This window comes from Bufo gargarizans, chromosome 3 (genome assembly GCF_014858855.1).
Source record: "Bufo gargarizans isolate SCDJY-AF-19 chromosome 3, ASM1485885v1, whole genome shotgun sequence".
Classification (NCBI taxonomy): Eukaryota; Metazoa; Chordata; class Amphibia; order Anura; family Bufonidae; genus Bufo; species Bufo gargarizans.
Window position 1 is genome coordinate 592,377,233 of NC_058082.1, and position 72,089 is coordinate 592,449,321.

Consider the following 72,089-nt stretch of genomic DNA (forward strand, 5'->3'; position numbering starts at 1 on the left):
GGGTCGGATGTAACATAGTAACATAGTACATAAGGCCGAAAAAAGTCATTTGTCCATCCAGTTCGGCCTGTTATCCTGCAAGTTGATCCAGAGGAAGGCAAAAAAAACCTGTGAGGTAGAAGCCAATTTCCTCACTTTAGGGGAATAAAAATTCCTTCCCGACTCCAATCAGGCAATCAGAATAACTCCCTGGATCAACGACCCCTCTCTAGTAGCTATAGCCTGTAATATTATTACACTCCAGAAATACATCCAGGCCCCTCTTGAATTCCTTTATTGTACTCACCATCACCACCTCCTCAGGCAGAGAGTTCCATAGTCTCACTGCTCTTACCGTAAAGAATGTGGAACTATTCACTTCAATGGGACCATGTGCTGTCTGCATCCGTAGCTCTGTACCATGGCTCCACAAAAAACTTCTTGCCTGTATTATGGACAAGTATAGGACATTTCTATAGAGGCCAGGACATTCCGTTCAACAAAATGCAGAACTTACATGGCCAGTATGTGTTTTGCAGAGTGCAAAACTGCTATGACCGTGTGCATGAGCCCTAAGTCAATTTACCCTAAAATGGGTGTTCCAATTTTTGGCATATCCTCAAGACATGCCCTAAATGTCCAATGGGTTAAGGTCCTACCTGTGGGGTCCAAACCTGTCTTGAAAATGTGGTCCATATCACGCCACCTGGAATGGAGCGGTGAGTGCATATGGGCATCTCCCTCTATTCACTTCCAATGATAGGTGAGTGCGCTCACTTGCCTATTTCTGGACGTCCTATAGAAGTCAATGGAGAGTCGTGCATGCGGACCTACCTCTCCATTCCGGGTAGCATAAAACAGGGCCCATCGAAACATATTCTGCCAATATACCATAAGTGTCCAGATGGGACAACAATTTTGGTGTGTCAACGCTCGGCTGTTTTCAGAACTCCCTTAGCGGCGAATAGAGGGTGACTGCGCATGTGCAGCTGCTCTGTTTACTTCAGGGTTCCTGTTCTGAAGATAGAAGTTGGTCACAGATGTCGGATCTAATGGACAGTGATGGCATATCCTAGCGATATGCCCTCAATGTCCCAGATGGGATTAACAAACAATATGGAAAAAAAAGCACCAGTCTGTGGTAAAACCATAAGTCGGTGCAGTTTTTGCCCGCACCGCTGTTGCAGCTACGTGTCTCCATCCCTACAGTTCAGCCATTATAACCTGGACTTTCCATGGGATTAATCGGATAATGATCACTTTATTCTTGATCTGAAAATTGACTTGGGCCTCATGCACACAGCTGTTGTGCAGCTGTTCCGTGCATTGGGGACCGCGATTTGCGGTCCCCAAGGTACGGGCAACATCCGTGAAGTGGCCGGAACGGATCGAGACCCATTCAAATTGGATGGGTCTGCGATCCGTCTGCACTGTAAAAAAAAAAAAAAATAGAACATGTTCTATTTTTTTGCAGGGCGGAGGCATTGACAGAAACACAACGGAAGCACTTCGTAGTGCTTCTGTAGGCTTCCGATCCATGCTTCCGTTCCGCACCGCATCTCCCGGATTGCGGACCCGTTCAAGTGAGTAGGTCCGCATCTATGATGCAGGGTGCACATGGCCGCTGCCCGTGTATTGCGGACCCGCTGTATGCATGCCGCAATACGGCCGTGTGCATGAGGCCTTAGGCATAGTTCACACTTCAGTGTTTGGTCAGTGAAGTCAATCTGTGATTTAAGAGATGCCCTCTTGGAGTACGTCAATGAAAATAAGGGAATAACGCCATATCTGCATGGCTTTGTGAGGGATCGGTCATGCCAAACTAATTTAATCAGTTTCTATGAGGAGGTAAGTTCTAGACTTGGCGGCGAATCAATGGATGTCGTGTATCTGGACTTCTCCAAAGCATTTGACACTGTACCACATAAAAGATTGGTATATAGAATGAGAATGCTCGGACTGGGAGAAAACGTCTGTATGTGGGTAAGTAACTGGCTCAAAGATAGAAAACAGAGGGTAGTTATTAACGGTACACACTCAGATTGGGTCACTGTCACTAGTGGGGTACCTCAGGGGTCAGTATTGGAGGGGGTCATGTTCACTAGTGGGGTACCTCAGGGGTCAGTATTGGGGGGTCATGTTCACTAGTGGGGTACCAAAGGGGTCACTATTGGAGGGGTCACCGTTACTAGTGGTTTTTCACTTTAGCAAGGGATAACAGGAGAAAATGCACCCCATAATTTGTTACCCATTTTCTCCTGAATACGACAACACCCCATATGTGATTTGTAAACTGCTGTATGAGCAGATGGCAGAATTCAAAAGGAAAGGAGCGGCATCTGCATTTTCTAACATGGAGTTTGCAGAAATAGATTTTAAGGGCCATAGTTTAAAAAAAATTTGTGTGTGGGGGCTAATTTTTTGCGGGATGGGCAGTATTTTTAAAGGTACCATTTTAGGGTATATATGACTTTTTGATCGCTTTTTATTAAATTTTATGTTAGGTGAAATGGGCTAATGCAATTCTGCCAGTGTTTTTTTTATTTTTATGAGGTTCTCCATGTGGTATATTTGATAAGATTATTTTATTCTGTGGGTTGATACGATTATGGCAAAACAAATGTACAGGTCCTTCTAAAAAAAATTAGCATATTGTGATAAAGTTCATTATTTTCTGTAATGTACTGATAAACATTAGACTTTCATATATTTTAGATTCATTACACACCAACTGAAGTAGTTCAAGCCTTTTATTGTTTTAATATTGATGATTTTGGCATACAGCTCATGAAAACCCAAAATTCCTATCTAAAAAAATTAGCATATCATGAAAAGGTTCTCTAAACGAGCTATTAACCTAATCATCTGAATCAACTAATTAACTCTAAACACCTGCAAAAGATTCCTGAGGCTTTTAAAAACTCCCAGCCTGGTTCATTACTCAAAACCGCAATCATGGGTAAGACTGCCGACCTGACTGCTGTCCAGAAGGCCATCATTGACACCCTCAAGCAAGAGGGTAAGACACAGAAAGACATTTCTGAACGAATAGGCTGTTCCCAGAGTGCTGTATCAAGGCACCTCAGTGGGAAGTCTGTGGGAAGGAAAAAGTGTGGCAGAAAACGCTGCACAACGAGAAGAGGTGACCGGACCCTGAGGAAGATTGTGGAGAAGGACCGATTCCAGACCTTGGGGGACCTGCGGAAGCAGTGGACTGAGTCTGGAGTAGAAACATCCAGAGCCGCCGTGTACAGGCGTGTGCAGGAAATGGGCTACAGGTGCCGCATTCCCCAGGTCAAGCCACATTCCCCAGAAACAGCGGCAGAAGCGCCTGACCTGGGCTACAGAGAAGCAGCACTGGACTGTTGCATGTCATTCGGAAATCAAGGTGCCAGAGTCTGGAGGAAGACTGGGGAGAGGGAAATGCCAAAATGCCTGACGTCCAGTGTCAAGTCCCCACAGTCAGTGATGGTCTGGGGTGCCATGTCAGCTGCTGGTGTTGGTCCACTGTGTTTTTATCAAGGGCAGGGTCAATGCAGCTAGCTATCAGGAGATTTTGGAGCACTTCATGCTTCCATCTGCTGAAAAGCTTTATGGAGATGAAGATTTCATTTTTCAGCACGACCTGGCACCTGCTCACAGTGCCAACACCACTGGTAAATGGTTACTGACCATGGTATTACTGGGCTCAATTGGCCTGCCAACTCTCCTGACCTGAACCCCATAGAGAATCTGTGGGATATTGGGAAGAGAAAGTTGAGAGACGCAAGACCCAACACTCTGGATGAGCTTAAGGCCGCTATCGAAGCATCCTGGGCCTCCATAACACCTCAGCAGTGCCACAGGCTGATTGCCTCCATGCCACGCCGCATTGACGCAGTCATTTCTGCAAAAGGATTCCCGACCAAGTATTGAGTGCAGAACTGAACATAATTATTTGAAGGTTGACTTTTTTTGTATTAAAAACACTTTTCTTTTATTGGTCGGATGAAATATGCTAATTTTTTTAGATAGGAATTTGGGGTTTTCATGAGCTGTATGCCAAAATCATCAATATTAAAACAATAAAAGGCTTGAACTACTTCAGTTGGTGTGTAATGAATCTAAAATATATGAAAGTCTAATGTTTATCAGTACATTACAGAAAATAATGAACTTTATCACAATATGCTAATTTTTTTAGAAGGACCTGTATATTGTTTTATTTATGTTCTAGCATTTTTATATCATGAAATCACTTAAAAAAATATATATTTTTTTGCATCACAAATCTAAGACCCATAATTTTTTTAATTTTCATCAACATAGTTATATAAGGGCTTATTTTTTGTGGGATGGGCTGTAGTTTTTATTGATATCATTTTTGGTATGCATATGACTTTTGATCACTTTTTATTAATTTTTTTTGGAGGTGAGGCCAAAAAACTGCAATTGCGCTATAGTTTTTTATTTTTATAGCGTTTACCATGTGCGATTAGTACCATAATCAATTTATAGATCAGGTCATTACGGACACAGCAATACCAATCATATGTAGTTTATTTTATTTTTAAAATGTTTTAATCTTAAAAAAAGCGGATATGTGAAAAGGCTGTTTATTTTAAATTTACATTTTTATACATTTTTTATTTATTTATTATTTAGTTTTTTTTTCTTGAAGATCCAGTGGGGCCGATTGCTGTATTATACTTTGCAATGCTCTTACATTGCAAAGTATAGTACTATCAGATTTCCTGATGGTAACACTGGACACATTTGCAAAGCGTCCGGTTGCCATGGCAACCATCGGGCCGCTGCCATCACAGCGTGGCAGCCCAATGGTTGAGAGAGGGAGCCCCCTCCCTCTATTTACCCCATGGAGGCCGCTGCATCTAAGGGGTTATAGCATTGTCGGCATACAGTTGACACTCGCTGCTGATGGCGGCAGCTCAGCATATGGGGGCAGGGGACACAGACGTGCACAGTGGGAGCCACGGGCCGGCACGTGCAGAGCACGGCCGGCAAAGTTAAAGCCACTGCGCATATCGCGCAGAGAGCACAGATGGGGGAGGCAGAATCTATTTGGGGGCACAGATTTGGGCAGGGAGCACAGATGAGGGGCACATATTGGGGGCACAGATCAGCTAATGCCTGATTTCAGGCTCCGATCCGATTGGTTAGTCCACTCTGGTCCCCAGGGGCAGAAGCTTTAATCAAAGCACTTTGCCGAGTTTGGATTAAAGAGCTGCCATATCAAAAGATTTTCTTGAGTAGAGTATTCATGTTGGCTAGAGTTTTGATCAGCCGCACCTGGTTTGCCCGATCCACTCCAAATAAAAACACATGGATAAATTTAATCGATAAGGTAAAGAACTACGAAAAAATTTTATATAGACGGAGGGAAAATGAATACCAATGGACCAGGATATGGGGTGGTTGGAGGTCTGGTTAGCTGAGATCAAGTTGTTTTATTTATAAGGGGTCCTACTTTGACGCACCACAAACTGGGAGGGAGGGAGGGGAGGGTTTTTCTAAATATTTTGAAAAGATGAGTGGAATATACGCACATATAATTACTTGGGTTACTAAGAATTGAGAGATTGTAATAAATTTTTTATTGTAAAAAAAAAAAAAAAAAAAAAAAAAAAAAAAAAGAGCTGCCATAAAGTTTATATACGTGCTATCTGCACATACCCCATGCAGATATAGCCGTATGGCAGTCATGAAGGGGTTAACAATAATTTTTAGCCCCCTTATGATCCGATGTCCCATTCACCATAATAAAGATCTATTAGGGTGAATAGGATTCTGACACGCTCCCTGCTGAGCTGTGCCTCATGCACAGCTTAGCAGGAAGCTTATCATGACAGGTCTGGGAAGCTTCAGCAGCTACCAGGCTGCCATGGTAATCAATCTGAGCCCCACGATTTCACTATGGGGGAGCTCCAATCAGAAGGCAGAGGGAACCGCATTCCTCTGCCTAACCTCACAGATGCCACAATCAATTTTGAACACTGCATCTGAGGGTTTACATGACTGGTTTCTACGTCATTGCTTATCGCAGTCATTGCAGCCAGGTGCCTGCTGTATTATACATGTACTGCATTATGTTAATGCATAAGTGAGTAATGTGGATTTCACCCTATCTATTGCAAGGGGTGAAATCTGCAGTGAAAATGCACATCAACTGACATGGTGCGGGTTTAAAATCTGCACCTGCAGGATATTTTTCTGCAGCATGTGGATGAGATTTCATAAATTCTCATCCACGTTGCTGCCAATGTAGGGGTACATCCATGCGGGACAGATACGCTGTGGACATGGCCAGCTTATAGGCCGCAGCACAGCATATTAACAGCCCAGGGACCAGAACCCGGACATGCAGGAGCCAGCGTGGAGGACCAGAGTGGCGGGGAGCAGGTAAGTATGAATCTTCTATTCATGGAGGAGGGCCGTGTCAAATAAAAAGTCTCTATTCCTGGAGAACCCCTTTAAGGTTGCATCCACACAGGACATAGTACGCAACGGAAAATATTCACAGTAATATCCACAACATAAATGGACATGCCGCGGATTATAAACCCACACGAAAGGTCAATTTCCTTGCAGGTTCTGTGTAATTTTTTTTCTGCAGTGTGCACATGAGATTTTGTGAAGTCTCATCCACTTTGCTGCTACTAAACACTGGATTGTCACAGAAAACGGAATTACTTACGGTAATTTCCTTTTCATGAATCCTCCACAACGTCATTACCATGAGAGAGGTCCCGCTTCCAACCAGGTAGGGACAGGAAGAATACATTTTCTGGACCAACAGCCTAAAGAGTCTTTTAATCATTCAAACTTAAGCATACTATACATCTATATACATTATTTATATATAATTTATTTTATTTTTTGGAGGTGGGAATATCCCATGCCGTCTTGGAGGAGTCATGAAAAGGAAATTACCGTAAGTAATTTAGTTTTTCCCTTTCATCCTCCACAATGGCATTACCATGAGATATACCAGGGAACTAAATTAGCTTGCAGAACCTTCCTGCCGAATGCTGTCCTGATTAGTATTGATGTCAATCCTGTAATGTTTAATGAATGTATGGGGGCTAGACCATGTTGCTGCTTTGCAAATTTGTTCAATCGATGCATCAGCTCTTTCTGCCCAAGAAGCGCAAATCGAACGTGTTAAGTGAGCTTTAATTATTTTAGGGGGGACTTGTTGTAATACCCTGTAAGCTTCAGATATCGTGGTTTGGATCCACCTGGCTAAGGAACCCTTAGATACTTTAAGACCTTTGTTTTTCCCCCCATACTGCACAAATTGAAAATCAGACTCCCTGAAAGCTTTAGTGGCCTCTAGGTAAAAGACAACCACTCTTCTAACATCTAGATTGTGAAATTTTTTGTTTCTTTTTGTGAACTTGGGTTTTCACAGAAAGACAGTATAACCATCTCCTCCTGTCTATGAAAAGTTGTTACTACCTTTGGTAGAAAAGGGTTATCCCATCGGGAAACCCCCCCCCCCCCTCCCCCCAAAAGGGTTCAGTAATCTTCAGGACTTGATTCTCACTAACTCTTCGTGCTACCAAATTTATAGCTACCAAAAAAGCAGTTTTTAAGGACAGGATACGTAAAGAAGATTCTGATAAGGGTTCAAAGGGGGGTTCTGTTAATCCCAAAATAACCACGTTCAAATCCCACCATGGGGATACCACTGGTCTTAAGGTAGGTCTCAATCTTTCTGCTCTTTTGGGAAATCTGTATCTCTATTTGGGTGCAGACCTTTCTCAAATACATATGTAGGAAGCTAAGCACTGTTTTGATAGAAAATACATCAGTAGATATCCTAGGCCATTTGCCCCACAAACAAAACTCTCTCAAAATGTTAGTATAAATTCTAGAGGTTACTGGTTTCTTGCTTGCTGCCATGGTGTTAATAACTGCATCTGAAAGGCCTCTAGATATTAAAGTTATCCTTTCACATTACATGCAGCCAAGTGTAGTTTTTCTATTTGTGCATGAACTACTGGGCCTTGAGATAACCGATCCGGGCACCAAGGAATAATCTGTGGACTTTGAATCGAGAGAAGTTTCAGTAGGGGAAACCAGGATTTATTTTCTTGGCCATAATGGAGCTATTAAAATTACGTGGGCTTTTTCTTCTCTTATCTTTTTTAGAACTCTGGGAATCAGAAGTAGGGGAGGAAACGTGTAGGCAAGAGGGATGTCCCATTTTTGAGCTAGAGAGTCTACTCCTAAATTCCTGTCTTTTGGATTTAGGGAGAATTTTTATTTTTTTTTTGCATTTTTGTTTGAGGCAAACAGTTCTACTAGAGGTTTTCCCTGTTTTTGCACTATTTCCAAAAAGATTTCCATTTTTGAACTCCATTCTCCTGAGTTTACCCGAAACCGGCTTAAGAAATATGCTTTTACATTTAATGTCCCCTTTAAATGAACAGCCGAGAGAGTTCTGATGATGTTCTGCACAATAAAAGATTTTTTCTGCAACCTGATTTAGAGCTCTGCTTTTTGTACTGCCCTGGCGGTTTAGATAAACCACAACAGTTGTGTTGTCTGACTTTAATCTATAAATCCTTTCTTAACAGATCTGGGGAAAACGCCCTTATTGCCTCCCAGACGGCCTCTAATTCTCTCAGATTTGAAGAGGAATTTGCCTGTTCTGCTGGCCACTGTCCTTGAAAACAGAGTTTTGAGCAGTGACCCCCGCCCCAGCCCCATAAACTTACATCCATCGTGACTATGACCAAGTCCCTGGCGCCCCATGGAACTCCCCTCTGGAGATGGTTCAGGTCCTGCCACCAAAGAATAAAATGAGAAATGGAAGGGGAGAGAACAATTTTGTTCTCTAAAGCATTTAGTCTTTTTTCCAGTTCTCCAGTAACCACAGTTGGAATATCCGAGAATGGAACTGGGTTCATCTCACGGCTGGAATACGGGCATTAGGGTAGCTAGAAGTTTTATGGCTTGCCGAATTGTACAGATCGGGTGATCCAGAAAGTTAAGACCTTGTCTAGTATCATAGCAGCTTTCTGAGGAGGCAGAAAGGTCTTTTGTTTTACCGAATCTATAAAAAAAGGTCGACCAGATATGGGACTATGATTGTTTAACCTTCTCAGGTGAGCAACTACTTCCACCATCACTTTGAAAACTCCAAAGGGTAAGACCTGAAACTGAAAGTGCCTGAGGGTCCCCTTGATGTAAACTGCTAACTTTTGATCTTTTTCACAAACCGGGATATGATAATAGGCATCTTTCAGGTCCAAAGAGGCCATATATTTTTATTTTTTATTTTTTTTAGAAGGTTTATGGTTAACCTTAGTGTCTCCATTTTGAATTTCTCATTCATTATATATTTGTTTAGAAATTTCAGGTTTATAATTAAACTGTACTTGCCATTGGGTTTCTTTACCAAAAATACTGTTAAATAATAACCTTTCCTCCTGCTGCATAAGAACAGGAATAATGGCTTTTAGATTGAGGCGCTCTGAAATCCCTTCTTCTAGTTTTTCCTGCTGAGGAGGCGACTTTTGAATAGGAGTAATTTTGAAATTTTTTATAGGAGGAGGGAGACGTAAATTGATATTGTAACCGTTTTGGCCAATGTTTAGGACCATAGATTTGTTATAATCTTTTCCCATTCTTCTAAAAAGAATACTAATCTCTCTCCCACCTGAACTCTGGCGTCATTGTTTAGGGGTTTAAGGATTTTTGGCTGCAACTCAAAAATCCTCTACTTCTGCCCCCTCTTTGCATTTTCCCCCTATCAGATCTTTTTGACTGGGAAAAAATAACCATGTTATAAGGGAAAATAATAAAGACTGGGTCCCCATCCCTATAGTCACCTAGCAACCATGCGTGAAAATTGCACCGCATCCGCACTTGCTTGCGGACACTTGCGATTTTCACACAGCCCCATTCACTTCCATGGGCCTGTGCCGAGTAAAAAACGCACAATATAGAGCATGCTGCGATTTTCACACAACGCACAAGTAATGCGTGAAAATCACCGCTCATGTGCACAGCCCCATTGGAGTGAATGGGTCCGGATTCAGTGTGGGTGCAATGCGTTCACCTCACGCATTGCACTCTAGCGGAATTCTCACCCGTGTGAAAGGGGCCTAAGTGTGAATGTGGACAGAGAAAAGCACAGTCTCTGTTGCCGTTTTTTTAGCTCCCTGGGTTGGCTTGCAGTGAGGGGAGTCTCCTTCCCGGAGGGGACAGAGGCCCTTGAGGTTATGGGTATTAGGTGCAATGAAGGCAGGGTCCCTAATGTTCGTGACATCAGCACCCTTAGGTGCAAATAGATAGAATAACATAGAGAAGAGTTTAGTTGGGCATAAGTTGACATTTACTAAAAATCACTTGTCTTGAGGTAGATATACCAATTTATTGCCATAGAAGGGATAGCTGTAATCCATACAAGAAGAATTCACAGCCAGGAGAAAAGGCCCCGTTCCAGCTGCTGACTGTTTCAGATGCACTGAGGCGCTGGAAGGAGAGGCCGGACACCCCCAGATCCTAGTCCCAGCCTTAGGCCCTAAAAGTTCTTGTAGAATCTCATCAACCCTAAAGCAGGGAACCTCTCTGCGTCTATCCCCTGTAGGGACAGGTAGAACATTGGTGGTTGGAGGTGGAAGGGAACTTTAAACCTCTCTGTTTCCTGTCCCAAGAAGGTCAAAGAGGAACAACCTCCTTTTGCGCTGTCATGAGAGATGAGCTGGAAACACTGCGTAGCTGTCCCTTGTGGACATAGTCCTGGGCTGCATTTATAATTCTGCAGCCGTCAGGGGAAAATCCCCCAGCGTGCTTTGCAATGTTCGTGATTTTCATTAGAGTTTATATGTAGAGTTGAGCGGACACCTGGATGTTGGGGTTCGGCCGAACTTCACAAATAAGTTTGAGTTCGGGACCCGAACTTGACCCCGAACTCCATTGAAGTCAATGGGACCCGAACTTTTGAGCGCTAAAATGGCTCAAGTCATGGAAAGGGATAGAGGGCTGCAAATGGCAGCAAAATGTGGTAAAGTGCATGGCAAGTGCTCTGCAAACAAATATGGATAGGGAAATGACTTAAAATAACATAAAATACATAAAAATAAAGTTATAATCTTGATCTAGGAGGACGAGGTCCATATGGAGTTGGAGGAGGCGGTGTAGGTGGAAGCAGCGGCGGCGGTGGAGGAGGTAGCTAACACTGGTTTTTAGTTATGTTTTTTATTTTATTTTTTTGTTTAAATTTGGGTAGACCCCAAAACATTGGGAAATATAACCTGTGATAACCCCCTCCAGTCGTGCTAAACACACGTTCAGACAATACACTGTCTGCAGGGCAGGCCAGCACCTCCAAGGCATAAAGGGCAAGCTCAGGCCATGTGCCCAATTTGGAGACCCAGAAGTTGAAGGGGGCAGACCCGTCAGTCAGTACGTGTAGAGATGTGCACACATACTGCTCCACCATGTTGCATGTTAACTCGCCGAACCCGAACTTTTACTGAAAAGTTCGGCTTCAGGGTCCAAAAATCCTAAAGTTTGGGTTCGCTCAACCCTATTTATATGGCTTTTTTCATGGACTGATAAAAGGGAACTTCATTTGGCCCCTCTAAACTCCACACCGATCCATTGTTTTCCTGTGTGCACTGCCACCCATGCCCTCATTCCATACACACTAATGTGACACCCAAAAAACCCCACCATGAGTCCCAGCTCTAGATGACACTGAAGCCCCTAACACTATCCCAACTAGCGGGTCCCAAGATAAGATCCAGCTGCCCCTAACACTGTGTCAACTAGTGGGGCCCCCAGATAAAACCCGGCTGCCCCTAACACTATGCCAACTAGTGGGGCCCCCAGATAAGACCCAGCTGCTCCTAACACTGTCAACTAGTGGGGCCCCCAGATAAGACCCAGCTGCTCCTAACACTATCCCAACTAGTGGGGCCCCAGATAAGACCCAGCTGCCCTTAACACTATCCCAACTAGTGGGGCCCCCAGATAAGAGCCAGCTGCCCCTAACACTATCCCAACTAATGGGGCCCCCAGATATAAGACCCAGCTGCTCCTAACACTATCCCAACTAGTGGGGCCCCAGATAAGACCCAGCTGCCCTTGACACTATCCCAACTAGTGGGGCCCCCAGATAAGACCCAGCTGCTCCTAACACTATCCCAACTAGTGGGGCCCCAGATAAGACCCAGCTGCCCCTAACACTATTCCAAATAGTGGGGCCCCCAGATAAGACCTAGCTGCCCCTAATACTATCCCAACTAGTGGGGCCCCCAGATAAGACTCAGCTGCCCCTAACACTATCCCAACTAGTGGGCCCCCCAGATTAGACCCAGCTGCTCCTAACACTATCCCAACTAGTGGGGCCCCAGATAAGACCCAGCTGCCCCTAACACTATTCCAAATAGCGGGGCCCCCAGATAAGACCTAGCTGCCCCTAATACTATCCCAACTAGTGGGGCCCACAGATAAGACTCAGCTGCCCCTAACATTATGCCAACTAGTGGGGCCCCCAGATAAGAGCCAGCTGCTCCTAACACTTCCAAATAGCAGGGCCCCCAGATAAGAGCAAGCTGCCCCTAACACTATCCCAACTAGCGGGTCCCATGATAAGATCCAGCTGCCCCTAACACTGTGTCAACTAGTGGGGCCCCCAGACAAAACCTGGCTGCCCCTAACACTATGCCAACTAGTGGGGCCCCCAGATAAGACCCAGCTGCCCCAACACTATTCCAAATAGCGGGGCCCAAGATAAGATCTAGCTGCCCCTAACACTGTGTCAACTAGTGGGGCCCCCAGATAAAACCCGGCTGCCCCTAACACTATGCCAACTAGTGGGGCCCCCAGATAAGACCCAGCTGCCCCTAACACTATTCCAAATAGCGGGGCCCCCAGAGAAGACTCAGCTGCCCCTAACACTATCCCAACTAGCGGGTCCCAAGATAATATCCAGCTGCCCCTAACACTGTCAACTAGTGGGGCCCCCAGATAAAACCCGGCTGCCCCTAACACTATGCCAACTAGTGGGGCCCCCAGATAAGACCCAGCTGCCCCTAACACTATGTCAACTAGTGGGGCCCCCAGATAAGACCCAGCTGCTCCTAACACTATCCCAACTAATGGGGCCCCCAGATAAGACCCAGCTGCCCCTAACACTATCCCAACTAGTGGGGCCCCCAAATAAGACCTAGCGGCCCCTAACACTATCCCAACTAGTGGGGCCCCCAGATAAGACCTAGCGGCCCCTAATACTATCCCAACTAGTGGGGCCCCCAGATGAGAGCCAGCTGCCCCTAACACTATCCCAACTAGTAGGGCCCCCAGATAAGACCTAGCAGCCCCTAACACTATCCCAGCTAGTGGGGCCCCCAGATAAGACCCAGCTGCTCCTAACACTATCCCAACTAATGGGGCCCCCAGATAAGACTCATCTGCCCCTAACACTATCCCAACTAGTGGGGCCCCCAGATAAGACCTAGCGGCCCCTAACACTATCCCAACTAGTGGGGCCCCCAGATAAGACCTAGCGGCCCCTAATACTATCCCAATTCCAACTAGTGGGGCCCCCAGATAAGAGCCAGCTGCCCCTGGCGCCCTAACGCTACCGCACCTAGTGACACCTCCGGGTCTCTTCCCCGCCCAGCTGTGTACGCCAGAGCTGGTGACGTCATACCCTCCACACTAAGCAGCCAAAGAGAGAGACGACCAATCAGCGACAAGAGGTGTGGCTTCTGTACCCGACTGTTACTAGCTCCTCCCTAGTCATCGCCGGATGTTGACGGTCGTCTCCCTGGAAACCAGTCCCGGAAGTTTAGTGTGTGCAGCAGTCTGCTGGACAGAGAGGAGCTGAAGGTAAGCGCCTTATGTAATATAATAATCTATATATACAGTTAGATCCTGCTGCTGTATATGTAGGGAACTGCGAGCCCATCAGGTAGATGGGAGCTGATCCGCCATCTACCAGTCTGATGTAGGATGCTGAAACTTGTAGTTCTTGCAGCAAAGCTTCTCTGCCTCTCATCACATCTGTGTATATGGCTTTCTAGGAACTGTGTAAAGCTGGGGAAACAGATATACCTAGTAACTGGCTATACTGGCACAGCCAGTAACTGAAATCCCTGATAAGACCACTAAAACTGCGCAAGGAATTATTCACTGGTTGCCCATAGCAACCAATCCAAGAGCAGCTTTCACTTACAAGAGCTGTAATGGGCGGCAACCGACAATTTTCATGAATCTACCTCCTTTAGCTGTTGGGTTTTCTTCTAAGCCTATGTTCACACGCAGGATTCGGAAAATGTAAGGGGTAGGTACAGCCATTGAGATCTATGGGAAAATGCGCCGTCTGAATATAGCCTAACAATATCACAACAGCGGGGGTCCCCAAATCTGTGTGAACGGAACGGTGGTCACCTCCTGTCAAGAGGCGATAGACATTGTTAATGAAGAAATCCTTTAACCCTGTCAGCCCCAGGGGATTTCCCGTTTTATGCGTTTCCATTTTTCTCACTCCCTGCTTTCCTGGAGCCATAATGTTTTTATTTTTCTGTTCACATAGCCGTATGAGGGCTTGTTTTCTTTCTTTTTTTCTGCGGGACAAGTTGTATTTTCTAACGGCACCATTTAATGTTTTATACGAGGTAGTGGGGAGCTGGAAAACAATTCCAAATGGGAGAAGAATTGGGGGGGAAAAAAACACAATTCTGCCAGTTTTATGGGTTTAGTTTTTGCAACGTTCACTGTGCGGACACAGAAATGTTACCTTTATTCTCCGAGGGCGATTACAGCGATTCCACATTTATTTAGTTTTTCTTGTGTTGTAATACTGAAAAATAAAAACTTTTGAAATAATAATTTTTCTCTTTTCATCACCATACTCTGAGCTCCCATAACTTTTTATTATAGTTATGTCTATGGACCTTTGTGAGGGCTAATTTTTTGCAGGGGCGATCTGTAATATTTTATCACTTTTTTTATAAAAAAAAAAAATTCATAGGTGAATCGCTGAAAAAAACAGCAAATCGGGTATTTTGATTTTTTTCCATTACGGCGTTCACCATACGGGATAAATGTGTTCATATTTCAATAGTTCGAGCTTATTGGGACACGCAATGCATACAATTTTTTTGTTGTTGTTTATTTTAATTATGGGGAAATATTTTTAAACTTTTTTTTTTACGTGACCCTAGGTCATTATAAGAAGCAATTATTTATGTTTCAAAGGTTTTTATTGAAGTTTTACACAATAAAAAGGCACAGAGCACATTGTGCACAAAATAAAGGACGAGTTGTCCAGACAAATAAAATAAGTGATATAAAGACAAAAAAAAAAATACACAAAAATAATAGGGAAAGAATAACATAAAGAAGCAATTATTTAAAAGCTTCTTCCTTAGGCCTCATGCACACGACCGTATGTATTTTGCGGTCCACAAAAAACAGATCCGCTAAAAATACGTATGACATCCGCGTGCATTCCGTTTTTTATGGAACATCTGGCCCGTAATAGAACAGTACTATCCTTGTCTGTAATGCGGACAATAATAGGACATGTTCTATTTTTTTGCGGAATGGAAATACGGACATACGGAAACGGAATGCACACGGAGTAACTTCTGTTTTTTTTTGCAGACCTATTGAAGTGAATGGTTCCGCATACGGTCCGCAAAAAAAAGGAATGGACACGGAAAGAAAATACGTTCGTGTGCATGAGCCCTTATATTGCAATTCGCTGTGTTTTTATGGAGACCTGCCACCTGCAGGGCTCCATAGAAACTACAGCTGTAAAAGCCTTGGCTTCTTCCGAGTGCAGGGCTTTTACATACAACCAACAGCTCTCCCCCCGATCGCCCTGGGGAGCGCAGCACTCCCTGGGAAAGCCGCCTCAGATGCAGTGGTCACAATTGACCATGGCGTCTGGGGGGTTAAATGTCTGTGATCTGCGTTATCGCCGATCGCAAACATTAGCCCTGGGTGTCTGCTGTTTTACAGAAGAAGTACACCAGGATTATTTTTTTTCTTTACCTCTATAGTGCAGGATAGAGGCTTTTGTGTATACCTGTTTGTGTAATTTGTGGCTTGTCAGCCATCTTGATTTCTTCTCCCCTCAGATATGGTTTTCAGAGTGATTCCTACATTTCCCATCATGCCTGGCTTTGCAGAGACATAGGGGGCAGAGTCTCAACACTCTGCACTGCTCTGAGGGCAACCATGACAGATCAATGATACAGAGCTTCCATCCCCTCACACTGCAGGGTCTCCATGTTCTCCTAAGTGATGCAGCTTGAGCCTCTCTCCTGCCATCTCTCTCTCATTGGTCAGCTCTTACATACAGTGTGAAGCTACTTCTCATAGAAGCACACTGGAGAGTCAGCAAATGCAGATAGTACAGGCAGGCAGTGTGAGTCAGGAGGTTTATGTAACTGCAGCTAATCACACTCTCACATAGTGACGCAACAGCAAGTTGCAACTTTTTAGACTTCCTGTCGCGCAACACATATTGCCGTTGTGAAGCCCCCAGCCTACTGCTTGTCCATGGGTTCACAATGCACCAGGCGACATGCTTCATCGCAGGGCTGCAGCGAGTACTCGACTAAATCGAGTAATTTGACACAAAAAGAACCTCAATGCAAATTTTTTGCATTGAGGATTCGTTTGTGTCACGTGACCACGGAGCGGGAGTGAAGCGCTTGCTATTACTCCCAGTCCGTGGTCTCCCGCTGCACTTGGAATAGTCACCTTTCCAGCAGGGGCCTCTGGACACTCCACAGCACGTCCATGGTCCTGCACTGCACTGACCTTCTGACATACGCACACTGTGACCTGATGCGCTGTGTGACGTCAGACGCAGAGCAGCGCGGAACGATGGAGTGTCGGTGGCGCCCCTGCTGGAAAGGTAAGTTGGTAAGACTAAGGCTGAGCCCCCGGAGTGCACAGCGTCATAGCAACCAATGACGCTGTGCACTCCGGGTGTCGGGGGGGGGGGGGGGGGGAGAGCTGATGGCACTGGGGGAGTGGAGCGGATGGCACGGGGGGGGTGGACCGATGGCACCTGGGGGAGTGGAGCTGATGGCACTGGGGGAGTGGAGCTGATGGCACTGGGGTGGGGGAGAGCTGAAGGCACTGAGGGAGTGGAGCTGGTGGCACTGGGGTGGGGGAGAGCTGATGGCACTGGGGGAGTGGAGCTGATGGCACTGGGGGAGTGGAGCTGATGGCACTGGGGTGGGGGAGAGCTGAAGGCACTGAGGGAGTGGCGCTGATGGCACTGGGGTGGGGGAGAGCTGAAGGCACTGAGGGAGTGGAGCTGGTGGCACTGGGGTGGGGGAGAGCTGAAGGCACTGAGGGAGTGGAGCTGATGGCACTGGGGGAGTGGAGCTGATGGCACTGGGGGAGTGGAGCTGATGGCACTGGGGGAGTGGAGCTGATGGCACTGGGGGAGTGGAGCTGATGGCACGGGGGGAACTGATGCACTTGGACTGATCGCACAGGGGGCGGAACGAAGGGTGTTGGGGACTGATGGCAGGGGGTCTGATGAGTTTTTATAAAGGAAAACAATCTATTAATTCATTTTTTCTTATTAGAGTACTCGATTAATCGTAAAAAATAATCAATAGAATACTCGATTGCTAAGATAATCGTCTACTGCAGCCCTACTTCATCGTGACAGTCACAGAAAATCCAACACTGTTAGATTTTGGTTGCGGATGACAAGTTGTATGCAAGTCATTTGAGACTTTTCAGTGATTTCGCTGTGTTTTGGACTGGGGTACGTCACACGACCAGTGCTGCACTTTGTGATTCTGGTGTCGCAGCCACTTGCGTTACGGCCGTGTAGTCCCATCCAAATCCCAGCTGTGTAGCGGTGCAGCCATGGAATTGAATGGGGTCACAGCGCAATTCGCAACTTGCTACAGCCCCAGAATCACATCCAGCTCAGTGGCTGCCCTGCCACACAGGGATTTTAGGTTGAGCCACCGGTGCCCCAGCCTAACTCCGCTCCCCCCCATTACTATAACATGGGTGGTCTGAGATTACCTTGGCGCGGTGCTTGGCCTAGAGTGGATTCATGGGACCAGGTTCTCATAGGGGTCACATTTCTGATACTGCTGGAGCCGGAGAGCAGACGTGATGCAGAAAAGAGTCGGAGCCCCTCACGATAAGCTGCTGCAGAACCTCTTTCTTAAAAGTGGAACACATCATGCCAGGGTGCAGCAGGAGGAGAAGGAACTTGCTACAAAAGTGATCTGTGGCAGACGAGAGATAAGCATCGCCTACGTAGTGCCGCTTATCTCTGTATACTTGTCAGAATGGGATGTTGATGACTATATGATGTACAGACCTCTCAGTGTGATATATTGTTACCTGATGTCCCCAGTGCTGTCATGTGACGGTTTTCTCCTTCTCCCCAGAAATGGTGCGCTTACACGTGAAACGCGGCGATGAGAGCCAGTTTCTGTTTGATACGACTGTTCACGTTTCTGTAGAGGAGCTGGTGAAGCAGGTGGCCTCCGTATACAATGGACGACTGAAAGTCAGTAGGATCTGTTCAGGTGAGGAGACCCGTGTGCACGGAGAGAGCATGGGGGGGGGGGGGGGGGGGGCACGCTGCTGTCCAAGGTGTGGAGCATGGGGGGGGGGGCACGCTGCTGTCCAAGGTGTGGAGAATGGGGGGGGGCACGCTGCTGTCCAAAGTGTGGAGCATGGGGGGGGGGCACGCTGCTGTCCAAAGTGTGGAGCATGGGGGGGGGGGGCACGCTGCTGTCCAAGGTGTTGAGAATGGGGGGGGCACGCTGCTGTCCAAAGTGTGGAGCATGGGGGGGGGGGGCACGCTGCTGTCCAAGGTGTGGAGCATGGGGGGGGGGCACTCTGCTGTGTGGAGCATGGGGAGGGGCACTCTGCTGTCCAAAGTGTGGAGCATGGGGGGGGGGGGGCACTCTGCTGTGTGGAGCATGTGGAGGGGCACTCTGCTGTCCAAAGTGTGGAGCATGGGGGGGAGCACGCTGCTGTCCAAAGTGTGGAGCATGGGGGGGGGAGCACGCTGCTGTCCAAAGTGTGGAGCATGGGGAGGGGCACTCTGCTGTCCAAAGTGTGGAGCATGGGGGGGGGCACGCTGCTGTCCAAAGTGTGGAGCATGGGGGGGGGGAGCACGCTGCTGTCCAAAGTGTGGAGCATGGGAGGTTTAGGCTGAGTTCACACGAGCGTGACAGATTTGGTCCGGATGCGTTCAGGGTGCGTTCAGTTAAACTCGCACCATTTTGCAAGCAAGTTCAGTCAGTTTTGGCTGCAATTGCGTTTAGTTGTTCAGTTTTTTCCGCGCGGGTGCAATGCGTTTTGACGCTTTTTTCACGCGCGTGATAAAAAACTGAAGGTTTACAAACAACATCTCCTAGCAACCATCAGTGAAAAACGCATTGCATCCGCACTTGCTTGCAGATGCAATGCGTTATTAACGCAGCCCCATTCACTTCTATGGGGCCAGGGCTGCGTGAAAAACGCAGAATATAGAACATGCTGCGATTTTAAAGCATTGCAGAAGTGATGCATGAAAAAAAATGCTCATGTGCACAGCCCCATTGAAATGAATGGGTCAGGATTCAGTGCAGGTGCAATGCGTTCACCTACTGCATTGCACCCGCGCGGAAATCTCGCCCGTGTGAACTCAGCCTTAAGGCCCCTTTCACACGGGCGAGTTTTCCGTGCGGGTGCGATGCGTGCGGTGAACGCATTGCACCCGCACTGAATCCTGACCCATTCATTTCTATGGGGCTGTGCACACGAGCGGTGATTTTCACGCATCACTTATGCGTTGCGTGAAAATCGCAGCATGCTCCTCTTTGTGCGTTTTTCACGTAACGCAGGCCCTATAGAAATGAATGGGGTTGCGTGAAAATCGCAAGCATCCGCAAGCAAGTGCGGATGCGGTGCGATTTTCACGCATGGGTTCTAGGTGACAGTCTATTCACTGTATTATTTTCCCTTATAACATGGTTATAAGGGAAAATAATAGCATTCTGACTACAGAATGCAGAGTATAATAGGGCTGGAAGGGTTAAAAATAATAAAAAAAAGTTAACTCACCTTCTCCTCTTGTTAGCGTAGATCCCGGTCTGTTCTTTAGCTGTGGCTGAAGGACCTTTGATGACGTCAGATCACATGCTCCATCACCACGGTGATGGACCATGTGATTGGAGCATGTGATCTGACATCACCTCAGGTCATTCAGTCCACAGCTAAAGAACAGACCGGGATCTACGCTAACAAGAGGAGAAGGTGAGTTAACTTTTTTTTATTATTTTTAACCCTTCCAGCACTATTATACTAAGCATTCTGTATTCAGAATGCTATTATTTTCCCTTATAACCATGTTATAAGGGAAAATAATACAATCTTCAGAACATCAATCCCAAGCCCGAACTTCTGTGAAGAAGTTCGGGTTTGGGTACCAAACATGCGTGATTTTTCTCACGCGAGTGCAAAACGCATGACAATGTTTTGCACTCGCGCGGAAAAATCGCGCATTTTCCCGCAACGCACCCGCCTCTTATCCGGGCAAAAAACATGACGCCCGTGTGAAAGAGGCCTTAGGGTGGAAACAAGTGACTGACTGCATCTTGCTGCGTATTTCACATACATAGTAAATAAAGGGCATTCCCCTTTAAATAAAAAAATATATCAAATAATCACCAAACTGTGGCCCTCCTAGGGGCACAGACAGGCCACGCCCATCCATTGCAACCAATCGCCGCATAATGTTCCTTCAAACTTGTACGACCATTGGTTGCAGTAGGTGGACGTGGATCGGCCACATGTGCCACACGCCCCACAGGGTCGCGCCCTGCTTATAGTTAACCATTTCACTGCCAAGGATGTCCATCATAAATCATGATCATTAAACATTTAGCCTTGACTGGAACACAGAGTCAGAAGTCCCAGGAGACCCTTTTATTTCGGAAACAAAAGGAAAAATGAAATATCTGAATTCCGCAGCAATAGGTGAGGGGGCCTATCTTTTAGGCCATGTTCCAGAACATGGCCGCCATCTTGAAAGCCGCCATATTGGATCAAAGGTAAAAAAAAAATCAGTGGGAAGGGGGTCATGTAGCATATCAAAGAAAACCAGAATTTTCTAAGAAATCGATTGCCGCAATTAGATTTGCAATAACTATTATGGTTCAAAACTTCAAAGTTCGGCGTTCAGCCCCCGGGGGAACACACTGAACACATCAAATAGCTGTGCATCACAGGGAACGTTCCCGGTTGTAGTTGCAACTTTCTGCATTGATAACTTTTGAACCACAAGAGATATTGCAAATCTGATTGCGGCAATAGATTTCTGAGAAAATTCTGGGCTTTGATATGCTGCATGACCCCCTTTCCACTGGAAAAAATCTGCCCTTGATCCAGTATGGCAGCTTTCAAGATGGCGGCCATGTTCCGGACATGGCCTAAAAGATAGGCCCCCTCGTCCATTACTTGCTGGGGTATTCAGATATTTCATTTTCCCTTTCGTTTCTGAAGTAAAAGGGTGTCCTGTGACTTTTGACTCGCCCTGTATTAGGGGTAGAGCACGAGGCTCCATATTTCGGGAGCAGCACTCATGACATGGACGGTCCTCTCTCCCCCTGGATTGGAGTGCAGTCTACGGCAGGACGGTCAGGGCGTATTCTCTGTTATTAATGCAGCTCTCTTCACTTACAGAGATGGAGGAATTGGCAGAACACGGCATCACACTGCCCCCCAACATGCAGGGGTTAACGGACGAGCAGATCGAGGAGCTGAAGCTGAAGGATGAATGGGAAGCAAAATGTGTGCCCAGTGGAGGGAGCGTCTTCAAGAAGGATGAGATTGGCAGGCGGAATGGGCATGGTAACGATGGCAGCTGGTGCCCGAGTCTCTCTGTGGTTTCATTGGTTTTAATGGAATAAAATATTGCGGAAAAGAATAAATGTTCAAGTAGAGTGCAGTGTAAGCTGGCATAATGTGGTATTTTAAAGGGGCGTTCCAGGATTTTTATATTGATGGCCTATTCTCAAGATAGCCCTTCAATATCTGATCGTCGGGGATCCGATACCCCGACCATTCGCTGTGGAGGTATGTGCTGTTGGAGTTTTTCCCGGGCATGGAAATGCCCTTTTATGTGGCACTCCACCCACCTGTTGCAGCGCTCCGCCCATTTTGAGCATCACCCGATTGTACAACACCTGGCTTCCCTTCCCCAGTGCATTTTGGACACCAGGGCTGCATTGAATAGTCCCAATGCCACATACACTGACAGTAGTACACTGACGGCTGCTCTATGGGAGAAAGCTTCCCTCCAGTCTGTGCCCAGGAGATTTGCCATCTTTTCCAGGAGTGCATCAAGTCCCCCTTTTTCCTTGAAGATCCCAGGAGAGTTGTCATGTACAAATATCAGTACTGTAGACGTGCACGGGGGGGGGGGGGGGGGGGGTAGATTTTAGTTATTATGTCTTTGTACAATGTGATGTTCTTCCTCTTTATTATATTGTGTATATTTTCTTCCTTCTTTTCAGCACCAAATGAGAATATGAAGAAGGTTTTGCAGAAAACAATGGAAGAAGCCAAAGCTTTAATATCTAAGGTAACTTCATGTACTGCGCTCTACGTGTGTCCATTATATCATCCTACTGAGTCTGGTGTTATGAAATAGATATGGCGGCTTATGGTTTCTAAGCCCATATTCTACCTTATTAATGCGTTTGGCTCCACCATTAAATATCATATCCAAATAAAGCTTCCCAGTTAAAACCATCCAGTGAAGTTAGGAAATTACTTGCATAGTATGGTGCCCCCTCAGAGTTCAAAGTATATGCGCATGTCCATCTACTGAGCTGAGTGCTGGTGGTCACACATGCTCAGTCACTCCCCCACAGCCAGGTCTCTGCATAGTGATCCTCTGTTCGCAGCCGATAGCAATAGTTTTCTGCCCTGCTTGTCTGGGAAGGTGCAGAGCCTGTGCATTAGTAGGACAGTATAACTAAGAAGACTCAATCTGCAGGGGATGTATATAGGGGGTTTATATTGTCAGCTGCCAGAGGCAGAAGGAGACTGATTCTGCCTCCGGAAGCACAGATTAGCAGCAGCACCAAAGTCATGGAAATAAAATATTTCTTTACCCATTTTTTTGGGCATATATTAATTAGCTTCGCCTACATGAGTTTCATTTAGCAGATGCATGTAGTCATGTGACAGCTAAGCTCTGCCCTGTGAAGGAAAGAGTTAAAATAGCAGCTACAAAAGACACATAATGTCACCAAATTAAAAAAGGGATTTACATCTCCATTATCAATCCTTATGGAAGTCATCAGTTTTAAAAAGATGTTGTTTTCTAGTGTAGAGCTCACCTCCAGGGGGAGCCATTCAAAGACAGATTTATCGAGTTTCGAAAGGATGTCTTCAGTGAGCTCCCTCTAGTGGTGACTACAGGCAAGCAGAATTTAATTAAATTATTTTTTTCAGCTAAGGCCTTGTTGCATTAAATGCCAAAACGTGACAATCGTCATCTCCCTGTCTTGGTTTTTTTTTGTCTAGAAACAAGCAGAAGCTAATGTTTGTGTCACAATGGAGATGGTAAAAGATGCCTTGGATCAGCTGAGAGGCGCTGTCATGATTGTATATCCTATGGGATTACCACCACACGACCCCATCCGGATGGAGTTTGAAAACAATGAGGACCTCTCAGGAACTCAGGTATGTACTGTCCATGTATGATCTAATTTTATGGAATTATGAGTAATCGTTTCATAAGAGACTTCATCCTAAACTGATATGTATTGGCCACGTCTGATGTCGTTCATCTCAGGTTCTATAGATCAATCGGTAGGAATCTAATGAAACTGTTGGCAATTTGCTAAGATTACTAGTCTCCAACCTACAGCTCTCCAGCTGTTGTGAAACCGCGGCTGACTTGGTTTGCTGGGATTTGTAGTTCCGCATTAGCTGGAGCACTACAGGTTAGAGACCACTGTCTTAGAGTACTGTGTCAGGTTTGCAGTAACAGAAATCTCTGAACGGTGCCAAAGGGGTCATAGAGCTCTACAAAGGCCTTTTTATTCTGGAAATCATTTGTGGCCCAAGATATCACTGGATCCCCTCACAATTTGTACGCTTCTTATTCCAGGCTGGACAAATGGTCATTGAAGAACCTGATGCCCAGTTGTGGTGGGCCGGGAAGGAGATGCTTAGAAAAAAAAAACTTGTAGACTACACTGGCAAAAATGAGAAGACAAAAATTATTGTGAAGATACAAAAGGTAACAAGGAGCTGTAAAACCCACATTAAAGGGGTTTCCAGGACTAAAAGCATACCTAACTTTTCAACAACCTTTGCATTACTCAATAGCACTGGTCATTATGTGACTTGTGTCTGGCATTTTTGGCATTTTTCTCCTCTGTATACTAGATCTATAGTTTGCAGTTGTCCCTGACCAGGTGGGTGGAGACCGGCTCCCATCCACTGCACACAGAAAGTAGAGGAGAATCTGCTTCCTAACTTTCTCACGCTTACTCAAGCTGCCCCATGTTAATGGAGGACATGACAGCGAAGTACTGACCTGTAAAGATAGAACAAAGCACTTGGGCTGAGATATAAACTTCCTTGAACTATTGACTTTTGTTTGAAAAGTTAGTGACCGTTTCAGTATTCATGACCTATCCTCAGGATGCGTCATAAATACCTCATCGGTGAGGATTCGACTTCCGACAACCCGCCAATCAGCTGTTTGATGGGGCCACAATGCTCAGATAAGCACTGCGGACCTTTCACAGAGCACTGTACGTTATATCGCAGCTGTTCTTGGCATTCCAGCTCAGTCCCATTTAGGTCCAGTCCATAGACTTCTGGATGTGATGAGGAAGAGGTTGCAGAGCTCTCCTGTGTGCTGCGACCTCTTCCGTAAGCTGATCGATGGGGATGCAGGTTGTCAGACCTCCACCGATCTAATACTGATGACCTATTCAATTTTGCGGAATGGGTGCGGACCTATTCATTTTCAATGGGTCCGGAATGTTCTGTCCGCATTTGCGGATCCGCACTTCCCTTCCGAAAAAAAATAGAACATGTCCTATTCTTGTCGGCAATTGCGGACAAGAAAAGGCATTTTCTATGAGAGTGCCGGCGATGTGCGGTCCGCAAAATGCGGAACGAACATTGCTGGTGTCCAATGTCCGTGTTTTGCGTATCCAGACGTGGGAATGGACCCTTATACCACTCTCTGTGGTCGCTATGAATACTGATTTCTGTCACCATCTAGAGAGGACAAGGAGCCCCGGCCCGGGAACCTGTAATATCGGAGGAGGAGCAGAAGAAGATGATGATGCATTACCACAGGCGCCAGGAGGAACTTAAGGTAACCCCTTCCTCCCCTCTCTTTTCCATTCATATCAGCTTGTTACAATTCTTTCCTACATTCGGATTTGCTGCAGTCTTCACTCTAAGCGAGTAAAATCTGGGGTGAAAGTCAACGTCACACTCCTATGTCAACATAGGATTTTTGGATACCCCTTCCGCGTGCAGCCATGTCCTCACCTAAGCACAGTCTCTGCCTCCCATAAGATCAGCACACTTGTCTCCAGAAATACTCTGTGCTGCAGTTGCCATTTACAAGAGTTTATTAATTGCCGGGTGTTCGTTCCTCGCCCACTTCTAAACGGATCTTACATAAAAGTTTTGTCCAGCCTAGAAGCCAACAACCCCATTGAGCCTAACATTTGCCCCGTTATAAAACCCCCAAAACCTCACCTGTCTGCAGTTCCACTGTGCAGGTGCCACTACCCCGTTCCCGTAGGATCAGGAAGTGGCCTTGTCCCATGACCTCTGCAGCCTTGCACAGGCCTTAGCAGTCTAGATGAATGGTATATCAGTGGGGCCCGGCAGTAGCATATAGCATGTGTTTTTTTATTTATTTTTGTTAACGGGGCACATGGGTTGTTAGCTCCTAGGCGGACAATCCTTTAAAGAAGACCCGTCCCCTCTCCTGACATGTCCCTTTTAGTAACTACCTGCATTCCCCATGTAATAACGATTCTGAAGCCTCTATTCTTACTGTATGTCTCTATGTTGTGCCATTCCTGTATTATTCCTGCTGGAAGTTAACAAATAAATTGCCAGCAGTAAAGGTGTTACCAGTAGCGGGTGTGTCTGACTCTGTCCAATCAATGCTGCTGGTGTCAGACTGTACAGGGACACGCCCCCAAGTGGTAACACCCCTCTGTACCTTTACTACAAGCTGCTGGCAATTCATTCATAACTTCTAGTAGATATAACAGAGGAGTGGCCCGACATACAGTCATAAGCCCAGATGCTCCAGAATTGTTGTTATATGGAGAATTGAAGTAGGTATTAATACAGACATTTCAGGAGAGAAGACAGCTCCTCTTTAAGCAGAAATTGACAATGAGTTTACGAATCTTACTTAAAGGGGATGTCTCGCATCGGCAAATGGCATTTATCATGTAGAGAAAGTTAATACAAGGCATTTACTAATGTATTGTGATTGTCAATATTGCTTCCTTTGCTGGCTGGATTCATTTTTCAATCACAATATACACTTATCATTTCCATGGTTACGACCACCCTGCAATCCAGCAACAGTGGTCGTTCTTGCACACTATGGGAAAAGGTGCTGCCTCTCTGGTGTCCAGGACCACAGGAGTGCACATATGCCAGCGCGTCTTCCTATAGTTTACAAGCACGACCACCACTGATGGATTGCAGGGTGGTCACAACCATGGAAACGAGCAGTGTATAATGTGATGAATCCAGCCAGTGGAGGCAATATGGACAATCACAACACATTAGTAAGCGCCTTGTGGTAACGTTCTCTACACCATAAATGCCATTTGCTGAAGTGAGACGACCCCTTTAAACATCTTCTAGATCAGGAGCCATTGTTAAGAAAGCGTATTGTGTTATCTTCCGCTCTCCTTTTACATTTCACACGAGACGCCTAAGGCTGCGTTCACACCTGAGCGTACGGGATGGAGCGCTCTGTATGCGCGATTGTATGCGCGTTTCCAATCGCGGCTCCGGAACATGCGAACGCCCATTTTCGCGAGTTCACGGAAGTCTATGTACGGGAACGCGCGACAAGACGCCCCAAAGAAGCTCCTGTACTTCTTGGGGCGTCGGGCGTTTTACAGCGCGATCGTACGCGCTGTAAAACGCTCAGGTGTGAACCATTCCCATAGGGAATCATTGGTTCTTGCCTGTTGAGCGTTTTACAGCGCGTAGGAACGCGCTGTAAAACGCTCGGGTGTGAACCCAGCCTAAGCGCAATTAGCCGTGGATAGCGTGTAATGTAAGACGACGCTTTGTTTATATTGCAGAAGCTCGAGGAGGATGAGGATATTTCGTACTTAAACACAGATTGGGCAGACAACAGCTCCTTGAAAAGGCAGTTCCAAGGTGTAAAAGACATTAATTGGAGACCAAGATGAAGACGTCTTAAGCTACTTTCTCACTGGCGTTTTGGTTTCCGTTTATGAGATCCGTTCAGGGCTCTCACAGGCGGTCCAACGCGGATCAGTTTTGCCCTAAAACATTCTGAATGGATAAGGATCTGCTCAGTTTGCATCAGTTTAGTCTCCATTCCGCTTTAGAGGCGGACGCCAAAACGCTGCTTGCAGTGTTCTAGTGTCTGTCTGATGAAACTGAGCCAAACGGATCCGTCCTGACACACAATGTAAGTCAATGGGGACGGATCCGTTTTCACTGACACAATCTGGCACAATAGAAAACAAATCCGTCTTGGCCATGTTACAGATAATACAAACGGATCCATTCTGAACGGATGCAGATGGTTGTATTATCTGAACGGATCCGTCTGTGCAGATCCATGATGGATCCGCACCAAACGCGAGTGTGAAAGTCGCCTTACAGTGCTTTAACTCTGTCTGCCCTTATATTATATGAATAAATTATCTTTGTCTACACTGGGATTTGTCATGATTGCATCCAGTGATCTCCACTGCCCGTCTGTCCTCCTGTTGCTATGTCTGCTGCTGACCACTAGGTGTCTCTCTGTTCATTGTGTCTCCTGCGTTATTTCGGAGACGTCACGCTGTCCGTACTGCGACACAACTGCAGCTATTTCATGTTGGGTTAGTATTTAGCTTGTAACTTTGTGAAAACGTCTGTCATATTCTACACGGTAGAGAAATGATCTATATTGCCTGTTACTGGCGAGAGATCTGCCGTATGTCCGGATATTCCTTACCGACGTCCAGAGCGGCGCTTAATTCTGTTTTAAAGCAGTTGACCTGGAGTATAAAAACATGGCTGCTTTCTTCCAAAAACAGCACCACACACGTGCACAGGCGTAGGCTGGTACTGCGGATGCACCAACATTTTTAGGATCCAAATGAGTAGTGATGCTTGAAACCATATCATCCATGAGACACTCATGAAAGGGTTAACCAGCCGGTATGCAGAGCTGATTGGTGGGGGGGCTGCTGACTGACAGTGTCTCTTGCACCCCAGTAAATTAAGTAATAATTCCAGAGCAGCTTTTCTCAGAACTCTGCATTATGTTGTTCCTCTCTTCTTCCTCCTGGAAATGGTATGACTAAATTGACGATAGGGCGCTATCATTCCCTTTGTTAATTGGGTATGTCCTTTACCCATATTATGTTCATGATGATCACACTGGCAAATGGCTCTAATGGCTGGGATTGGAGAAAACTCTGATCCCATGTGTTTAACCCTCAATGTAGAATGTGGCGCTGGAAAGGGGAGGGATCTCCATTTGTCTTGTCCCTCAGACCCAGTAATGCCATTGCCAGAGCTGACCAGGTAATAGTGACAGTAAGGGCTGATTCACATCTGTGTGCTGTGCATGAGAACACGGGGGATCCATTGAATTCTGTATGTGTATTCTGGCGTCCATGATTTTCCACTGACCGTTGGTCCACAGGAGAAACACAGAAGCAGGCAGTCACGGGTCCATTTTACGGACAGAATGATCCATGACATCCATTTTTGGTCCGTTTTTTCACTGATCTAATGCATATAAGAGTTTGTGAGTTTGTAAAAAATAAAAGTTGCAATTTTCTGCAAACACAGATCTCAGATGCAAAATGGACGCAGAGGGACGAATAAGGATACTTTCACACTTGCGTTAAACTTTTCAGGTATTGAGTTCTGTCCTAGGGGCTCAATACCGGAAAAAAAACGGATCAGTTTTATCCTAATGGATTCTGAATGGAGAGCAATCCGTTCAGGATGCATCAGGATGTCTTCAGTTCAGTCACTGTACGGTTTTTGTACGGAGACAATACCGCATTATTTTCCATTGAAATGCATTAATGCCAAGTGTTCCGGAAAAACTGATCCGTTTTTGCGGTCTGCGCATGCTCAGACCTTTAAAAATGTGAAAAAAAATACCGGATCCGTTTTTCAGGATGACAACCGGAGAGATGGATCCGGTATTGCAATGCATTTGTGAGACGGATCCGGATCCGTCTACAAATGGTATCCGTTTGCATACAGATTGCCAGATCCAATAACGCAAGTGCGAAAGTACCCTAAGCCTTATAGCAGGGATGGTCAACCTGCTGCTCTCCAGCTGTTGCAAAACTACAACTCCCAGCATGCCCAGACTGTCTACAACTATCAGTTTACACCAAGGCATGGTGGGAATTGTAGTTTTACAACAGCTGGAGAGCCGCAGGTTAGCCATCCCTACCTTATAAGTGTGTGGTAGGCCATGCCTTACATGTGCCCTGTACAGTCCAGCAGCTCAGACAGTACTACAAGCAATACTGGAGGATGGGTGTGCCCCTCGACAGGGAGAGGTCCAAAATCCTCCACAGCAACGGATAATCCAAGCCACAGAAGATGGAGCCAGCACTCCAGTAGAAGTAGCATCTTCTTTGGCTTGAATTAACTGTTGCTGTGCGGGATTTTGGACCTCTCCCCGTCGAGGGGCACACCCATCCTCCAGTATTACTTGCAGTGCTGTCTGAGCTGTCGGATTCTACATGTGCGTTGTATATGCAGAGGCCATCATGTATTGTCATAACCTAAATTATCAATGTAAATTTTTTGTATTATTCTGGTTATGCTGCCCCTCTATTAATTTTAACGGTGAACACAATAAGAAAAAACCCAATAGCTTTTTATGCATTTCTCATACTCTCAAAATGAATATACATTTAAAGGGCATCTGCCAGCAGTTCTGTCTCTATGACACTGGCTGACCTGGTGCATGCGCCCTTGGCAGTTGAAGACATCTGTGTGGGTCCCATGTTCATATGTGCCCGCATTGCTGAGAAAAATGATGTTGTAATATATGCAAATGAGCCTCTAGGAGCAACGGGGGCGTTGCCATTACACCTAGAGGCTCTGCTCTCTCTGCATCTGCTGCACCCTCTGCACTTTGACAGGCATGGTCACATTTACACTGACTGGTCCTGTCATTTAAAGTGCAGCAGGTGCGGCAGTTGCAGAGAGAGCAGAGCCTCTAGGTGTAATGGCAACGCCCCTGTTGCTCCTAGAGGCTCATTTGCATATATTACAACATCATTTTTCTCAACAATGCGGGCACATATGAACATGTGACCAACACAAATGCCTTCAGCTGCCAAGTGCACATGCACCAGGTCAGCCAGTGTCATAGAGACAGAACTGCTGACAGATGCCCTTTAATACTAGTCTATACAAGGTGATTGAAAAATGATAGCCTTGGTATTTATAACTGGGAGAAGATAACACAAATTTATCAACATGGAAAGACACACTATCCATCTACAGATACACTACAATTGTTGGGTGTGAGCACTGTTAACACGGCGGATGTCTAAGCCGTGGTCCAGCTCTGTCCAAGCGTGTCACAGCATATCTTTGGATATGGACTCCACTCGTCGTCTCGGGTCATTCAGATCCTGTGGCTGGGGGGGGGCAGAGACAAGAAGTCGCAGGGCCAGCACAACATTGGTGAACTGTTTATTCCAGCATGGCAAATCCAACGTTCCTGTAAAGTCCACTCAGGTATCGGAGAACGTCCAACTGGCAATGAGGAGGACACCATCCTATATCTGGCAGATCTTCCTCTATCTGTGACATAAGCCATTCCTGTCACATTTCCAGGTAGGAGAGACCACTGACCGAATCCTTGGCAAAAAAGCAGGGACCGTTGCACTGAACACGTTTACTTCTGGTGAGTCTCTCATGTGCTCGATAAGGGCTCGTGGGTTTCCTGAGCCCCAGAGTCTAACTTTGTGGAGATTGACCTTCTCACTGAGATAACAGGAAGCCTCATCGCTGGACTCCGCACTGTCACCTAATTAGTCCTCTTCCCATCAGCCCGGCAAGTCAATGCAAAAGTCACTGCCTTTTGTTTGTCGTCCGTTTTCAGCTCCTTGAGAATTTGTAAGCTGCATGATGTCTTTGTAAGATCCGCCATACCGTGCTTTGTGGTAGGTGTAGTTTTATGCTAGTCAACCTGGTGGACTTTCTAGGACTATGCTCGTACACGGCTCGAGTCCTGTTCTCTGTACATGCTCTTGCAAATTCCAAGACCGGAAAAGCTTTTTATTGCTGCAATTTCGCCATCTTAAACCTGCCCCTATATTGTATAGGTTTAACCTAACGCAAGGGGGAGATTTCTCAAAAGTGGTGTACACTAAAACTGGCTTAGTCACCCACTGCAACCAAAGGAGCTCTGAAAAATGAAAGGTAGAAACTGATTGGTTGCAATTTTGCTAAACCTCCGGCAAAACTGTGTAAAATAAAATTCTAGCTGCCTATAGCAACCAATGACAACACCGTTTTTATAGCAACTTCGGATATCCAGTATCTGGATAATGGCAAAGAATTTCATGTTCCTTAAACGCAACCTGGACATCTCCTTTAAGAAAAGACTAATGATGGGTGACAAGAGATGAGTAGGACAGATGACAATATATTTCAGCTGGAAGTGCTCCTCACCGTTTTGTTGCTGTAGGTTTGAATGGAAGGTAACCTGACCGGTGATGTCATTCTCTGTGCTGTCAGGATCGGTGACGTTACCGGTTGGATTGTGTTTGACAGTCTGTGTACAGAAGAGGAACATGACATTAACCTTTAATCATCTGCATAGACGAGGCCTGGAGCAGAGGTGTAACTTAAAGGAACAGTCCAGGAAAAATGAAAACACTGCCCAGAATCAGAAAAAAACTGACCCCTATAGCACAACCTCTCCAGCCCTGCGATTTATACAAAGGGAGGGGCTATCTCTATCACTTCCCAATCAAATTTGAGACTGTGATTACCAGAGCTGACCATCTGAAGCTGGTAGACTGGGGCTTAACAAAGGCCCCATGCATGTCCTGTAGTGCTGCCTGTTAGGTCTACTTCCAGGAGAAATGAGTAACAAATAGTGATAGCCATGGAGTCATCCTCTAGGCATTATATGTGGTATTATTTGGATACACTGAATGGCAGGATTATATAAAGGGGCTGTCTCACTTCAGCAAATTGCATTTATCATGTAGAGGAAGTTAATACAAGACACCTACAAATGTATTGTAATTTTTCATATTGTCTCCTTTGCTGGCTGGATTCATTTTTCCATCACATTATACACTGCTCGTTTTCAGGGATAGAAACATAGGATGTGTCGGCAGATAAGAACCATTTGGCCCATCTAGTCTGCCCAATATACTGAATACTATGGATAGCCCCTGGCCCTATCTTATATGAAGGATTGCCTTATGCCTATCCCATGCATGCTTAAACTCCTCCACTGTATTTGCAGCTACCACTTCTGCAGGAAGGCTATTCCATGCATCCACTACTCTCTCAGTAAAGTAATACTTCCTGATATTACTTTTAAACCTTTGCCCCTCGAATTTAAAACTATGTCCTCTTGTAGCAGTTTTTCTTCTTTTAAATATTCTCTCCTCTTTTACCTTGTTGATTCCCTTTATGTTTTTGAAAGTTTTTATCATATCCCCTCTGTCTCGTCTTTCTTCCAAGCTATACATGTTAAGGTCCTTTAATCTTTCCTGGTAAGTTTTATCCTGCAATCCATGTACCAGTTTAGTAGCTCTTCTCTGAACTCTCTCCAAAGTATCGATATCCTTCTGGAGATATGGTCTCCAGTACTGAGCACAATACTCCAGATGAGGTCTCACTAGTGCTCTGTAGAGCGGCATGAGCACCTCCCTCTTTCTACTGGTAATGCCTCTCCCTATACACCCAAGCATTCTGCAGACCACACATGGCTGGCACTATAATAGAAATGCCTTTTCTTGTCCTCACCTCAACCCGATTGAGATGCTGTGGCATGACCTCAAGAAAGCGATTCACACCGGACATCCCAAGAATATTGCTGAACTGAAACAGTTCTGTAAAGAGGAATGGTCAAGAATTACTCCTGACCGTTGTGCACGTCTGATCTGCAACTACAGGAAACGTTTGGTTGAAGTTATTGCTGCCAAAGGAGGTTCAACCAATTATTAAATTCAAGGGTTCACATACTTTTTCCACCTGCACTGTGAATGTTTACATGGTGTGTTCAATAAAAACATGGTAACATTTAATTCTTTGTGTGTTATTAGTTTAAGCAGACTGTGATTGTCTATTGTTGTGACTTAGATGAAGATCAGATCACATTTTATGACCAATTTGTGCAGAAATCCATATCATTCCAAAGGGTTCACATACTTTTTCTTGCAACTGTATGTGTGTATGTTCTGCGATCACTCAAAAACGCAACCATCGATTTCAACGAAACTTGGTATACACATCCCTTGCTACCTGAAAAGAAAGCTTGTTGGGTCTCAGCTCTTTAGGACGTACCGTTCCTGAGATATTCCCAAAAAATGACCTGCATTATCCAATACAAGCCTGCAAGTCTCTCTCTTCATATCCCAACTGCCACACACACGGTCACATGTCCTTTATCAGCCAATAGAAGCTCGCAGGCCCTTAGTCTCCACATACACACAGCTTTACTCCAGGTTTCCATAACAACCCAGCCATTTTTCTACACTGCTGTAGGTCAGCTTTAGGATAGGGCTGCAGGACACATAGGGCACAACTACGCTGCTACATGCATCCATCTTGGATGGATTTTTTGTGACTATCGTGTCCCAGTCACAGCATGTCGCAGTGTGACACCATAGCCTATCATTATAAAAATTGTTGTGAGACATTGGTACGACAAAATGTCGTGCGACACATGTCATGTAGCCCTAGCCTTAAAGGGGCAGGGCGCTGTAGAGGTCACTAATAATGGGGTGGGGCCACTATTAAAGGGGCATGGCGCTGTGGAGGACACTGTTAAGTTGGCAGGGGCTACAATTAAAAGGGCAGCTGCTGTGGAGGTCACTGTTAATGGGGCAGGGGCCACTATTAAAGGGGCGGGCACTGTGGAGTTCACTGTTAAGGGGGCAGGGGCCACTATTGAAGGGGCAACTGCTGTGGAGGTCACTGTTGAAGGGGCGCGCACTGTGGAGGTCACTGTTATGGGGGCAGGCCGCTGTGGAGGTCACTGTTAAAGGGGCGCGCACTGTGGAGGTCACTGTTGAAGGGGCGCGCACTGTGGAGGTCACTGTTATGGGGGCAGGCCGCTGTGGAGGTCACTGTTAAAGGGGTGGGCACTGTGGATGTCACTGTTATGGGGGATACTGTTGATATCTTTTAACGACACACAAACATTGAATAGGTGAAATATACCCGTGCGAAGCCGGGTCCTTCTGATAGTGACTGATAAAAATGACAGTCTCTTTCTAACAAAGCTAGAACCAGCCCTGTACCTCACATGGATCCAGAGATCTCCTCATTCATTGCTCCAAATACTCTGCTAGATTTATTTCAAGCCGGCAGCTCAGGGTGTGTGTTCTTGCTCAGGGGACACGTCCTTTCTGCTGTAGGGCTGTCCCTGTAACTGCCACAGCTTCTAACAGAAGATACGGTTGGTGACAGTTGAAGATGAGCATGTGCAACCACCAAAGTGAGGTGGGCATGAAATAAGGACGAGAACAAACAGCAAATGGCGCTATACAGATACATTTTATTGAGCTAATTTTTTTATTACATACAATTACAATAGTATTCAGATCCAGGTGTGATCTACTATTTGTGGCACAACCCCTTTACCTGTCCTTAACCTCAACCCCATTGAACACCTTTGAGATGAGCTGAAATACTGATTGCAAGCCAGGCCCTCTCGTCCAATATCAGCGTTTGACCTCAGCAAATGTTCTTCTTGATGAATGGGCCCAAATGTCCACAAACATACTCCAAATTCTTGTGGAAAGCCTTCCCCGAGTGGAATGGAAGCTGTGTATAGCTGCAAAGGAGCCCAACTCCATATTAATGCCTATGCTTCTGGAATGGGATGTCCAACAAGCTCATCTACAGTGCTGCCCATAATTATTCATACCCCTGGCAAATTTTGACTTAGTTACTTTTATTCAACCAGCAAGTCATTTTTTGACGGGAAATGTCATAGGTGTCTCCCTAAAGATAATAAGAGGCATTATTGTGGGAAAAAACATTTCTCAGCTTTTATTTACATTTGAGCAAAAAGTGTCCAGTCCAAAATTATTCATACCCTTCTCAATAATCAATAGAAAAGCCTTTATTGGCTATTACAGCAATCAAACCCTTCCTATAATTGCAGACCAGCTTTTTGCATGTCTCCACAGGTAATTTTGCCCATTCATCTTTAGCAATGAGCTCCAAATCTTTCAGGTTGGAGGGTCTTCTTGCCATCACCCTGATCTTTAGCTCCCTCCACAGATTCTCAATTGGATTCAAGTCTGGACTCTGGCTGGGCCACTCCAAAAGGTTAATGTTGTCTGCTAACCATTTCTTTAGCACTTTTGCTGTGTGTTTTGGGTCATTGTCATGCTGAAATGTCTACTGGTGTCCAAGGCCAAGTTTCTCTGCAGCCTGCCTGATGTTGTCGTTGAGAATCCTCATGTATTGCTCTTTTTTCATGGTGCCGTTTACTGTGATTAGGTTCCCTGGTCCATGGGCTGAAAAACACCCCCAAAGCATTAGGTTCCCACCACCATGTTTGACAGTGGGGATGGTGTTCTTTGGGTTGAAGGCTTCTCCTTTTTTACTCCAAATGAAGGAACCATCATTGAGACCAAACAATTAAATTTTTGTTTCATCTGACCATAACACAGAAGACGTGTGTTTAATTGGTGCTGATCAGCTGTTACCGTCTAGCTCCAGCACTGGGACTACACAGCTCCTTCCACTACACATTGGATTAGATAGATTAAGTGTAGGATGTTGGATCGCCACCGATCACATAAGGACGGACTATCCTGACGATAGACCAGCAATATTGAAATCCCGACATTCCCTTTAACCCCTACTTTTATTTTATGATGAAATGATTTTTTTGAAGATCCTTCCATTATTGACATTGCATGAAATGTGTCTAATAATCCACTGGGGCTTTACATTTAGGATTCGCCAACCTCTGAAGAACATTCTCGGTAGTCTACACCCAAAACAGGACACTCGTCATTCTATATTGTGAGAGCTTAAAGGAAATCTGTTCTTGACAGCATTTACAAAGCATTAAAAAAAATTGCTTTACAGCAGCCCCATGGTCCATAGACACAATGGACAGGAGAGGACACTATTGACTTCTATGGGAGAGTTTTCTAGGCATGCTCTGTGACCTGTACAGAGGGTATTACATAGTAACATACCGTATTTTTCGCCCTATAAGACGCACCGGCCCATAAGACGCACCTAGGTTTTTGGGGAGGAAAATAAGAAAAAAAAATTTTTTAACCAAAAGGTGTGCTGTGTGTTTGGTGGGTTTGGAACTAATGGTGGTCTGTGGATGGCACTATTACTGGGGATCTGTGGATGACGGACACTGTTATGGGGGATCTGTGGATGACGGACACTGTTATGGGGGGATCTGTGGATGACGGACACTGTTATGGGGGGATCTGTGGATGACGGACACTGTTATGGGGGATCTGTGGATGACGGACACTGTTATGGGGGGATCTGTGGATGACGGACACTGTTATGGGGGGATCTGTGGATGACGGACACTGTTATGGGGGGATCTGTGGATGACGGACACTGTTATGGGGGGATCTGTGGATGACGGACACTGTTATGGGGGGATCTGTGGATGACGGACACTGTTATGGGGGGATCTGTGGATGACGGACACTGTTATGGGGGGATCTGTGGATGACGGACACTGTTATGGGGGGATCTGTGGATGACGGACACTGTTATGGGGGGATCTGTGGATGACGGACACTGTTATGGGGGGATCTGTGGATGACGGACACTGTTATGGGGGGATCTGTGGATGACGGACACTGTTATGGGGGGATCTGTGGATGACGGACACTGTTATGGGGGGATCTGTGGATGACGGACACTGTTATGGGGGGATCTGTGGATGACGGACACTGTTATGGGGGGGGATCTGTGGCTTGCACTGTTACAGGGGGGGGGGGGTCTGTGGCTGACACTGTTACAGGGGGGATCTGTGAATGGCACTGTTATGGCCTGGGGGGGGTCTGTGGGTGGCACTGTTATATATGTGCCATCCACAGACCCCCCAGCCCATAACAGTGCCATGCACAGACCCCCCCCAGGCCATAACAGTGCCATTCACAGATTCCCCCCCCCCCCCGTAACAGTGCCATCCACAGATCGCAATCCGAACCGCCCCCCTCCTCCCGCCCGCCCGCCGCACAAAATATAAGTTGTCATATTGAATTAATAGTTATTAAACATGCCCCCCAACTCCTATTACTACCTTTCATCCTAATCGCTGCTGTAGAAATCAGGCAGGCAGGACGGCCGGACGGCGCGTCTCACTGACGTCACTTGCCTGCGCCGCCTACTTCATTCATAAAGTAGGCGGCGCAGGCACGTGACACGAGTTACGCTGCCGCCCGCCCGCCTGGCCTGAATTCTACAGCAGCGATTAGGAGGTAAGGTAGTAATAGCAGTTGGGGGGCATGTTTAATAACTATTACTTCAATATGAGATCTTATATTAGCATACCGGAGCGGCAGGGCGGTGCTATACTACACTGACTGCACCGCCCCGCCGCTATTGCCGGCCCCCAGCTCCTCCCAGTCCCTCCCCGAGTCCCCGCTCTGCTCATACATCGCTGCCAGCGATGTAAAAGTGGCAGCATTCGCCCCATAAGACGCAGGGGCATTTCTCCCCCATTTTGGGGAAAGAAAAAGTGCGTCTTATGGGGCGAAAAATACGGTAGTACATAAGGCCAAAAAAAGACATTTGTCCATCCAGTTCGGCCTGTTATCCTGCAAGTTGATCCAGAGGAAGGCAAAAAAATAACCTGTGAGGTAGAAGCCAATTTTCCCCACTTTAGGGGAATAAAAAATTCCTTCCCGACTCAGGCAATCAGACTAACTCCCTGGATCAACGACCCCTCTCTAGTAGCTATAGCCTGTAATATTATTACGCTCCAGAAATACATCCAGGCCCCTCTTGAATTCCTTTATTTAACTCACCATCACCACCTCCTCAGGCAGAGAGTTCCATAGTCTCACTGCTCTTACCGTAAAGAATCCTCTTCTATGTTTGTGTACAAACCTTCTTTCCTCCAGACGCAGAGGATGTCCCCTCGTCACAGTCACCGTCCTGGGAATGAATAGATGATGGGAGAGATCTCTGTACTGACCCCTGATATATTTATACATATTAATTAGATCTCCCCTCAGTCGTCTTTTTTCTAAAGTGAATAACCCTAATTTTGATCATCTTTCAGGGTACTGTAGTTGCCCCATTCCAGTTATTACTGTAGTTGCCCTCCTCTGGACCTTCTCCAGCTCTGTTATTTCTGCCTTATTTACAGGAGCCCAGAACTGTACACAGTACTCCATGTGTGGTCTGACTAGCGATTTGTAAAGTGGTAGGACTATGTTCTCATCACGGGCATCTATGCCCCTTCTGATGCAACCCATTATCTTATTGGCCTTGGCAGCAGCTGCCTGACACTGGTTTTTGCAGCTTAGTTTGCTGTTTATTAAAATTCCTAGATCCTTTTCCATGTCAGTGTTACTGTCACCGCTGGCAGTGGGGGAAACCCCCAGCCGTGCGGTGCCAGGAGATGGTAGGGTTACCCCTTGGCCGGGACCACAGAGTTAGGGAGCAGGTCGCCTCCTATTGCGTCCCTAACGCTGACCCTGTCTCCTATCTGTATGAGCCGACCTTGGTGGTAGGAGGACTCATACGCCGGAACCTTAAGTCCCTACGAGCCCTCAAGTCGGCCCTGTACTAGGGGACAGAGTGAGACGACCTGCTCCTCCTAGACACGGAGGAGCAGGAGTCTCAACGGCCAAGCAACACAGGGGGATACAAAAACAGCTATGGCAGTGGCAGGCAAATGGAAACAACTCATCACTCACCTGCCACAGACAACACTACCAGGAACCCATGTGCAGGTGCTGTAAGTACAAGACAACAACGGACACAGCACACACCAGACATAATACAGGAACCCTGGACCATAGGCTGCAATAACACAATCCCATACACACCTAAATAACACCGTGAAACATAGAATTTACTGACAAAGGTTTATGACCAGAAGGATGGTCCCCACCAGGCAGATGGAGGAGACAGGAGGCTGCTCCAGCCAGCATGGCTGAGAGCAACCTACTGAACCCAGCCAGGGACTGAGGCTTTATAGGCCAAGAGGCCACACCCAATGGTCAGAACACACCCAGTGACATCACACACACACTGGGAAGGAAATTAACCCTTCAAGCACCACAGAAGGGAAACTCACATAAAGGGGAAAGCACACAACCTCACTCACCTGTCTCCGACGGCAACGGCATGCGTGGCAACCGTGTCCTCCAGAACAGCCCACAGGCCGAGACACTTCCACAGCATGCAAACATCACCAGACGTTGCCGCGGACAACCGCAGGTGAAGGGAGGAGTCCAGGTGCATACTAAACATCACCTCGTGCACAACAAACAAACAAGGAAGTGCACAATCACACGTTGCCAAGGGCAACCGCACACATGCCTATTGTCCGCGGCAACCGCACCTGAGGCAAACAACTAAGTGCCCCCAGCTGCGGTTGACAACACCAAGCCGCGGGCAACCGCATGCGGCTCCCAAGGAGTCACGACCATGACCAAGGGTCCTGACAGTTACCTAATGTTTTACCATTTAGTATGTACGGGTGACTTGCATTATTCCTTCCCATGTGCATAACCCTACATTTGTCAGTGTTAAACCTCATCTGCCACTTATCTGCCCAAGCCTCCAATCTATCCAGATCCCTCTGTAGCTGTATACTGTCCTCTTCAGTGTAAATTACTTTACACAGTTTAGTTTCATCTGTGAAAATTTCTACTTTGCTATGCATGCCTTCTACAAAATCATTAATAAATATATTGAAGAGAATAGGGCCCAATACTGACCCCTGAGGTACTCCACTAGTGACAGTGACCCAATCTGAGTGTGTACCATTAATAACCACCCTCTGTTTTCTATCACTCAGCCAGTTACTTACCCACATACAGACGTTTTCTCCCAGTCCGAGCATTCTCATTTTATATACTAACCTTTTATGTGGTACAGTGTCAAATGCTTTGGAGAAGTCCAGATATACGACATCCATTGATTCGCCGCTGTCAAGTCTAGAACTTACCTCCTCATAGAAACTGAATAAATTAGTTTGGCATGACCGATCCCTCACGAAGCCATGCTGATATGGCGTTATTTGCTTATTTCCGTTGAGATGCTCTAAGATAGCATCTCTCAGAAAACCGTCAAACAGTTTACCCACAACTGATGTTAAACTTACCGGCCTATAGTTTCCAGGCTCTGTTTTTGGACCCTTTGTGAATATTGGCACCACATTTGCCATGCGCCAGTCCTGTGGGACATTCCCTGTCAGTATAGAGTCTGCAAATATCAGAAATAAGGGTCTGGCTATGACATTACTTAATTCCCTTAGGATACGGGGGTGTATGCCATCTGGTCCTGGCGATTTGTCTATTTTAATCTTTTTAAGTTGCCGATGTACTTCTTCCTGGGTCAGACAGGACACTTTTAATGGGGAATTTATTTTTACATTCTGCATGTCATCTGACAGTTTATTTTCCTCTGTGAATACATTGGAGAAAAAAATATTTAACAGCTTTGCTTTCTCCTCGTCGCTCTCTGCGACTCCCCCCTCATTACTCTTTAAAGGGCCGACACCTTCAGATTTATACTTTTTAACATTTATATAATTGAAGAACATTTTAGGGTTAGTTTTACTCTCTTTGGCAATTAATCTCTCGGTCTCTAGTTTGGCCGCTTTTATTTGTTTTTTACATGTTCTATTTTTTCCTTATAGTTTTTCAGTGCTTCCGTGCTACCCTCCTGTTTCAGTGAATTATATGCTTTCTTTTTGTCATTTATTGCTTTCTTTACAGTTCTATTTATCCACATTGGTTTCTTTTTGTTCCTTAACCTTTTATTCCCATACGGTATGTACCTCTCACAATGAGATTTTAGGATGTTTTTAAAGATATCCCATTTTGTGGCTGTATTTTTATTTTTTAGGACTTTGTCCCAGTTAGTTAGGCCTATGGCCTCTCTTAGTTGGCTAAATTTAGCTTTTTTGAAGTTTGGTATTTTTCTTCCTCCCTGTAGAAATGCTCTTTTGAATGATAATTGGAAGGTTATTACTTTATGGTCACTATTTCCCAAGTATCCCCCGACCTGCACGTCTGTTGTTTTGTCAGGCCTATTGGTTAATACTAAGTCCAGTATGGCCGTCCCTCTAGTCGGGTCCTGAACCAGTTGGGAGAGGTAATTGTCTTTGGTTATTGCCAAGAACCTGTTTCCCTTATGAGATATAAAAGTTTCAGTTTCCCAGTCTATATCTGGGTAGTTGAAGTCCCCCATAATAACCACCTCATTATGATCTGCCGCCTCATCTATCTCGTTTAGTAGTATATTTTCTATGGACTCTGGTATATTAGGTGGTTTATAGTAAACTCCTATTAGTAATGTATTATTGCTTTTAGCTCCATGTATCTCTACCCACAGTGACTCCACATGTTCATGTCCCTCACTTATATCTTCTCAGACTGTGGGCTTTAGACAGGACTTTACATAAAGGCAGACCCCTCCCCCTCTCCGGTTTTGACGATCCTTTCTAAACAGACTGTAACCCTGAACATTAACTGCCCAGTCATAGCTATCATCCAGCCATGTCTCAGTTATTCCCACTGTCATAGCTATCATCCAGCCATGTCTCAGTTATTCCCACTGTCATAGCTATCATCCAGCCATGTCTCAGTTATTCCCACTGTCATAGCTATCATCCAGCCATGTCTCAGTTATTCCCACTATGTCATAGTCCTCCTCATACATCACTAATTCCAGTTCACCTGTTTTATTAGTCAGGCTTCTGGCATTAGTATACATACATTTGAGAGGTATTGTAAAAGAATAGATAAGCTCTGACAATCACCCATTGTGAATGTTGGATCCTGTCTTATCTATACACAGAGGTGATATCATTACAGGCAGGATTAGAAGGTAACTGCTTTAAAGAGATCTGTACAGTCCAAGAAGCGGTGCCTATGTGAGAAATGCAGGAATTTGTTTTTTTGTTTAAATATAGACAGTGACATTGAAAATGTCACAAACTTACTTGTCCGGGCCCCAGCGGCAGGATCTCTGGCTTCGGTGCTGCCACGCCGGGAGAGACGCGTTGCTAAGCCACGCCTCCTGGTGACACACAGCATCCTTAGCAATAGGATGCAATGCTCTTTCTCCCCACAGCAGGCATGTGCTGGAGAAGATTAGCAGTGGAGTGATTGCTCAGCTGCTCTATTCCTGTGTGCTAGTTGTTCTGACTAATGGAGCGCCGAGTCATTGACCACCCAGGTTTTGATCCCGGGACTCTGTGCTCCTTTTACACCCCTTCCTGGCCATACACAAGTGCCAGTGATAGTCTCCGACTCACTAGCTTTGTTCCTGGTTCCTGTGTGTATTGGATTGTTCGTTTGTCTGACCTCAGCTTGTCTTTTGACCACTGTCTGTCTCACGTGATTTGTACTGTGCATCCCATCTGGTTCTGACCTCGGCTTGTCTTTCGACTACTCTGTCTCTCGTTTGGTACTGCGATGTCCGTGTGGTTATGACCCATTTATGTACGACTATCCCTGTGTATTGTTTTTGTCTCTGGATGTTTGTATGTCTCTGCACCTTAGTAGTATAGGGACTGTCGACCAGTTGCGGTCTTGAACTGCAAGTAGGTAGGGAAAGTGGGTTGGGTTCCAGGTCAGGGCTTACTGTCCGTGTCTGTTCCTATCTACAAGTTTTACAGAAAATTTTAAATAATATCAGCAAAAATTCTTTAAAAACATGTTAAACATAAAAACGTGATTTAAACAATAGGTTATTTTCTGATGACTCATTCAGTGCAGAGCGGACACTATTAGTGCTAGTGCAGACCTGGCCGGCAACCAGCTGGTTAAATCATAGTCCGGCTACTTACCGGTAGTTTTATACAGTGACATTTCCTTTGTGCGGGAAACACAATAGATCTATTATCTGTAGACATTTCCCCGAGAACAAGCTTGTTGTCTACTGGAAGAATCCCGTAGGATCTAACATGTAAATGTGAGCAAGAAAGAAAGTTGTTGAAACTGTTACATAATTGTATTCCTCTGTGCCAGGACGACTAACAATGGCGGTGTGGGAAGACAAGTCCGTCCAAAATATCTAAGATAACCCTGTAAAGTGTCTACATCTATTATCTATCTATCTATTATCTATCTGTCTTTATATCTGTTGTGGGGTTTCCCTCTGGTAGATAGGGTAAGCGGGCGCAGTACAGAGGCAAAATACAAGTTCTTAACTCAAAACGTCAGTGTTTATTCACACTTGAGGCAATTGCACAAAACAGCACATAACTTGCAGTCTTGGTGTTAATTCACACACAATGGAAAGTTCATATAATACAAGTCACCTTGCTGCAGTTCTGCCTCCAGTTGTCCACGGCAGGCTTTAGGGGGCCTGTTTCCCCAGCATGTGGCTCTCAGCCCTCCAGCACGGCACAAAGCCTCAGATCTAAAAAACAGAGACATCTCTGCTGAGCCCAGCTGCCTATTTAAGGACAGCCAGGTGCTGCTAAAACCCGGACCGGCACTTAAACTCCGGTCCGGTATTTGACCTCACCTGGCTGGAAACCAGACCAGCCGCACATGCTGGGAGGAAAATACCTGCCTTGCCAGACACAACCCCTCACTGTGTCACACAGCCTATCTATCTGTCTGTCTCATATCTATGTATCTATCTATCTATCCATCTATTAGTGATGAGCGAAGTATTGAAAAATTTGATTTGGCTCCTTCATATAAAAAAATAGCTTTGTGACTAATTACTTCATCAGGAAGAGCATTTCTTTGTATGTAGTGGGTACAATGACAGGGAGCGGTGATTGCGCCGTCCCCCGTCATTGTACCCCTCAGATGCCGCGTTCATACATGATTGCGGCATCTGACAGCAATAATACATTGTAAAATAACTAAAATTAATAAAATCATACTTTCCTCATCCATTTGATCACGAAGAGCCGGCCGCCACCATCTTAATTGAAGATCTAGTGTGAAATCTCGCACTGCCCGTGATATCATCATGTTGGCCGGTGTGGTGACGTTATACTTCACAGCTCATGGGATTTCATGCGAGATCTTCAATCAAGATGGCAGCGGCGGCCGGCTCTTTGCATTCAAATGGATGAGGTAAGTATGATTTGAATTCCACTTTATCGGGTTTTATTCGCTCAACCCTACTATCTATCTAAATTCCAGGGGGAGCTTACAGTATTCAATACATACGAATCAGCCATTACAGTAAGACATTGTACTATGTGGCTATGTCGCCCTATATTTACTGCCATCATGCCCCGTATTTTCTGACTCCTTTCTATTATAACCGGCAGTAATTGTTTTCAGAAGCTTGCACTATAGTAGATCTGTGAGAAGGATCGGACAGGATAGTCTTCACTCAACATGCACATCAGGGAATCGGGCGCCCATGACCCTCTTACCAGTTCATTGGTTATCCTCTCTTGATCCACTCTTATAAGGTAGGTACTAACCACTACATACCAAGAACACCCTACAATACCTGCCATTTTGGGGATGCTCTGACCCAGTTTTCCCATCATCACAATCTGTCCTCTGTCCTTTGTCTTAGTCCTCCAGATCCTCACATTTGCCCATTTTTCCTGCTTCCAACACATCAACTTGAAGATGTGACTCTTCACTTGCTGCTTAATGTATCCTATTATCAGTGGATCAAATCGAACCGAGCTTTGACCCCTAAAATGGATACATAAAAAAGTTTCTGGGACCACAAAGCCCTGCAAAGCTGCCCAAAATTCAGGTAAAAAATATGGGCAAAATCGGTCTCCAAAACTTCTGCAATGGCTAGTCCACGGTGACGTTATTCCAGTGGACATTGGATGCTGAATTCAAGTTTTTGAAGAAAAAAACTATAAATTACATAGTTTAAAATAACATTTAAAAAAATGTAAACCAGAAGGAACCATTTTTTTTAATCAAGTTGTCCCCATTTTACTCCCTTTTATTAGTGGAGGCTTTAAACCTGTTGGACCCAGTCCAGCTGTAAATCACTTTCCTTTGCAGATAATTCACTTCTGTCCATCCGTCTTTTGAACTTCGTAATTCGTCTTATTAGTCGTCTTTTCATTTAAAGCCAAAATATCTAATTAGGTTTAATGGACGGGAAATTACAAATTTGTCATTTCTATCAAAGTAATAGTTTAGTACAAATGAGTTACAATAGACTGTAATTATTATAATTTGTGGAGTTATAAGATAGCGAGACAATGTCCCTGTCTCATGAAAAGCCATCAATGATGTTTTATTATTTATGGCGCTATACGCATTGGTTTTCTATGCAGGGGGCATCAGAAATTTGAGGGGACTCTAGGAGTCACAATGTGGGGGTTTGGGACAATGATGCAGATTTACATACTACTTAATCACAACATTTGGATTTAGGCTTGTTGACGCAGTCTTTTTTAAGTGTTTTTGCATTTTTTTTTATTGTGTTATTTTTTATTTACCATATTCTTCACCCTGTAACATGCATCGGCCCATAAGACGCACCTAGGTTTTAGAGGAGGACAATAATATTTTTCAAGAGACCTCAGATCAGACCAGCAATCAGACCTCAGCTCACAGCCCTAATCAGACCCCAATGTTAATACGATCCCAATAAGTCCTCAGATGAGACCCCCATACCTTAGATCATCTTAGATCTCTCTTCTTCCTGCCGCGCGGTGCTGTTTCCCAACACGCACAGCGTGAGCTCACAGAGCGCCCTCAAGCTGTGCACAGCCACAGCACAGCTGAAGATGAGGAAGCGGTGAGTACAGATCCTTCACCGCTTCCCATAATTGAAGCGCTCATTAGTATTCACACCATAAGACACAGTGACAATTTACTCCCACTTTGAGGGGGAAAAACTGCGTCTTATGGGGCAAAAAATACGGTAAGTCTTTTTACTAACATTTTGATAAATTAACAAAACAGAAGCCCCCCCCCCATAACCCCAGTTCCCCAATCCCCCCCCCCCCTCCCCCTCACAATGTCCAAAAGATGCTCTCCATCCACCACAGTCCCATATTGTAACATTGGCACCAGAGCGATAATAAGTGCATATGCACCTCCCTTCTAGTACACAGGAAATTAACAATAGGATTGTACAGTAATGGTTTCGGTGGGTGCCTGACTCAGCTCGCCTCCATCAAGCAAAAGAAATGTAGAGCCACTTAGAGGACTGCCAACCACCGAGCCAACACAAGCTCATCCTTGGTATAAGTACAAAGTGCCATTGGCAATACTAATCACACCAGGCCCAGGCGACATTTCTGAAGTTCCTGGAACGGCAATCCAATGTGCCCAAAGTTTCTCAAATTTAGCTAGGACTCCTTGCTTCCTATAAACTCCTCGCTCCAAGTTAAGTAGCCAGTTAATCTTGGCTATGTATTCAGTTCTACTGGGGTTGCACTCATCTAGCCAATGGTGAGCAATTAATTTACGTGCCATATACAGTATTCTGGCCATTGCCACCTTAATGGGTTTGTGTTACTTTGAAGTCCATAGTAAATTATAAAATTCATTAGAAAGTGTTTTTTGCTTTGCTTTTGTCCATTTGTTTTTATCATCATCCCTGAAGAGATACGTTCTGGCTGCACAGTATACCAGTATGTGGCCAAGCAAAATTGTATTGAGCATGAAGGTGATGACCGTGCAGACCTTCGCTTGCATAAGGAATATATGGTACTGCAGAGGGGCGTAGCTATAGGGGGTGCAGAAGTAGCAGTTGCTACCAGGCCCAGGAGCCTAAGGGGACCCAAAGACCCTTGTACCACTGGTATTATAGAAAGTGCATGTTAATGTCATCATGTGTATTTTTTTCCAGGTCCTGCACATTGTGTATTTGTATTTCTGATTTTGTGACTGTTAATATGTAATGTACCTGGTCCACCAGCAGATGGCGGCAATAATGGCAGAGCTACCTAGCCTAGAGTGGAACTTTCTTTTCCATCTAGCCCTCTCTAGAGAGGGAGGAGTTTAGTTAGTGAAGGCCAGTCTAGCTAACTACCTTTGCTTGGGGAAGGCAGCAGGCCCTAGTCCCTGCTGGACGAGCCCTGTAGAAGTGAGTTTAGAGTACCTCCTCCTAAGGGAAGGTTGCGTGCCAGTCAGTAGAGCCCTGTCTGCTCTGCTGGAACAAGAGAGAAAAGCAAAGAGCCTCAGAAGCCAAGAGGAGAAGTTCCCTGGATAAAGATAAAGACAGAGTCAGACTACCAAGCTAAGTTGCAGCATACAGCAAAGAAAAAGCTTCTATTTAATTCTGATAGCACAGCAGAGCTAAAGAGTAGCCGATGTAGCAGACCCGAGTGTGTTTGCCTGCCAGAATTAATGCCAAAGCCTGCTGGTGAACAAGATAAAGTTGCAAGATTGTTTTCTGATGAAAGTTTATTCGAAGTAAAGCTGTTATCAACTTTTATACAAGTCTGGACCCCATTTATTTCATCATCCCCTTCACCAACTATTCCTTCTATCCCTTGCTCTGCTTCAGACGACAATGCCCAGGGTTCCAGGATATCCAGGTAGGAGCACCGTGACACATGAAACACCATTGAGGGACATTGTAGGCCACTCTACACCAGTCTGGTATTCCTACACCTGGGTACCACCAACACCATCTACTTAAGGGGGCTCTGTTCCTTGTTGCTTAAATGTAACTGGCGTCACCACAATATCCATCTATATACCACTGTAGGGGACCCTGGCCGACTCACCCCCCACCATTGCTCTGTCGTACATGCTGGTCAAGTTACTCCCAGAGGGAAGGGGTTAGGTCAAGCATTTGGCATGGGGGGGAGGGAGCCGTTTCAATTTTTCCCTCAGGCAGCACGTAGGCTATGTGCCTCCCTGGCCACAAAGCACTGAGGGAAGGGGGCCCAAGCTGAACTCTTGCACCAGGGCCCACGAGCAGCCTTTAGCTAGGCCCCTGGTACTGCATATGTTGCGGACCGGAGGAGCAGAGGATTAGATGGCCTACTCTCCCAGAATCTCCAGGGGTCTCCTAAAATAGAAGGGGGCAGAGAAGACAACTCCACCGCACAGCTCGGAGTCTGTCTGTCTATCAATGCCTATGCCTGGTGTAGCTGAAAACCCGACATAGTCATCTGCCTTCTAGTAGATCACCTGTCACCCACATACAGGGCCGGTGCAAGGATTTTTGCCAACACAAGCGAAGCTACATTTTGGCGCCCCCCCCCCCCCCCCCCACGCTTCTCCTCTGTGTGGTCCTGGTATCTTCTCTCTGCTTCAGACAATCGTTGGTTTGAGGACCGTATTTTTCGCCCTCTAAGACGCACCTAGGTTTTAGAGGAGGATAAGAAAAAAATATTTTCCATTACACCTCAGGTCAGACCAGCAATCAGACCTCCAATGTTAATCAGATCTCAGCTCACAGCCCCAATCAGACCTCAGATCAGACCCCATGTCAGACATCAGCCCCCCATGTCAGCCATCATGCCGTTATGTCAGCCATCATGCCGTTATGTCAGCCATCATGCCGCCATGTCAGCCATCAGCCCTCCATGTCACATTTTTCCACCCTCCCCCAGGGTGCGCCCTAAGGCAGCCGCTTGGTCTGCCTTATGGTAGCACCGGCCCTGCCCACATACATTCTCCAACCAAATCATAAAAACCAAAAATATTAAAACTTTCCCAATAATGCAGAGAACAGGACACAGATCTCATTCTGGAAAAATGAGGCTCTCAAGTGTGTGGCTGGTTAAGCACCAGTTACTTGTTCCTCTTTGTACCATGAGACTCCAGCTGGTTCCTTTTTTTCTTCCTCAAAGGTCAAATCTGACGAAAACTACTCAAAAACCGATGAAGTCTGAAAGCAGGCAGAACATTGAAAGAACACACAGAAGAGGACGCAGAATAATACTCTGACCCCATGTGAGGGGAGCGCCTCTTGTCTTAAAGAGCCGGGTTCCATTAATCATCCCGTCCATCTCCAGAACAATCACTTTGTAATGTGATTCAGAGCTAATTAATCGGCTGCAATTCAGCTCGGAAACAATGTATCCAGGGTGTTTCACAGGCCATAAACTGCTCTGACACACAGACAGGCTGCTCACGCTCACAAAGGCCTTCTGGGGGCCCGAAACTCAGCCTTACATTGATCAACATTTAAGTGTCTTAGGGGGTTGAGGGGCTCCAATACAGATGCATGGGGACAGCCACAAGTCAAGGTCTCTCTCTGGAGAGCGGAGCACTCAGCAAGTTCAAACACTCAAGAGTTTCTCAGTAGCTACTTGTGTCTTTCCACAATGGGGGAGATTACGTTATAGATGCAGCCTTCGGAAAACCGCCTTTCCCACGTATCAGCGAGAATATATAGATATACTGACTATAGGCGGACAGGGCCTCACATTCACCCTCGCCATAATAACAAGGAGTAAACCCGCTACTTGAAATCTCGCTTTATAATGAAAAGTTATGCAATTCTTCAGCAACTTAAGGTCCTTAAAGAACAATTTTAGTTTTTTCATTTTTATTTGCGCCTCCACTGCCTTCCAAGAACCATAACTTTCTTAGTTTTTCATTCACAACCGCATTACGAGGGCTTGTTTTTTTTGCGGGACAAGTTGAACTTTTTAATGGCGCCATTTCACTTACTATATCTTGTTTTGGAAAAAGGGGGGGAAAAAGTCTCTATTTAAAAAAAGAAAAACTCTTCAAAATAAAAATTTTCTTTGCCTCATTCCATTCTGACACCCATAACCTTTTTATATTTCTGTCTACAAAGCTGTGTGAGGACTTGTTTTTTTGCAGAGTGAGCTGTAGTTTTTGTAACATTTTGGTAACATTTTGGGTTACATATGACTTTTTGATCACTTTTTATTCAATTCTTTGAGGGGGGGGGGGGGGCAAGGTTACGAAACAGTGGAAAATTGTTCTTTTTTTTTTTATTCACCACAAAAAATATTTAATCATTTGGACTTTTTTTTAGACATGGCAATACCAATTATATATTTTTTATTTTATTTTATTGTTTATTTAATTTGATATGCAAAATTAGGAAAGGGGGTGATCTAAATTTATACTTTTTTGTGTGTGTTTTTATTTTTATTTTTACATTTTTAACTGTAATTTTATTTCCTGGGGTATTTGAACATACAATCTTCTGATTGCTTGTACCATGGACTGCGATAAAATATTATGTTTCATACACCACCTGTAAATTCCTGCCACTGGCAAGGCTTTGCAGGTAGATCACTATCACAGGCCTGGGACCCCAGACTGTCGTAGCAACCAATCGAAGCCCCACGATTTTGCTGGGGTGTTTCCCTTATCGGAGGAGCATCTGAGAAGTTAAATTACCACAATTGGAGCTATCTCTGATCGCAGTCATTGCAGCTGGTGTCTGCCCGTGATACCTGACTCAGGCTCAGTTTGTGTGCCTAAGGGTAAATGCACACAACAGTTTAGTTTATGTGGATTTTCCGACAGATTTATTTCCACACAAAAATCCTAATATGTTGATGTGACAGATCTTACCCCTTGCAAATGGTGAAATCTGCAGTGAAAATCCACTCGAACAATTGACATGCTGCAGATTTCAAAATCCACATGTGTAGATAAAATTTTGAAAGTGTCATCTACTTACATGCTACATATACAAACTGAATGGAATGACGTGGTATAGCAGGAGGTGCTCAAACCCACATGCAGTCGTGCATATATATAGGGGAGCAAATCCTGCACTTGTGGCCCGTTGCTAATGGCAATCCCCAGCAAACATGCATACGGTGGAGGATGCCCGCAGCGAACCACAAGTACCACAATAGACATCTCACACAAGGTAGCAATTATGTGGATGTGATAATCAATATAACAATATAACAAAATAGCAAAAGACAGGTGCACTCTGCGGTATTACTAAATCCTCAAACTGGTTTTAAAATTGAGAGATTAGTCAACATGTCCTACGGTATAGGACATGTCTAAGCCCGGGCACCGCGACAAGGTTTCTCAAGTAGCCCGGGACCTAACACTCTCCTACCTGTGCCAGTGGGCAAATACCAGGAGCCAGTGGGCAAATTACAGGAGCATAAGGCCGACTCACAAACAACTCACCAGTTACCTTCAGCATGTATCCATGCTTGCAATGGGAGGAGGGAGGAGTCTGCAAGTCCCACTCAAGACTGTCTGATATGGCCCAGGCCTCACAGGTGCACCTAAATGTGGCCTGTAGATGGAAAACAGGCACATTTAAATTGGAGTTTATATACCTCCAGGAATCTCTATTTATACAAACTGAATGGAATGACGTGGTATTAGCAGGAGGTGCTCAAACCCACATGCAGTCGTGCATATATATAGGGGAGCAAATCCTGCACTTGTGGCCCGTTGCTAATGGCAATCCCCAGCAAACATGCATACGGTGGAGGATGCCCGCAGCGAACCACAAGTACCACAATAGACATCCTACACAAGGTAACAATTGTGTGGATGTGATAATCAATATAACAATATAACAAAATAGCAAAAGACAGGTGCACTCTGCGGTATTACTAAATCCTCAAACTGGAGTCGGCCTTATGCTCCTGTAATTTGCCCACTGGCTCCTGGTATTTTCCCACTGGCACAGGTAGGAGAGTGTTAGGTCCCGGGCTACTTGAGAAACCTTGTCGCGGTGCCCGGGCTTAGACATGTCCTACACCGTAGGACATGTTGACTAATCTCTCAATTTTAAAACCAGTTTGAGGATTTAGTAATACCGCAGAGTGCACCTGTCTTTTGCTATTTTGTTATATTGTTATATTGATTATCACATCCACACAATTGTTACCTTGTGTAGGATGTCTATTGTGGTACTTGTGGTTCGCTGCGGGCATCCTCCACCGTATGCATGTTTTCTGGGGATTGCCATTAGCAACGGGCCACAAGTGCAGGATTTGCTCCCCTATATATATGCACGACTGCATGTGGGTTTGAGCACCTCCTGCTAATACCACGTCATTCCATTCAGTTTGTATATATAGAGATTCCTGGAGGTATATAAACTCCAATTTAAATGTGCCTGTTTTCCATCTACAGGCCACATTTAGGTGCACCTGTGAGGCCTGGGCCATATCAGACAGTCTTGAGTGGGACTTGCAGACTCCTCCCTCCTCCCATTGCAAGCATGGATACATGCTGGAGGTAACTGGTGAGTTGTTTGTGAGTCGGCCTTATGCTCCTGTAATTTGCCCACTGGCTCCTGGTATTTGCCCACTGGTACAGGTAGGAGAGTGTTAGGTCCCGGGCTACTTGAGAAACCTTGTCGCGGTGCCCGGGCTTAGACATGTCCTACACCGTAGGACATGTTGACTAATCTCTCAATTTTAAAACCAGTTTGAGGATTTAGTAATACCGCAGAGTGCACCTGTCTTTTGCTATTTTGTTATATTGTTATATTGATTATCACATCCACACAATTGTTACCTTGTGTAGGATGTCTATTGTGGTACTTGTGGTTCGCTGCGGGCATCCTCCACCGTATGCATGTTTGCTGGGGATTGCCATTAGCAACGGGCCACAAGTGCAGGATTTGCTCCCCTATATATATGCACGACTGCATGTGGGTTTGAGCACCTCCTGCTAATACCACGTCATTCCATTCAGTTTGTATATATAGAGATTCCTGGAGGTATATAAACTCCAATTTAAATGTGCCTGTTTTCCATCTACAGGCCACATTTAGGTGCACCTGTGAGGCCTGGGCCATATCAGACAGTCTTGAGTGGGACTTGCAGACTCCTCCCTCCTCCCATTGCAAGCATGGATACATGCTGGAGGTAACTGGTGAGTTGTTTGTGAGTCGGCCTTATGCTCCTGTAATTTGCCCACTGGCTCCTGGTATTTGCCCACTGGCACAGGTAGGAGAGTGTTAGGTCCCGGGCTACTTGAGAAACCTTGTCGCGGTGCCCGGGCTTAGACATGTCCTACACCGTAGGACATGTTGACTAATCTCTCAATTTTAAAACCAGTTTGAGGATTTAGTAATACCGCAGAGTGCACCTGTCTTTTGCTATTTTGTTATATTACTTACATGCTATCATAGATTTTCTGCATAAAAATGAATGTGGGCTATCCGCACGTACTTGTCACCCCTGTGACAGGTCTTAGAAGTTCTGAAAGATTATCTGCACATTAGTGATCTGAGAGCCTCTATTGGTTTCACTTTGTCTGTGTGTTGCTTGTATGTCCACACCTCCTGTTCGGGTGTGGATCATGTGACCTTTACCCATTCCTATTTAGTCTGACTTTACCCATCACTCCTTGCTCTGGATAGCTTTTTTTGGTTTTGAAAGAGCTGGAGTGTGGTTCTTTTTCAAGTCCTGTTCATCCATCATCCTCAGAAGTTAAGTGTTCCGCTTGTTGTGTTTTGTATTCCTCCCACCCCCTCTGTTGTTTACTAGGCCTCAGCGAGATGCTGGTTCCTTCACCAGGGAAGGAACGGGTTTTCTCTGCCATGTCATTACCTTTAGGGCATCCGAGGGTCACCAGGGTTTTCTAGGTTCCTGTGTATGGGCATCTCTGCCATCGAGAGGTGCCCATACGGATAGGAGTTAGGGCCAGGAGCAGGGTTTTATAGGTGGTGACCCTTTTCCTTCCTTAGCGGTGAGGCCTAGTGTCTTTCCCCTTCCTTCTTGTTGTCTTTTGGTGTTCTCCCCTACTACATCTGTGACAGTACTATGCACTGTGTGCATGTTGCCTAAATGTAATGGACCAAGCACCTTCTCGTGACCAGGGCTCATTTTCATCCCCTGGAAGTAAAAAACTAATATTCCCATTAAATGACTGCACACAGAGATCTTGAAAGCCGCAAGGAATAAATCCAGTAAGTACATTTCTCCTCCTGACTACAGAAGTGCCAATATTATATTTGCTGTTCGTACAATACTTTGTCCTTGGATTATTCTTGTTCCTAAGTTGCAGTACAAATAATAGACCCGGTCCCTGCACAATGTACACATCCCAGTCATACTGCCTTCCAGTGCTGTGTGAAGGTCAGAGTTTATCTTTCCAGAAATATGACCAGCCACCCAGAAACACTCATTTAAAGGGGTATTCCCATCTCAGAAATTAAAGGGATTGTCTGCTTTATTCATATTGATGACCTACCCTCAGTATAAGTCATCAATATCAGATCGGCGGGGCTGCGACACCCGGCACCGCTGCTGATCAGCAGTTTGAAGAGAAAGCATCGCTCGTATGAGCACTGCCTTCTCTTCATTGTTTACCAGCTCGCCGTTGCAACCACATCGCTGAGCAGTGTAATTACATCTTAGCCATCCCATGCACTTCAATGGGACAGCTCCTTCCTATGCATGTAAATAGGAAGGAGCCATCCCATTGAAGTGAATGGGATGGCTGAGATGTAATTACACCTGCTCCCAGATGCGTTTGTAATGGGGAGCAGATAAACAATGAAGAGCACGGCCTTCTCTTCAAACAGCTGATTGGCGGGGGTGCCAGGTATCAGACCACACCGATCTGATATTGATGACCTTTCTTGAGGATAAGTCATTCATAGTGTTGAGCAAATCGAACTCCAAGAAGTGCAATTTTTTTAAATAAAATTTGGCGAAGCAGCCAAATCGAATTTTTGAATACTTTGCTAATCACTAGTCATCAATATAAAAAAAAGCGGACAACCCCTTTAATGACATATCCACATGGTATGCCATAAATGTCTGAGCTCTCACCTCATCTCGAAAACAGGAGTTGGCGAAGTTTGGCATACATGAATCTATTTGCTTCTATGGAAGTTCCAAAAATAGCTTACTTGGCTATTTTTATGACCCCCATGTAAATGATCGGAGAGAAGAGGAACCTAAACCCTTCAGATATACAAAAAATGTCAGAATAATGTTTAAGCTATATCCTGATCAGTTTGATAAGAATTCAGCTTATGATCTCATGTACACAACCGTGTTCGCATTGCCGCCTGCAAACCATGGATCCACAAAACACAGTCATCTTCCATGTGCAATCCGCATTTTTCTCACTCCCATCACTACAAATGACTAAGAACAGGACATGTTTTTTTGTTGTTGTTTTTTTTGCAGACCCTTAGAAATAAATGGGTCTGTGTGCAATCCACAAAAAATGTGGTTCAGACACACATACTATTCTGACTCTGATTGTTGTAATAGTGATTTATCCCTAGTGAGACCTCTATGCCTGGCCTGTATAAGCAGATATAATCACTGAGGACAATCCATATCAGATAGCTTGAACTCACCAACAACGAGTTTATCCATGTAAGTTGCTTTATTCTGTAAGCCAGATAACAGTACAGCAGAACAGATGGATTCCGGTATTGTGCGGTCAAAAGATGATGCTTTCATAAGCGTACATGAGAATACATGTGTACTTGTACATATCTCTGGAGCAGTATGAAGATACAGGAAGTGAGGTACACAGAAGAAGGGGTGGAGCAATGAAAGGAAATGAATCACAGATATCACAAACAAGAAAAACAAGTGCATTACCAAAAACGGCCAACGGAGCATATAACCAAATATAGAATATATGAATGGTTCAATGAATTAAACTATATAGATTTTAACTGCGTAGCAGCACACTCCCCATTTGGCATTGAAAAACATAAAGAGAACAGGCATATAATGCAACAACTAAAATGTAAAACTTCAAGTGTATCAACTAAAGTTCAAAGACTTCTTGCTTGAAGTTAAGGCAGGATTCAGCAGTATAGGCAATAAGCTCACTCTCCAAAGGGCAAGAGCAGAATAAGTTCCGTAGTCTTTACAGTCCCTTGTCTTGCGATGGTCCGTACAAGCCTTATCCACTTGGAAAAACGTTCAAAGCATTGACAAGACGAGTTTTTGTTCAGTTCTGGTGGCGAGGGTTGTAACTTCAGGACGAATCTCTGGATCCTTGTCAGGTTCTAGAAGACCGAAGACGTCAGCCGTGGTCTCTTCTGTGTGATCCAGCAGGAATTCAGGACCTGTTAACCAGGAAGAATTTGCAAATACACTTGCAGACACTGGCCTAGTAGCATGATCTGCAGGATTAATTTCAGATGGGACATAATGCCATAGTTCAGGTTTAGATGATTTCCTGATTCTTTCTACATGGTTGCTGACGTAGACATAGAAACGTTTAGTCTGGTTGTATATGTAGCCCAGAACAACCTTACCGTCTGTGTAGAATTTGGTGTCATCTATCTGAATGTCTAGCTCTGCGATTTCTACAGCTAGCACAGTCCCACAAAGTTCAAGCCTAGGAATTGTGTGCTCAGGCTTAGGTGCTAACTTAGCTTTCCCAAACAGAAACCCTATGTGGGTTTGATTAGAAGAGTCTCTCACCTTGAGGTAGGCAACAGCTGAGAAGATGTAAAGCTCTTTTCTCTGGCTCGTAGCAAGGGAAGCTAAGGTGTAGCAGCCTGGTATATGGATTCCATCTAAGGCGTGTAGAAATTGCTTCCAGGACTCCCACTTTGAAAGCTTGTCAGATGGCAGTGGAGCATTCCAATCTTTAATAGACTCTGAGAGCTGTCTAAGGCTTTACCTTGTATGGTGATGGGAGCCACAAATCCCAATAGATCGTATAGGCTGTTTACCACTGACAGAACACCATGCTTTGTAAATGGCTTGTCTGTAGAGCTGACTTGAAAGCTGAAAGTGTCCTTTAATAAGTTCCACCGTAGGCCCAGACTTCTCTGTATAGGTGGCATGTCCATTCCCAGATTTAAGTCCTTAAAACCTGTGGCATGAGCGCCAGGTTGAAAGGCTTTCATAACAGCAACACTATTTGAGGCAATCTGTAGTCTGAGGTTAGCCTCAGAAAGCATACCTTGTGTCCTTTGGAGCAGGTCTATGGCTTCTTCGTCTGTAGGCAAAGACTTAAGTTCATTGTCAACATAAAAGTCTCTCTCAACGAAGTGTCGAGCATCCGCGCCATACTCCTTTTCTCCATCAATGGCAGTCCTTCATAAACCATATGTTGCAACAGCGGGCGAGGGACTATTTTCGAAAACATGTACTTTCATGCGGTATTCATTAATCTTATTGTCCATGTTGTTGTTACAATGCCACAGAAACCTTAGGAAGTTCCTATGGTCTTCGCGTACAATGAAGCAATGAAACATCTGTTCAATATCAGCAGTTATGGCAACTGGTTCTGTTCTAAATCTCATAAGTACGCCTACAAGGTTGTTGGTTAGATTCGGGCCAGTGAGAAGAACATCGTTTAGGGATACACCTTGATTCTTGGCACTGGAGTCCAATACTATCCTGATTTGTTTCGGCTTACATGGATGAAACACTCCAAAGAAAGGCAGATACCAGCACTCATCGTGTCTTTGATGTGGTGGCACTGGTTCGGCATGATCATTGTCAAAGATCCTTTTCATACAGGCGATTAAATGGTCCTTCATTTCAGGCCTGTTCCTTAGTGTTCATTGAAGTGAGTTGAATCTGGATAAAGCCTGTTAACGATTGGTTGGGAGTTTGGCCCTTGTAGCACGAAGAGGTAATGGTGCAACCCAGCTGTTAGACTCATCCTGAAAGAATTCTTTATCCATTATTTTGATGAATTTTCTGTCTTTAACCGACAAGGCTATTTTGTTGTTCTCACTTGTAGTACAAAACACTGTGGTACCTAGGTTGTTATCACAAAGGACAGTAGTAACCTTAGGTACTTGGATTATGTCAAGAAGCTTCTCCTTTACTTCATAATGGTGAGGGCACTGTTTGAAGTGGGATACACGTCCGTTTCCCAACACGTAAGTCTTGAAGGAGTGGATCTCAGATGGCGTACACATCCTGTCCAAGCATACATCTCCCACTATTACCCAGCCTAGGTCAAGTATTTGTGCATAAGGGGCGTTGTCAGGCCCATCGCACTGATCGCATACTTTATGTACTCTGAGAATGTTCCTTCCTAATAGGACTAAGATTTCTGCATTCTTGTCCATTGCAGGAATCTCATCAACATGAGGATGTGGACACGCAACTTCTGGAGTGGGACTCTCTTCCCTTTCGTATGGTATCTGGTCGCACTCGACTAACGTTGGTAGGGATATGCCCTCTCCCTCGTTGATACAGTCCTGATCAAAAGTTTAAGACCACTTGAAAAATGGCAAAAAATCATATTTAGCATGGCTGGATCTTAACAAGGTTCCAAGTAGAGCTTCAACATGCAACAAGAAGAAATGGGAGTGAGACAAAACATTTTTTGAGCATTCAATTTAATGAAAACAACAAATAAACTGAAACAGGCTGTTTTTCAGCTGATCAAAAGTTTAGGACCACACCTCCCCAAAAAAACTAAACCCCCCCAAAACAGAAATCCAACTTCCAAACATGAACTCCGTAATGAGTAGCTGCGCTGTTATTGTTTATCACTTCCATAATTCGATGCAAGCGTTTCCATGAGGTGAGTGGGAACATTTCTCCAAGTGGTGAAGACGGCCGCACGAAGGCCATCTACTGTCTGGAACTGTTGTCCATTTTTGTAAACTTCCCTTGCCATCTATCCCCAAAGGTTCTCAATTGAATTTAGATCAGGGGAACACGCAGGATAGGCCTAAAGAGTGATTTCATTCTCCTGGAAGAAGTCCCTTGTCCTGCGGGCATTGTGTACTGTAGCGTTGTTCTGTTGAAAAACCCAATCGTTACCACACAGGCGAGGGCCCTCAGTCATGAGGAATGCTCTCTGCAACATCTGGACATAGCCAGCGGCCGTTTGACGCCTCTGCACTTTCTGAAGCTCCATTGTTCCACTGAAGGAAAAAGCACCCCAGACCATTATGGCGCCCCCTCCACTGTGGCGCATAGAAAACATCTCAGGTGGGATCTGCTTGTCATGCCAGTAACGCTGGAAACCATCAGGGCCATCAAGGTTAAATTTTTTCACATCAGAGAATAAAACTTTCCTCCACCTTTGAATGTCCCATGTTTGGTGCTCTCTTGCAAAGTCCAAACGAGCAGTTCTGTGGCGTTCAAGGAGACGAGGTCTTTGAAGACGTTTTTTGTTTTTGAAGCCCTTCAGTCTCAGATACTGTCTGATGGTTATGGGGCTGCAGTCAGCACCAGTAAGGGCCTTAATTTGGGTCGAGGATCGTCCAGTGTCTTGACGGACAGCCAATTGGATCCTCCGGCTCAGTGCTGATAAAAATTCTTTGGGTCTTCCACTTGACTTTTTTGTTCCATAACCCTCAGGATCATTTAAGAAATTCCAAATGACTGTTTTTACTGCGTCCCACCTCAGCAGCGATGGCGCGCAGTTCAACAACCCGACCACGTTCAAAAAGGGAGAGTTTTTTTGCCTTTGCCATCACAACGTGTGACTACCTGACAGAAAATGACAATGAATCGACATCTTTGCACAGATTTGGCCTTTTAAGGCTACTTTCACACTTGCGTTCGGGGTTCCGCTTGTGAGTTCCGTTTGAAGGCTCTCACAAGCGGCCCCGAACGGATCCGTACATCCCTAATGCTTTCTGAGTGGATGCGGATCTGCTCAGAATGCATCAGTATGGCACCATTTGGCCTCCGTTCCGCTCAGCAGGCGGACACCTGAACGCAGCTTGCAGCGTTCGGGTGTCCGCCTGGCCGTGCGGAGCCAAACGGATCCGTCCAGACTTACAATGTAAGTCAATGGGGACGGATCCGTTTGAAGTTGACACAATATGGTGCAATTTCAAACGGATCCGTCCCCCATTGACTTTCAATGTAAAGTCTGGACGGATCCGTCTGACTAACTTTCAGACTTCGATTTTTTTTCTGAAATATATTGCAGACGGATCCGTTCTGAACGGATCGCATCGTCTGCATTATAGGAGCGGATCCGTCTGTGCAGACACCAGACGGAGCCGCTCCGAACACAAGTGTGAAAGTAGTCTTAAGGCATGTGGTCCTAAAATTTGGATCAACTGAAAAACAGCCTGTAACAGTTTAATCGTTATTTTCAATTAATTGAATGCTCAAAAAATGTTTTGTCTCCCTCCCATTTATTCTTGTTGCATGTTGAAGCTCTACCTGGAACTTTGTTAAGATCCAACAATGTAAAATATGATTTTTTGCCATTTTTCAAGTGGTCTTAAACTTTTGATCATGACTGTATGAGAGACCATGAACCCGTCAACCCTTCTGCCGAAGGTCTCTACACGACCAGAACAGGTTCTGAGAGTATATGGTGTTGCGTGACCCTCTATGCTAAAGATCTCAAAGAATTTAGGCTTAACCAGGGATCTGTTGCTCTGTTCATCTATTATGGCATACATCCTAGCAGCTTTCTCAGGATGACTCTGGGTATATCTTGACTAGGCATATCTTGGCACAGCATTTGTGGTCCTTGTCTTCTCCACAGACTTCTGTAAATGAAGAAGAGACATTATCTTTGATTGAAACATGACCTTGTTGCTCCCCGCCATGATTTGAGACTGGAGTGGAGGTAGGAAACTGCTGTGGGTTGTCTGGAAGTGGAGTAGGATGCATGACTGTAACATGTCTGTCGCTGCCGCATTCTGTGCACTTGATGACAACTTTACAGTCTTTAGCAAAATGGCTATAAGAAGCACAGCACTTGTAGCATATGCCAAGTTTCCGGAGAATCTCCCTGCGCTCTTGTAAAGTCTTTGCCCTAAGCCCACGACATTTCTTAAGAGGGTGAGGCTTCTTGTGAATAGGACACTGACGATTAGGGTCTTTATCTCTGTCATCCATAACGCCCTGATCAATAGGTGAGGTTGCAAAGGGTAAGATGTCTGTCCTTTTAACAGATATTGAGCTATTTAAGTCCTTACGTTTAGCTGCTGTGTTATCATACCTTGATGATGGTGAGGATGAAGCAGGCATGTTGGGTTTACTGAAGCTGAAGCTGAGATCGTTTCAAAACTAATGAACCTGCAGAAATATGAGAATGGAGGAAAGTATACATTATGGTCTCTTTTGTATCTTGAGCCCTGTTTGCCCATTTCTCTTGTAGGCCGTGTGGCAGTTTAGACACCACTGGGTTGACACCATGAGCGGTGTCCAGGAAGCTTAGTCCAGGTAGACGTGGGTCAGTCTTTGCCTATTCTAGCTCCATGAGGAGGTCACTTAGATCTTGGAGCTTGCGATAGTCTTTGTTCCCTATTTTTGGGAAGTTTTGCAGTCTCTTGAATAGAGTGCTTTCTATGGCTTCAGAGCTACCATAGGCTTGCTCAAGTCTTGCCCATGCAGCAACAAGACCTGCATCTGGGTGGTCAACATGTACTGTTCTGAGTCTTTTAACATGACCTGCAGATTCTGGTCCCAGCCACTTTATGAGCAAATCAAGTTCTTCCTTAGCAGTAAGGTTGAGATCGGCAATAGTAGCCTTGAAGGTTGATCTCCAGGCCCTGTAGCTCTCGGGACATTCGTCAAACCTTGAGAGGCTGGTGTTAATGAGCTCACGGCGTACCATGTTTCTGGCAAAGTCATTCGTGTCTGGTCTCTCACTCCTTGGTGTCAAAGTAACTTGTGGAACCCCTTGAGTGTGAAAGTTCTCTGGTGATGTAGGGTGAGGTTTACCAGGGTAAAATGATGTTACATGAGCGTTTAACTGTAGTATAGTCTCTAAGGCTTGTGCTGGCTTTGGTTTGAGCTGCGGCTTATCACCGGAAGTCGCCTTGTTGTTGACATGAGTTGATCCGGTTTGCTGCAAAGATGTACTTGCGTTGTAGACTTGAAGAGGCTCAGACATATAGAGCTGAGAGGTCTCTGCGTTAGGAGACAGAACAGTGTTGTTAGTAGGAGGTACAGGAGATGACTCTGTATCTTTGCAGATGTTATGCTTTAGAACGTATTCACTGGTGCGTTCAGCTGGATCTTCCAGTTCTGCTGGGATAAGGCAGTCTGAATTAGTACTTTGACCCATTGCTTGTTCAAGGACTTTCAGTCTTGCTATGGAAGCTGCTTCCTCCCCTTCCATTTGCAGAATCTTTATTTGTGAATCTGCCTCTGCTTGGAGAGCTTTGCTTTGAGCTTTCATCTTTGCTTGATGAGCTGCCCTTTGAGCTTCCATACCTGCTTGTTGAGCTGCCCTTTGAGCTTCCATCTCTGCTTGGAGAGCTTTGCTTTGAGCTTCCATCTCTGCTTGTTGAGCTGCCCTTTGAGCTTCCATCTCTGCTTGCTTTGTGGTAAAGAAGCTTTGCACCTTTTTTGATTCGGCATCAGCGCGGGCCTCTATTAACTTGTCGCTTAATGTTGATCTTCTGGAACGAGAGTATTTGGAAGAAAGTTCAGTGCGCTTGGTTGTGGTGGATCTGTGAGATCTGGTTTCCTGCAGTTGAGTAATGCGGAGTTCTGCCCTAAACTTAGCATTTTGCACTGCGATATCCCTTTGTTGGTTCAGTGCATCAGTCCTGGTCAGTTCTGCTGAAGAATCCTCTATATTAGAGTTCTGCAAGAAGGCTGAGTATTTTGCAGATAGCTGCTGGTAGCATACATACACAGCAAAAAGGTGATTTATAGATAGTGATGAGCGAACTTCTGTTTTAAGTTCGGCGTCTAAAGTTCGGCTTCCGGTTAGCGGAGAATCCCGATATGGTTCCCGATATGGATTCCGACTTCCGTTGTGGTCCGTGGTAGCGGAATCAATAATGGCCGATTATTGATTCCGCTACCACGGACCACAACGGAAGTCGGAATCCATATCGGGAACCATATCGGGATTCTCCGCTAACCGGAAGCCGAACTTTAGACGCCGAACTTAAAACAGAAGTTCGCTCATCACTATTTATAGAGTCTCTTATTTCAGCTGGTTGATCATTAGAGTGTGACAAAACTGACATGCAGTGTGAGGTTCTGTCCCAGAGGTCTGACAGATTACTGTTTTACCAGTTTTCTCTGAGTTTTTGTGTTGGTTTTATTGTACGTTTGGGTCTTACACTCTGTTCGGTAATATCTGCAGAATCTGCTCCCTGTACGTCTGGCACGGATGGCACTTAGCTTGATTGCAGATTAGGCACACACATATACACAGCAGGCTGTAGGAATTCTTTGCATCTTTTGACTATTCTGACTCCCATTGTTGTAATAGCGATCTATCCCATAGTAAGACCTCTATGCCTGGCCTGTATAAGCAGATATAATCACTGAGGATAATCCTTATCAGATAGCTTGAACTCACCAACACCGAGTTTATCCATGTAAGTTGCTTTATTCTGTAAGCCAGATAACAGAGTACAGCAAAACAGATGGTATCCGGTATTGTGCGTTCAAAAGATGATGCTTTTATAAGCGTACATGAGAATACATGTGTACCTGTACATATCTCTGGAGGGAGCAGTATGAAGATACAGGAAGTGAGGTACACAGAAGAACGGGTGGAGCAATGAAAGGAAATGAATCACAGATATCACAAACAAGAAAAACAAGTGCATTACCAAAGACGGCCACTAGATGGGAGCATATAACCAAATATTGAATATATGAATGGTTAAATGAATTAAACTATATAGGTTTTAACTCTGTAGCAGCACATACTAGTCATCAATATAAAAAAAGCGGACAACCCCTTTAATGACATATCCACATGGTATGCCATAAATGTCTGACCTCTCACCTCATCTCGAGAACAGGAGTCCCCCCAGCCCCTGTCCCGTGGCTGCAGTGAATGGCGAGTTTGGCATACATGCATGTCTTTGCTTCTATGGAAGTTCCAAAAATAGCTTACTTGGCTATTTTTACGACCTCCATGTAAATGATCGGAGAGAATAGGAACCGAAAACCTGCAGATATACTAAAAATGTCAGAATAATGTTTAAGCTATATCCTGATCAGTTTGATAAGAATTTATGGTCTCATGCACACAACTGTGTTCGCATTGCCGCCTGCAAACCATGGATCCACAAAACACAGTCACCTTCCATGTGCAATCCGCATTTTTCTCACTCCCATTACTACAAATGACTGAGAACAGGACATGTTTTTCTTTTGTTTTGTTTTTTGCAGACCCTTAGAAATAAATGGGTCCGTGTGTAATTCACAAAAAATGTGGTTCAGACACAGATACAAAATACAGTAATCTGAATGAGGCCTAATTTTATGTCAGCACTCAGGAGATCAAAGAGCTCATCTGCCACCTTTAGCACTGAACAGGGCCCAGCAGCATGCAATGTATAGAAAAACATGCAGGCTGCAGAGTAAAAAACACTTTTAATTAAAAAAATAATAATCACAGTAATTTTTACCCCCAAAAATACTTAGATTGCAAAAAAATAAAATAAAATAAAGATCCAGGAAGGTGTCCATCGCTTTTAGGTTATATTACCCTACAACTTGAAAGCCGTCTTAACCATGATGTTGCCCTCAGATCCTGGCCATTAAATGCCACCCACGTTCTGATGGACGGATCTATTTGATTGAGTTTTTATCTCCTGAAAGTTCCCACTGCTGACAATTCCCAGACATGTTATCATTGAAGACCATAAGTTATTTCATTTACAGCATGGCAAAATCTGACTAGAATGGTCTATTATGTCACAGCAATTTGTCTTCATGCCAAGTGCATCTTTAAGTGGCAGAACTTGTTTTCTGACTGACAGCCCCCTGGAGAGAGCCAGACAGACTGCCAAGACTTCCAGGACCTCTCGCATATGAGAGCGCTGCTTTGTTTAACAGCATAGTACAGTTCCAAGTTATGGAAGTCCAAGACCGACCTTCTACATGGGGCCAAACAAGTTACGTTTATTTGATAGACCTACTGTAGATGCCTTTAGAATAAAAGTGCTTTCCAGGACTGTAGTATTGATGACCTGTCCTTAAAGGGGTTCTACAGTTATTTTAAACTGATGATCTATCCTCTGGAAATAACTGTAGAACCCCTTTAAAGGGATTTTCCAGGGTTACTATGGTTTTTAGCAGATATGCTCATGTAGTTGCTTACCTCATGTACATCCTCACCTTGCTTTTTTCCCATTTTGGCCTCTCCTGACCCGTTTTCACCATATAATAAACCAATCCCTCTGGTTTGTCTCCATCCTGTATGTAAACTTTCCTGTTCCTGTATCCAACCAAACCCATGATGCACCTCTCCTTCCTCTACCACAGCTCCAGCACCGCCCCTAACAACACCCAGCTAGTTTATAGCTCCTCCCACCCTGCTAGTTACATAGACACTCCCCTATCACTGCCCCGCCCATGGACATTACATCACAGGAAATAAGAAAGAGCTGCTTGGACATGGTCATGTGTCCACAGCCCAGAGCGGGAGATAGGAGCGATAAAGGTAAAAGAAATACATTACACAATTACAGAGACCTTCATAAAGGATTATTTTAAAGGGTGTTGATGCAAAGTGAAAAATCCCTTGTCACCCATATGTGATTGGTAGGGGCCCAACTCCAGGCGTCCTCTCCGCTCCATTGAATTAAGGGGCTGCAGCGTCTGTTGTACAGATCTGTTCACACAGGGTTTGAGGTGCACGTTTCACATATATACCAGATAGCTCTCAGCGTATACGTTAAACATATCTATATGTCCCCATTCACCCTTTTGACTCCTATAAATTAGTATACATTTTTTTTTAGGTCAACTATGCTATTCTATCCGGAGGCCTTCCCCCAAAAACTGTATAATTCACAGTATACACATTTTTAACATGGAAACCTATGGGTGACGGAAGCCACGGTACGCGCATAGAGGGGCATCCATCAGCGGTCTGTGTGCCGTCCGCCTTTTTTTTTCTGTGGACCCATTGACTTCAATGTGCCTGTGATCTGCATTTTGCAGACATATTCCATCATTTTGCAGAATGAACATACGGATGCATCCGTATGTCCATTCCACAAAATGAGAGATAGTGTCTGCAAAATCCAGAACACGGATGCAACACAGGCAGTATCCACATTTTGTGGATCCGCAATTTTAGGTCTGCAAAACACATACGGTCATGTGCATGAGGCCTAAAGCTGTATAAACGTTGCGCCCACATGCCCATGTCTGGAGGCATGTCACAATACCGGGTGTCACAGTAGCTTCTTCCCCCAGGATCATTGAGGTGCAGCAGGAAGGTTTGGGATTCGGTGTCAGGCAAGTGGTTTACATGAGACAGCGGAATGGATTTGGACAAAAGGATCTTTCTTCAAAAGGCTTCTCATCATCTTCTCCCGCCATTACCGCAAGTTAATGAGATCATGGGTGGCCCTATTATTTCAATGAGAGAATAATTGCTGCACATTTAGCAGAGGTATTGTATGCCATACTTATGAATTGCCTCAGGACAAGGGTCTGGGTTCACCTGAAGCATTTCGGAGAACATTATACTACAATGTATATGATGTACAAGGCCGGCGTCAGCACCCGGCATACCCGGGCAAGTGTCGGGGCCCACAGCTCCTGCGGGGGCCCACAGCACAGCTGCCAGAAGCAATGAGCGCTTCCATCAATACAGATGGAAGCGCTCATTGCTGGAGCGCAGGGAGCTGTGGTCCTGTCACTCACCGCTCAGCTCCCCGCTGTCACGGCGGGGAGTGGGGGAAACCCCCCACCGTACAATATCAGTTGCTGCTACCCCAGATAGCAGGTCACCTCCTCACACGACCCTGACGATCTCCCTAAACTCCTAATGCATGAGCCGCCTTAGAAGGTAAGGGGACTCATGCTCACCAACCTAGAACCCTAAGTATCCCTGCTATGCCCTAAGCCTAAAGACAGGGCAGAGACCACCCATTCATCCAACACAACGGATGCATGGTGTCTCCAGAAGCCCAGCAGCTGGCCACCAACTAGACAGGGTTCACAGCCGAACGACAGGTAAGTAACAAAAGGCAACAGACAACCTAGGTTACCAGAACTTACCTGCTGCCGACGAGATGGACCGGAAACGCACTGTCTAGATGTTTGCTTAAACCCCTCCGGGAAAGCAACCCCCTTTCAGAGGAAACACACTACAACACAATAACCTCGAAACAAGGCCCACACCATAACAACATTCAGCAGGTGGGAGAGGGAAAACAGAAACACGCCGGAGGGGACACACAGACAGAGCAAGGGAAACAATATAACAAATAGGGGTGGCTCACACAGACTTTTACATACAGCCAGGGAGCAGAGCTCCTACACAGACTGACAAGCGAAATGAAAACTGACCTCAGGTTCCACCACCGCAACATATAAGGAGGCCGGAGGCCACACCCACCAGACCTAGCAAACACACCTTAACCCCGTGCACACCAGGATGGGAAGGAACACACAACTTAAAGGGGAAGTGTCAAAACATGCAAAAACAACATGTTGCTACCAGCAACAAGCATGCACCGCAAAAGTGTCATGGTCCACGATACCAGACCATGACACAGCCGTGACACCCGCGCTCCTCCCCTCCTTCAGGCTGGTGGCACTCTGAATGGTGAAGCAGGAAGACTTCTCCTGCTCCACCATTCAGCCTGCAGACACGGATCGCGCTGCCGGCCTGTGTGGGTGGAGCCTGCAGCCCGGTAATCTGCATAGGCTCCACCCACACAGTGCTGCAGAGCGATCTGTGCCTGCAGGGAAGAGAGGTATGTGAGCTTCAGGAACTGGACAAGATGAGAAGTTATTGTGTTGTTTTTTTTTTATACAGAGGGGGCACAGAGGTCTTTATTACTAGGCAGGGGGCACAGAGGACTTTATTACTATGGAGGGGGCACCGGGGGTATTTATTACTATGGAGGGGGCACAGAGGACTTTATTACTATGTAGGGGGCACAGAGGTATTTATTACTATAGAGGGGGCACAGAGGTATTTATTACTATGGAGGGGGCACAGAGGACTTTATTACTATGGAGGGGGCACAGAGGTCTTTATTACTATGGAGGGGGCACAGAGGAATTTATTACTATGGAGGGGGCACAAAGGGCATTACTAATGTGAAGGGAGAACAATAGGCATTTCTACTCTGGAGGGGGCACAGAGTCAGAGGGCATTGCTACAATGAGGGGGGCACAGTGGGCATTATTACTGTGAAGGGGGCACAGAGCCAAATGGCATTGCTACAATGAGGGGGGAACAGTGGGCATTTTTTACTGTGAAGGGGGCACAATGGGGATTTCTACTATGAAGGGGGCACAATGGAGATTATTACTATGAAGGTGGCACAATGGGGATTATTACTATGAGGGGGCACAATGGGGATTATTACTGTGAAGGGGGCAAAGATAGGGCATTACAACTGTGAAAGGGGCACAGAAAGGGCATACCTATTGTGAGAGGGCACAATGTGGGCATAACTACTGCAAGGGGGCACACTTCTGTACAAAACTACTGTGAAGGTTGTACAATAAGGGCAATACTACTGTGAAGGGGTACCATTTTTTTTAAGTATTGGGTGGGGGGGGGGGGGCAGAGAAAGGACCCGCCCCGGGTTCCAAACACCGTAGGCACGCCACTGAATCAGGGAACTATTTTCTCCCCGCTCCACCATTGAGCCGCCAGCGCTCCACAACAGCAGCAGCACGATGTCCTCACACATCATCCTGCTGATCTGTGTAGGAGGAGGAGCGGGGCAGCCTGGGAATCAGCCTCTGCTTCTCCTACACAGCAGCGCGATGTGTCACAGTATCCTGCTGCTGCTGATGGGGAGCGCAGATCATAAGAGGAGCCAGGTGATTGAGGCGAGGAGTATTTATTAGTTGTTTTTTTCACTTCCTGTGAAGGGGCACATCTGGGCATAACAACTGTGAAGGTGGCACTGGGCACATATCTTGGCATATCCACTGTAATAGGGCACATATCTAGGCATATCTACTGTAAAGGGGGCACACATCTTGGCATATCAACTGCGAGGGGGCACATATTTTGGGATATCTACTGTGAAGTGGGCACATATTTTGGGATATCTACTGTGAGGGGGCACATATCTTGGCATATCAACTGAGGGGGCACATATTTTGGGATATCTACTGTGAGGGGGCACATATCTTGGCATATCTACTGTGAAGGGGGCACATATCTTGGCATATGTACTGTGAGGGGGCACATATATTGGCATATCTACTGTGAGGGGGCACATATCTGTGAGTAGACCTGAGGGATTGAAACACTGGGTAGAAAATAAAAGTAGGCACATAAGGACTGATTCACATATATCTGCTCTGTAGCATGCTCTCTGTAAGGTATTTAACCTATAATACATGCAGTTTCATTGCTGTAAGTGCAGTGCAAAATGCCACAAGGGGGCCCACTGAGACTTTATCGCCCAAGGGCCCACATGAACCTGGAGCCAGCCCTGATGATGTATCATGCAGGATAAAACTTACCAGGAAAGGTTAAAAGACCTTAATATGTATAGCTTGGAAGAAAGAAGAGACAGAGGGGATATGATAGAAACTTTTAAATACATAAAGGGAATCAACTCGGTAACGGAGGAGAGAATATTTAAAAGAAGAAAAACTACCACAAGAGGACACAGTTTTAAATTAGAGGGGCAAAGGTGTAAAAGTAATATCAGGAAGTATTACTTTACTGAGAGAGTAGTGGATGCATGGAATAGCCTTCCTGCAGAAGTGGTAGCTGCAAATACAGTGAAGGAGTTTAAGCATGCATGGGATAGGCATAAGGCCATCCTTCATATAAGATAGGGCCAGGGACTATTCATAGGATTCAGATATATTGGGCAGAGTAGATGGGCAAAATGGTTCTTATCTGCCGACACATTCTATGTTTCTATGTTTCTATGTTTCTACTCAGCTGAGCATGGCATAACAAGAGCTTGGACTGTGTCCTCCTCAGAAAAGTACACAGGAACAGAGCCACCCCCACTGTGCCCAGCACTAGGCATGAGACATATATCTGTTTTCTCACAGTGTTGATTTAAAGCGCTCCTGGGTGACCTCAAGGAAGGAGCGAATGGACCACAATAGAAGGTGGTGTTCATATGACAGCATACGTACCAACACCTAAAAAGAGAAACATTTAAGCCTCATCCTTTGGAATGCTTGGGAACACCATCACCCCCACAAATGGCCCACTTTGGGGTATAGCTTGCACTGCCCCTTTTGTGGGTCAATCGTAGGACTGTCCTGAGAATGAGAAAATCAGGAACTGTTGGTAACAGGGTGAAAGTGGCCTACCAGAGTACCAAAGGATCTCTCAGTAGGCCTAGGCAAAGATGCAATAGTAGGCCCCAAAGGCCCAGGAGAAAAAATAATCCATTTGGAGCTGTCTTTGGAAATAATAAATAGCCACTAGGGTCTATTTCTTTTATATAAAACCTATTGATGACACAGAGGTTGGTCCTCAATAGGTAATTTCGTATGGTGGTCCCCAGGAACCCCAATCCAACACTCGTTGGGAAGTATCACCTAGTGTTAGAAGAGACCTATACCCCTATCATAAACCAAAAGCAGTGTGCTCTGTACCATGCCAGCTAATCCAAAAGCAAAACCCTATTGAGGTGGAAACCCCATATTAGAGAAAAATTGGTAATTCGTTTCCAAATATGCCAGCCAGATAAAAAAATCCCTGTATCTCCAGAACTTTGTACCCATAACATGATATTATTGCCTTCCAGAAACACATCCAGGCCCCGCTTGGACTCTTTTAGTAAATTCATCATCACCACCTCCTCTGGCAGAGAGTTTCACTGCTCTTACTGTAAAGAATCACCTTCTAGGATGATGATGATAATCTTCTTTCCAAACTGATTCACTGTAGGTTTGATGTTCTGCATCTGCCCATTCTCTAAAAAACATTTTTTGACACGTCCCAACCACCCCTTAAAAATGTGCCTAAAACTGTAGACAATATTTCATTTGCGGTCTGCCTAGATTTGCATAGAGGAAAACCTATGTTCATGTTTAGAACATCTATGCCTCTATTGGCTTGTCAGCAGCTGCCTGGCATTGGTTGGGAAAGTCAAAGGGGTATTCTGGTTGTGACAAGTTATCCTCTATCCTATCCACAAAATAGGGGATAACTATTAGATTGGTGATGGTCCAATCGCTGGGACCTCCACTGAAAATGAGAACAGGAACCTTGTACCCTGCAAGACCTCCCAAAATGAATAGGGTAGCAGGTCAAGCGTGCGCACTGCCGATCCATCTCTATGGGAGTTCCGGAGACAGATGCGTACGGCACTCAGCTCTTTCTAGAACTCCCATATAGATGAATGGAGCAGCAGTGAGCATGCTTGACCCGTTACCCTGTTCATTTTGGGGGGCTCCAGAGGGGTACATTGTTCTCATGATCACAATAGGACCCCCGCAATCTAATGGCTAGCCACTATTCCACTATCCTGTGGGCAGGAAATAACTCACCACAACCGGAATACCCCTTTAACTTTACTGTCCGCCAATTTCCCCAAGCCTATTTCAGCGGCAGTTTCCTCGACCCACATGAAAAGATGCCTTAAAGGGGTTCGCCAGGAATTAAAAAAAAGGAAAATACTTAAATATTATTTTTTTTATAAATATATTCACAAATACCTTTCATTACTAAGAAATTGCTTGTTTTGTCCGGGGAGCAGTCATTAGGAGAAATAAAATGGCCGCCGTCCTATCAGTACACACAAAACCTGTCCTATTCACACAG

General features: G+C 45.3%; 1 protein-coding gene across 1 annotated transcript; it reads left to right on the forward strand.

Moving 5' to 3' along the window:
* Nucleotides 1–13,739: 13,739 nt before the first annotated feature.
* CFAP298 (cilia and flagella associated protein 298) lies at nt 13,740–27,577 on the forward strand. Its single transcript, XM_044287707.1, has 8 exons — nt 13,740–13,830; nt 18,387–18,527; nt 21,676–21,843; nt 22,509–22,576; nt 23,527–23,685; nt 24,116–24,247; nt 25,247–25,342; nt 27,321–27,577. Exons 2-8 carry the CDS (start codon nt 18,389–18,391, stop codon nt 27,429–27,431), a joined length of 873 nt encoding a protein of 290 aa, XP_044143642.1. The 5' UTR covers nt 13,740–13,830; nt 18,387–18,388; the 3' UTR covers nt 27,432–27,577.
* The last annotated feature ends 44,512 nt before the right edge of the window (nt 27,578–72,089 follow it).

Coding starts and splice junctions, on each gene's coding strand:
- CFAP298 (XM_044287707.1), top strand. CDS start 18,389: ATGGTGCGCTTACACGTGAAACGCGGCGATGAGAGCCAGTTTCTGTTT. Junction 22,577..23,526: donor CCAAAGCTTTAATATCTAAG/GTAACTTCATGT, acceptor TTTTTTGTCTAG/AAACAAGCAGAAGCTAATGT. Junction 24,248..25,246: donor TTATTGTGAAGATACAAAAG/GTAACAAGGAGC, acceptor GTCACCATCTAG/AGAGGACAAGGAGCCCCGGC.